Source organism: Nesoenas mayeri, assembly GCF_963082525.1.
Source record: "Nesoenas mayeri genome assembly, chromosome: 17".
NCBI classification, from domain to species: Eukaryota; Metazoa; Chordata; class Aves; order Columbiformes; family Columbidae; genus Nesoenas; species Nesoenas mayeri.
In genome coordinates this window covers 226,546-287,028 of record NC_137565.1, presented here as the reverse complement: position 1 = coordinate 287,028, position 60,483 = coordinate 226,546, and the positions used below count along the sequence as shown (strand labels likewise).

General features: G+C 43.1%; 1 protein-coding gene across 7 annotated transcripts; it reads left to right on the top strand.

The window, feature by feature from the left end:
• The first annotated feature begins 3,723 nt into the window (after positions 1-3,723).
• On the top strand, positions 3,724-29,370 carry CHFR (checkpoint with forkhead and ring finger domains). 7 transcript variants are annotated; one of them, XR_013922985.1, is made up of 19 exons: positions 3,724-3,810; positions 4,393-4,540; positions 6,418-6,517; positions 11,310-11,419; positions 14,856-14,915; positions 15,070-15,282; positions 16,260-16,475; positions 17,199-17,355; positions 17,595-17,749; positions 18,326-18,488; positions 19,192-19,334; positions 19,731-19,850; positions 20,152-20,235; positions 20,954-21,024; positions 22,007-22,094; positions 22,271-22,378; positions 24,611-24,683; positions 25,732-25,862; positions 26,203-26,590. XR_013922985.1 is itself a non-coding variant. In XM_080355452.1 (18 exons), the coding sequence occupies exons 2-18, from the start codon at positions 4,405-4,407 to the stop codon at positions 28,467-28,469; spliced, it is 2,022 nt and encodes a 673-aa protein (XP_080211578.1). In that variant the 5' UTR covers positions 3,724-3,810; positions 4,393-4,404; the 3' UTR covers positions 28,470-29,370. The 7 variants fall into 7 exon arrangements, 6 of the variants coding, with proteins under 6 accessions (XP_080211578.1, XP_080211577.1, XP_080211579.1 ...); XM_080355452.1 differs by lacking the exons at positions 25,732-25,862; positions 26,203-26,590 and adding an exon at positions 28,445-29,370; XM_080355451.1 differs by lacking the exons at positions 25,732-25,862; positions 26,203-26,590 and adding an exon at positions 26,644-29,370.
• Positions 29,371-60,483: the final 31,113 nt, after the last annotated feature.

Sequence of the window (60,483 nt, the reverse complement as noted above, 5' to 3'; positions counted from 1 at the left end):
TGAGATAATACATGCAGTATTTTTCTTTCTCAGACTAAACACGTCAATCTAAGACTGTGACTGAGGAAGTGCTGGTGAATTTCTCTAACATGATGAACTAAACAATCAAAAAGAAAACCTGGAACATCACATATAAATGACAAGAACAATTAAAGGTGTCCGTCTGAATCTGGTCCAAGACATGTCAGAATCAGTACACATCCTTACTGTCCTGGCTAGGGTGGGCTCAGGCCAGGTAAAATGCGGGAGGACCTTACTGTAGGGCTGTGCCTTGATGTACAAAACAAAGCAAACCTTCTCATTAGATTAACAGAAAACCTAAGGCTATTAGAAATACTTCAGTTTTGCTTTCTCATTTATATTATGGGAGGAACACAGATTATCTGCAAGACTGGGCTATCAGTGTTTGGAGAAATGCTTGACTAAAAGGCTGCCCTCGGTATGTTTTCTTGTGCACTGTAAAGTTGTTTTCCTCACCCACGGACAAGCAGCCAGCAGTAGGAAACCATAACCGAAGGTGGCTGTATGATACCATTACTCTTTCTGCCTTAGGATGATCTTTAAATGCTTTATTTTCCATGCAAAACACATATTTATTTTTTTAACCATGAACATGTTTTCCATGTTGCATTTGCGAGATCTGATGTTGAGAATTCAATATTCTTTTCACCAGACGTGAAAAAAAATGCAGAGAAAATTGAACAACATCAGTCTTTCTGAACGTTATCTGTCACAGGGTGATTAAGAGCTCCAGACATTCATGCAATACAAACACATTTGAAATTTTACAGTAGGACTTGAGTAGCTGTCCTCAGGTCGTTTTCAATTAGTTTGATTTCTATATTGTTCTTTACCAGGAGCTCCCAAATTTCTTTTGCTAGAACCAGTATCAGAGGTGGCAGCTTCTGGCTTGTATCCATCTACACATCGCGGAGTATTTTGGAACTGCCGGTATGTGTACTGCTATTGGTAGGGAAAAAGAGAAACAAGATTTGCAGCTTCTTTTTCTCCTGAATCTAATATATGTATACCTACAAATTCAGAGCCTGAATACTAATTCCAGCTAGAATGACCTGGATTCTAGAAAGAAAAAGAGGGGGAAGTATATTCCTAAATAAACCTTAACTGATGGGAAAGATGGACTCTAGGAAAAGATTCTGTCCATCCTGCCCAGCTCGGGAGGGTAACAAACACAAAATGGGCCTGTTGAGGGATGGCTTACTTGGAATGTCATATAAAACCACCATGAGCAGGGAGGGAAGTGTTGTCAGTGTACACTGAAAGCGGTTATAGCAGTTCTAGTGTTCAACTGTACATAGCAACAGATCAGTACATCTCTAATTATTATTTGTCTAGCTGGCTAAGCAGCACAGCATTTAAAACCTAATTTGTTGTATAATTTAGTTTTAATTGAGTCTCCTATCCACATAGGACTCGTTAAGCTAGCTGTATGTTTCACTTGCTGTCTTTTTACATGGATACTATGGGAGAGCTGCAAGAGCTGAACCAATCATTTGCTTGCACTCTGCTATCGACAAGGTGCAGTAATTCCTTGGTGTGATTGCAGAAGGGTCTCTCGGCAGGAATATTTGGAAAATATGTTTCCTCAATGCCACAATAAAACAAAACAACTTCCTCCCTTGGCTAATGCTATAGTTTACACAAAAGATTTGGTTGTTGGGCTTTTAGTTGCATGTCCCATGTGCTGGCATTTTCCTCTGCCACTCAGAGATAACAATTATTAGTCACCATGAGCACTAATAAAAACGATGCACTGTAATAACTCTTTTGAGTGGTTCTAACTTCCACTGATGTGCCTCTCTTCAAAAATATAAAAGGTACTAGTCCTCAGTGAGGCCCAAGTCGAAAATAAGCAGGGTATTTTATAGATGAATCATTTTGGAGGAATTCAGACAGTCAGGCCTCAAAGAAATATGTATTTTTTAGTATTATTACTAAGGGAAGTGTTATGGACTAAGGTAAATAATGCAAAGCTCTTAAGTACTTTCCTTCATTTTGACTTACAAACGTGGTTACATTTCCTCCTGAACTGGGGCCCATGCGACTGAGAACTGTGAAAGCAATACTGTGCATTAGGTATCAGCTAAAAGTGCAGATCCAAAACACTTTTGTATTTGAATAATTTTGCATGTATCAGTAGTCCCATGCAGCTCCCTTGCACAGGTTGGTATCACTGGCAATCACTGGCCAAGGGAATCTACAGGGTTTCCAGGAAAGCTTAAGATAAAAGCAAAATCTGAGAGCCCGAGCCTGTGAACCAAGTAGGAGTATCAAAGCAAAGAACTGCAAATGGTTTTGTTTTCAGTGTTCGGTTCCTGTTTTCATGCCTTTTGACTTAATCCAAACTTCAAAATCATTTGAATGAAAAAGAAATAAAAGTTCACTGTCTCTGTACACATTATATGACTGACTTAACAAGCTAATCAGCAACCAGCAGGGAGATCCAGGAGAGCTCAGCTTCTTCCTGATTTGTTTTGATGAAAATAAAACTGCTTGACTTCTTGAAATGAATATGATAAAGGAATTATCAACTAGATGGTTGCTACTGATATTGTGCACAAGGACAACACTTTGTTTGCCTAACAAGCCACTCTATATGGAATGGTAATTGCTAATCTTTTTAGATTATGGTACAAGTGGTAAAAATGTCCCAGCAGATCAACAAATGGGTAGGAAGTGATAATGCTTCATGCGAGGGGGAAAGGACCACCAAATTTCAGGTATTGATGTTGCGGATAGCCTTTGGGGGGCTCGGTTACGTTAGCTGATTTGGGTGTGGTTGTGGAATCCTCCAAAGGTCAGATTAAGGGAAGACAGACCGATGTCTTTCAGCAGACCAAGAGGAAGCAGCTCCAACTATGTGGACACATCTGGCAGGGGAAAGGTGGCTGCCAGGCAAACCGGGCAACAGGGGCGGCCGCCTGAGGTGACCCAGCTGTGGGGTGAAGGCAGCACGGAGCGCAGGACGGGGAGAGGTGGCGATCGGCCCAGGGCTTTGGCCATTTCAGCTCTCCGGGCGGCTCCCAGCCGGGTGGGGAGGCCGGGAAGACGAAGCGGGGATGCGCCGGCTCCGCAGTGGCCGGGGCTGCTGGGGCACAGGCCCTGCAGACCCCACCAGCACAGGCTGCGGGCGGGGCTGCTGCCGGGGAACCGATGAGACCTTTTCACTTACTGTTTGGGGATATTTGATGTCAGTTTGGGTCTTTATTTAGCTAGTTTCCAACGACTGTAGAAGAGGGCACTGTGATTAGGTGGTTGTTGGAGTAACAAAGTGACAATTCTTAAGGTACAGTAAGCTCTGTTGCCCACTCTTGTCCCCAGTAACTGAAGGTTTTGCTTTGTAAGAAACTCCTCTGATTAAACGTGGGGCTGCCCCTTCAGGGCACGAATCCACATAACAGGCAGTGTTATGTGCCTCAGTGTGAACTTTCTTTCTCAAGCATGTCCCTGGAATAACAAGTATGCTTTTATGTAACCGCTGCTGGCAAACTAATAACTCTTCAACATCGAAGAGTTAAACAACAATTATTTTTTACCCTAAGTGACAAAAGAGCTCCGCCGGCACACAACTGCTGTGAGGCGCTCCATCCGCCCGCAACAAAGATGGCGGCGAGCGCCTTGTCCAGCTTCCGAGCCAGCCCACACCCAAGATGTCCGCTGAGGAGTCTCCTGTGCCCAAACCTCGCTACCGACCTATGTACAGCGGTGCGCCTCGGCCTCCCCGGAAAATGCGACGCTCTAGCTCCCTTGCCTCGATGGTGGGCACCGGAAGGTCCGCCTCTCCCCCGGGTGCGTTATCTATAGCCGCCTCCAATGGCAGGCCTGGCCCTGCCCAGTCCGGATCAGCTGATGGTGGCAATGCCTGGTGACAGGAGCCGCCTCGGCCGCGGGACGGGGTGTAAGGGCCGGCGCCGAGGGGAGGGGGCGGGCGTAGGCGGCTGCAGGCGACCGGGGAGGGGATGTGGGGGGCGCGGCGTCCCCTGCCCTTCCCTCGCCGCTCCTCTCCGCCGGGGGAGCGGGGCCCGCTGGGGGCGGAAAGTTGGGGAGCGAAGTAAGCGGAGGGCCGGAGGGAGCCCGCCCCAGCCCGCCCCAGCCCGCTCTCCTCGGGCGTGGAGCGGCCCTGTGGGCTGGAGCCGAAGGGAAGCGGGAGGGCTGGCTGCGGGGGGGCGGGTGGCCTAGGGGGAGGGCTTTCTAACACCACACAAAAGGAAGCGGGCAGGGCAGGGGCCGGGGGAGCCTCGGAGGGTGTGGGGGCTGCGGGGCGCCGGGCCCGGCTCCGGCTCCGGGGGGGCGGCTGCCGCCCAGAGCGAGCCCTGTCCCCCGGGCGCTGTGTGATGCGGGGTTTGGGTTCGCTTTGTTTGTTTTTGTCAGATGTGAATCCAAATGGAGCGCTCGGAAGGAGGCGAGCAGAGCCAGCCGCAGCCGCAGCCCTGGGGGCGGCTCGTTCGGCTGGGTGCTGAGGAGGCAGAGCCGCACGTCTTGCTGCTGAAGAGAGAATGGACGATTGGCCGGAAGAAAGGTGGGAGAGGGACACGCTGCGCTGGCCTGGGGCGGCGTTTCGGGGACAGCAGCGGTTCTCCCTCCTGGCCTTTAGAGCGCTAGAAGGTGGATGAAGTTGGTTGGGTGTTGTGCTTCCAGCTGCTGGAGGTGTTAGTGTTAGCCAGGTTGCTAATTTACCTCTAGACTCTGTGTGAAGAGCAAGTTTTAGACTGACCTTTTCTTACCGGTTTGTTACACGTGCCTCTTTAAAAGTCAATGTGCCTTTTGGGTTCTCTGTGGCAGTTTACACAAATAAGAAAAAAAAAAGATTGTTCATTCAGAAGAGTTTCTGTTTATTAGTCCTGTTTATGTTCTCATTTAGTTTCTGTGGTTAACATAAGTTGGAACTGCCATGCAACATACTTGTGCGTCACAGAAAACACCCACATAAAAGCCCTTAATTCTTCTGGTGGTATAAAGATTGCTAACAAGTACCAAAAGTTTTTCTGGGATTTGAAAGCTTAATTCTCAGAGACTAGGGCTATCGCTACTTGCCTTTATTTTAAAGGATTTCATGCTTACTGTATTTAAAATGATTGTCTTAGTGAGTTGTTCTTTTTTTCACTCTGCCCTGACAGCACCAGTTTTCTGTTTCCTGTTGATCAGTTCAAGCTATTTGATTGAGCAGTCACATTTTGTAAACAGTCTTGAACAAACACCAGTCACTATAGTTCCATGAGAAATTCACATAATGTATTGTAAGAAAAATATTTTGCTTATTTGCATTTGGTAATATACATTTAGATTGCTTAACATTGTCTAAGCTGTGGATAGATTCTTTAAATTGAGGTCTAGTTGAGGGCTGTCTTGCAGAAAAAGATTTTTTTGCATGTTCTATTGCTTTCGTAACTGTTCGCTAATGGATTAATAAAGTAAGTGGTTACAAGTATACCAAGCTTTGGGTCATAAGTATGACTTACAAAATCTTCAGGAGCATTAGAAATGCATCTTGTCGTTCACGCTCCCATAGGAATGTCCAGCTCTGTAGAACACAATGGAAATGTTGGCATGCTCCTGAATAAAATTTAGTCGACTCACTTTCAGTGGGGTTCCTGGCATCACAAGTTTTGTGGCAGCGGTGAACGCTGTAGCTGTTGATTGTTCCTTGAATATGAGGAGCAGACTAGTGACAAACAGTCACCAGCATATGTAGTGGTGGTGACTTTCCTTCTGGGTGCATTGTTCTTGCAGGCTGTGATACAGCGCACGAACAGTGTGAATAGGTGGAAGTCAGTCATGTTTGTTAATTATAACTTTTGTGTAAGCAAGTACTTTGAGTTATTTGTTAGTGTAATAGCACTGTCAACAGAGATAAGGAAAAATTTCCTATTTAAAAACAAACAAAAGGAAGAGACTTTAACATAAAACAGTGATACTCATATTTATCAGCCGTTCATTCTTACTACTTTCCCCCAATACACTGGGATGAGGCAGAAGTTAAATCCCATGAAACAGTGTTACAATGATGTGGAAAAAGAGCTGGGTGCCGTGTGATGAATGCCTCTAGAATTTGGATTGACCACTTCAAATATGTGTGAATTTATCTCTGTACCACTCTAGAACAGAGTAATTGTAATTTGGTTTCTATCTGCAAGGGCTAGGATTGCAGGGAAAAAAGGGATGTAAAACATCTTGAAATGGTTGAAATCAGATTATATCAGCACATGGGGCTATGGCACTGCTTGTATTCCTATATCACATACTAGACTGTGTTGCTGCTTGTGTGCCAGTAGAAGTTTTGAACTATTGCAGATGTACGTGAGTCAGTTTGTTGTGCATTTATAGCCATGTAGAATGCTGATCTGTCTGTGTAATGTGTCTTTTTAAGCACACTGGAAAATATGCTTTCTTTTTAAGGTTGTGACTTATCTTTCCCTGGCAACAAGTTGGTGTCTGGAGATCACTGTAAAATCATAGTGGATGAAGAATCTGGCCAAGTGTCACTGGAAGATACAAGGTTGGTTCTTCTGTGGACTTGTACTCTTCTTTTTAGTTTGTGAAGTAAAAGCTTGTGTATTGCTCAAGGCATCAGTAGTCAATCCTTCTCTTTTTTTTTTTTTTCTTTCCTCCCCCCGTTTTTATGTCTCCATGTGTTTTGTTTTTTTTTTTTTTTTGTCTCTTTCTAAGTATTTTTTCTCTATGAAGGATTTCATAGTTTACTGGATGAAAAATACTGTTGATCTAGTAGTTCTTTAGACTTGTGAAAAAAGTGATGCCAGCATTCTTAAAAGCTCTAAGCATGAGTGTGCCTTATTTCAGGCACTTGTGTAGGGAAGAAAAATACCTGCAGTGATGATCTCAAAGCATGAAATAGATGTTGAATAAAAATTTGTACTTGTTATATATCTTTCTGGTATTTGAAATGTGAGTAGTCTATATGCCATAGGTACTACAGTGGTCTAGCAGCTGTGGTGGGCATGTCACGTGGAGATTAGAGTCTGTTCAATCTAATTTAATCATAGAAGATGTTTGCTAGATTTCCACTGTTGATATTTCAGTTTTGTTTTCTTTCGTTTAACCAGAATGATGATTTTCTTTTCTGGGTATTTCTGTTTTAAGTTAGGAGTGTGAGAACTAAGGTCCTTAATGTAGAAAAATTTAAGCACATACCTCACTGGAACTATTGTTGAAAAGCTAAACTAATTTAGTGGAATGAGTTTTAGTGTATGAAGTTAATTACATAGTTGTTCACATATTGAAAGCCAGTGAACTTCCTATGCTGGCGAGGCTACTGTGGGAGTACAAATAGCACTGCAGGGGTTGTGGGTGTTTTCCAGTGGATTTTAGTTTGTTTTCTAGTTTCCTATATGAAATTTGAGATAAGAATTTGAATGGAACAATATTTCTTAGGAGGAGATTGTAACCCTCTTAAAATTTTCATCAGCTTCATTTTTGACAGGATTTTTTGTCTTAAGATTGCAGAAAGCTTCTTGTTTATTACATTTCAATAACTCCTTGAGATTTTAAAATGCTTCTGTAAACCACATTCTTTTTATGCCAGGTTATTACAGTCAGTAAAGAAACAAAATAATACTTTTCTGCCAGCTTCTCTCATTTTTCATATTGGAGGGCATTTTACTCAAAGATGAAGAGACACCTCGAAATATATTGATTCACATACATAAAGAGGAAATTTCATGTTTGAGGTTTTGAAGGGTATCATGCTGAATCCCTGTTCCAGCATCCCAGAATGCAATTAAATATCTTGTTCTGATAGCTCAGAGTTTTTATTTCAGTAGGATTTTTGCACTGCAGCTCCTTTTCTGTTTCTGGATCAATTAGTTGCTATGTTGATATTAAAAGGAGTCTTTTTCAGGGTAAGGAACTCATGTCCAGATATTGACATGGGTTATGTATTTCCTTTAATTTTATTTCCTCAAGTGAAACAGAACATATAGTATTTTTCTGGTCGGAAGGAACCTGAGGAGGTCACTCAGTTTGAGCTCTGTCGAGGCTGGACCACCACTGGCTCTGGACTGGGTTGTTGAGGCTTTGTTCAGTCAGGTCTTGAAAAACTCCGAGAACAGAGTTTCTGTAGCCTCTCAGGGACCTTATTTCAGACTGTAATTACCCTCATAGTATTGTCTGTTTTTCCTGTTGCATCCTGTTTGAATCTTCCTTGTTTCAAATTATGACTGATGTTATCTCGGTAAAGAACATGTCTCTGTCTTGGAAACTTCCTTGTAGGTACCTCTTCTCCCAGGCGAAACAAGCCCAGTTCCCCGACCCCTTAGCTCGGAAGTCTTGTGCTCCAGCCCTCTGGCCATGCCAATGGCTATCCACTGGGCTTGCTCAGGTTTATCAAGACTTTCCTTGTACTAGATGACCCCCAAATACAATATTTTAGGTATGGACTAATGAGTTCCAAGTAAAGGGGAATAATGAACACTTCACTTGAGTTTCTGACTACACCGCTGTTAATGGAGCCAAATGCCTTGTAGGCCTTCACTGCTGCCAGCGTACGCTGCTGACCTGTGCCTAGGCCTAGGTCCCAGTTGAAGGATCTTACACTTGTTCGTAGGATCCACCAACAAGAAGCCTTGCTGCTTGGTCTCTAGCCTGTGCTGTTGCAGGTAGTCACTCAATCCCAGGTGCAGGATTTAGGGTTTGTCCTTGTTGGGTGTCGTGACTTTCCTGCCAGCCTGTTCCCCAGCCTGCCCCAGTGCTTCTGAGTGGCAGCCCAGCTCTGCCCCTGCTTCAGTGTCATCTGCAAGCTTGGTGGGAGGGTTTTTTGTCTCTTCTTCTAGGTTGTAGCTAGAGAAAATAACCAGGATAAGTCCCTGCAGAGATCCTTAGAGGACTTACATTCAGAGAAGCTGCAGGATGGAATACTAAATTTGGGGGAAAAATATCAGGCCTAGCTAGGATGTCTAGGAAATGGCTTATAATGTAATTCTCCGATGTTTTCCCAAATTTCAAGATGTTTCAAACAACAGATCAGGCCATGTTTGCCTATCATGGCAGTCTCAGAGCATAGCTATAAATCTAAACTTGAGAAGCCACCCCTAGTTTCAGTTGCCTGTAACTGGTAGAATTAGTTTAAACCAATGTTGTGATAATACAAGCTAAAGGAATTGTGAATGATGAAGAAACATTCCTGCCTTTTTTTCCCCTACATACACTCCCCTCACCCCAAGGCAGAAGTTGCAGCCAGCCGAAAACTAGCAAAGCCAAATAAAAGTTAATTTTCTATATTCATAGAAAGGTGGGGCTCGCTAGAAAGGTAGTGTAATAGGACTGCGCCCATGGAGTGCTACCAGTTAGCTGTTTAAGCACCTTACACTTCTATGTAGCTAACAAAAACAAAAAAATCCTTCACATGTTCTGCTGTCCTGTGAGTTGGAATGAAGTGTGGCTACCGTTTGCTGAATTAAGAGACGAAACAGGTTGATATTCCTACTTGTAGAAGAGTGTCTCTTCTTCTGGGTCCTCCAGTGTTTGCGCTGCATATCAGAGGAGCTCCAAAAAAATCAAGCAGTGCAAGAAGATTTTCGAATGTTTGCGTTGGCAATAGAGATTCCCTGAGTCCCAGGAGAATACTGCAACATCAGCTTTTTCTTCTCTAAAGTGGAAAATAGTTCAGAAACGTTGCTGTAGTCAAGCTCAGATTTTTCTGGTGGAGACGAATGCATTGAAGGAGGTAGCTACTGTGGGACAGTTGAAGTGAGTGGACTTTGTTTCTGTATTGTAGCTAAACCAGATAATATCATCAAATATATGTAGACAGCCAACACTGGTGTTTAGCTTCTTGGTAGCATAATGAGTCTTGGATCTGCCTTGGAAAGAATTACCATAGATTTGCAGGTGAAAGAAAATGTGTAAAGAGCTCAAAATTATCGAGTAAATAGAAGTTTGGAAGTCCCAAAAGCCAGGAGTTAGCAAACAGTACAATAAGATATTCACGGACTTGCCCTTTTTTGGAGTACGTTTCTGCTTTATTTTCCAAACTGTCCACTAGTTGCTTTATGCTGCTTGAAAGAAAACAATTATACAAGCTGACCTAACACAGTGGAGGCGGTAGTTGACTTGCCTTAAGTAAAAGCAATTGTAAGGCTCTCCATTTTGAAAAAGAAATTTTAAAGGCAACTAAAGTAATCTTTTTTTAAAAAATAAAACTCCTCTTGTTGTGTACTAGGAGTTTTTTTTAAAGGATTTTAAGTAGTGAGTGATGTTTTGGAGCAGGAAGCTTTTTGCACAAGACTGATACTTGGCGACAGGCCAGTGCATATTCTCTTTCTGTGGGTAATTGGAGTTTGATCCTCAGCTGGTGCTGGTGTCCTTTCTGCTACTAAATCCCCCTCAGCCTACCAGTCAGAACTGTTTCTGTGAACACTAACAGAGCAGAGGCCGGCGCAGCAGAGGAGACGCTGCAGGTGGTGGCTCCAGGAGGTGGCAGCAGAGGTTTGCTGGCATTTCACGCAGCAGCTTGTTCTGCTGGGTGGGAAAACACAGATTTTCTGTTTGTTTGTATGTGGCACTAATTGCTGAGATTTTGAGTGGCAGCAGTCTGAAATTCTAGAATGCTGCAGCCGTGAAAGAGGCTTATTGCAACTGAGCCGCAATTATTTCATACTTGAATAACTCGACTCATTTATAAAACACTAATAGCTTGTGTAGAAAACATCACCCATAGTGAAAGAGCAGAGGTACCTCTGTTAATTAGCGAAACTCTACATTTTCCATTTCCCCAATTTAATTTCTTGCACGAGTCTTGGAGTTTTTATTATTATCAAAAATAATTCATCCCAACTCATTTTTAAATTATGTTTAACTCTTTTCCCACCTTACTAACTTCTCACTTTTGAGTTGCAACCAGTCTAAGTAATCTTGGAATTTTAGGGTATCCCTGACAGTACAGGAGAAGTTCTTTTGCTGCAGAATGTCTTAGGGGATTCCCAGTGTTAACTGGAAAACATAACCTAGAGCTTTTTTAACAGAACTCCTGTTGCCTTTTCCTGAAAGGGTGAGCAGTCATCTAATTATTTTGAGACATGGGCCAAATGTCAGGGATCTTGTCTGTCTGTGTTTCAGATACCATTTCTTTACCAGTAACTGCAAATGAGCTTTGAAGCTGCAAATGGGCTTTGAAGTCCTAGTAGCTCTGCACTTCTGTCTGGCTTACATTCTTTTTGAGAGAGCCAATTGTTTGTTTGTTTGTTTTTAATTAAAAGTATCTTGTGTTTTCATTTCCTTCTCTTATGTAATTATGAAAACATTTATGCTAAGTTATCTTTTCTTTCTTTTTACAGTACTAATGGAACAGTAATTAATAAACTGAAAGTAGTAAAGAAGCAGACATACCCTTTACAGACTGGGGATGTGATCTATGTTGTTTACAGAAAAAATGAGCCAGAGAACAGTAAGTAAATGACGTTTTTTAAATGGCATGCTTAGTAACTTTGAGTCACGAGAGAAAAAAATATCAGTACACCCTGGGGGCAGGGTGAGGGACATTAATAGAAGACTTCCTGAGCTAATTCAGCCCTCAGACTATTATCCCCTGTTAGTAGTCCAAGCTGGCAGCGAGCACATTAATAGAAGAAGTACCAAGACAATTAAAAAAGACTTTAAAGCACTGGGTCGGTCAGTTCATGGGACAGGAGCACAGATGATATTTGCCTCAGTTCCTGTGCTATCTGGGATGGATGAGGAGCTAAATAAAGAGAGGAGTAGAAAAGCCCATCTCATTAACAGGTGGCTAAAGGAGTGGTGTCACCATCAGGATTTTGGTCTTTTTGACCATGGGGCAAACTCCATGGTACCTGGTCTCCTCAAATCAGATGGGCTTCATCCTCCGAGGAAGAGCAAACGGACTATAGCCCGTAAGTTGTCGGGGCTGATCAGGAGGACTTTAAACTAGGCTTGAAAGGGGAAGGAGTTGAAACTGGGCTCTCCAAAGATCAGCCTAAGGATGAAAAGCCTGAATTAAGAGTGAAATCAGCAGCCCACTTGAAGTGCACGTACACTAATGCACGCAGTATGGGCAACAAACAAGAGGAGCTGGAAGCCATCGTGCAGCAGGAAAGCTATGACATAGTTGCCATCAGAGAAACATCATCCTGAATGCAGTCACACAGCACCTTCAGGACGGACAAGAGATCAGCCCCAGCCAGCATGGGTTTAGGAGGGGCAGGTCCTGTCTGACCAACCTGATCTCCTTTTATGATCAGGTGACCCACCTGGTGGATGAGGGGAAAGCTGTAGATGTGGTCTATCTGGACTTCAGCAAAGCCTTTGACACTGTCTCCCATAATATACTCCTGCACTCCCCTGTGCTCTGCATTGAGGGGGCCACCCCTGGAGTACTGTGTTCAGTTCTGGGCCTCTCAGCTCAGGAAAGAGATTGAAGTGCTGGAGCGGGTCCAGAGAAGAGCAACAAGACTGGGGAAGGGACTGGAACACAAGCGCTATGGGGAGAGGCTGAGGGAGCTGGGCTTGTTTAGTCTGGAGAAGAGGAGGCTCAGAGGTGAGCTCAGCACTCTCTAGAACTACCTGAAGGGCAGTTCTAGCCAGGTGGGGACTGGTGTCTTCTCCCAGGCATCAGCAATAGGACAAGGGCCATGGACTTCAATTCTGCCAGGGGAAATTGAGGCTGGAGATTAGAAAGAAATTCTGTGCAGAGAGAGTGGTCGGGCATTGGAATGGCTGCCCAGGGAGGTGCTGGACTCACCGGCCCTGGAGGTTGTTAAACTGAGACTGGACATAACGCTTAGTGCCGTGATCTAGTCAATGGACTGGAGTTGGACCAAGGGTTGGACTTGATGATCTCTGAGGGCTTTTCCAACCCAGTCGATTCTGTGATTCTGTGAATAGAGAATTACTCAATTTAAACATTAATAAATTATTTGTCTTAAAGACAGGTCTCTATAGAAGAGATCATGGATTTGCCAGTTTTTACAAGGACAAGTCTGAGCAACTGTCTGAAATTGAAATGTGCCTAGAAGTAGTTTTGGAAGAACTAATGCATGGAATGGTAACTAATGAGGTCCTGATCACCTGGCCAGTGTTTCTTTTAGAAGTCAAATTGCTGGGGCAGTTAGTGATACTTTATATCTCACATTGAAGCAATTTTTGGCACAGGAAGGAAAAGCTGCAAAAGCATATTTTTGTGTTTTTGTTTTGTTTTGTTCTAAAGAGGGAAGAGGCAAAATGGGAGGGAAGTGGGGAAAGCCCTATAGTGAAAGTAGAATGAGTAAACCTGGAAAAAATATTTGTATAGTCTTAAAGGAGAATCATGCCTTAGATGCATATAATTCTTTTCAGGAATCATTTTCAGGATGATGCAATTTGAATAACGTAATTAGTTAAAAACAAAATTAGTGGAGAGTCTTCCCTCAAAGGGAAAGCCAAGCTGTTGTCGGGCAGGAAGTGATGTTCTTTCATAAGTTACCTGGGTAAAAGTCGGGGAACAAGGTTTAGGTGTAAATGCTCAGCTTTTGCAGTGGAGTGAAATTTTAAAAAGGTGTATTGAATGATCTGTGTTGGCATCTGTCTTAAAGATGTTCATAAATGATTTGGGAAAGGATAACTACTGAGGCAGCAGAACTCCCATACCTGTTCATTTCATACCATTTAATTTCATTCATTTATGCAGGATCATTAAAATCAATACTGATTGAAAAGATTTACAGAAAGAATTTAATTGCTCATTATTATGAAATAACAGATGGGGTTCAACTTTGATAAATGTGGGTGAGAGGGAATGGGGAAGCTGCCAACTGTTCTGTCTATTAGCATGCAATTCTTCTTTTAAGTGTAAAATATGTCATATTTAAATTTTAGTAGAGAGCACTCGCTTTCTGGAAAAGACTTATGAAATTGCTGTTAATTTATGTACAGATAAATCACACAGATTTATGCTGTCTGATAGTAAATGTTACAGGAAAAAGTGGTAAGCTATACTTGTCTGTATGGCTTATCCCACAAATCCTTTCTCAGATGACACTATTGCAGTTGGTTCTGCTTGGAAGAACTCAAGCAAATTTTCCAGGTCCTTTGTAATGAACCGAATCACTGATTTTTGTTTGGGTTAACAAATATTTGAATTACCAAGCATTCAGTTTTGCTTTTTCAGCTTCTCCATCTTCAGAGACCGAGAGCCAGTTTAGATCTGGCTTGCCTGTTAGGCTGTTCTGAGTAGTTTTGAAGGAAGCAGTACTATAACTTTTGATCAGAAAAAGGATTGCTACAAATTAAGAGAGTCTTACTTGCTTCTAGGTGGCTGGAGATGAAAAGTAGTAGCAAGTTAGGGGAATCTTTGGAGCTGTTTTATGTCGAAGTAAGATGGAGAAGAAAGGGATATTATCCAGATGGCTTTATTAATAGATAATAAATTAGTTTCTTGATGAAACTTATGACATGTCCTAATCTCTATTTTTGAGAGTTCATGTATCTCACAAAGAAATGAAATAAAATTGATTGAAGAAGTTGAGATGTGAGCTCCGAAATAATAAGCTGCTTCGAAGAACTTTCCTTCAAGTATCAGTAAAAATACAGTTTGTTCTAACACAGAGCAGATTTTAGGTTTAAATGATTAAGCCTCCGATTCCATGACTGGCACAAGTTAAACATCACACAAAACCTGCTCTACCTGGTTTCCTGAGAAGAAAAGATCTTGCTGTGCTGTTCCTAATTGCCTCCTAAGTAGGAGTATTAATGTTGTGACCCCTCATTTGCCTCTTCCGTTGACAGGCACTTTGGGGAAGCAGCCACTTGTGAACAGAAGTTGTTTATGTGAGATTAAGGTTAGTTAATTTTTGTTTAAAGATTCTGATAAATATTTTGTTCTCTTTCAGATGTTGCTTATCTTTATGAATCCTTAAACACAAAACATGATGCAACTCAACAACCAGTAGGTAAGGAAGTAATTCAGGATCCATGAGAAGGAGCTTTAGTCTCTAGGGACTAAAGTACCATTTAGAGAGAGTTTGTTTCCTTGGAATTCGGAAGCCACAGTGTGGCGACTGTCACACAGATCTTTCTCTTTCCTTTCCCCACTTCTGATTGTAGAAGTTAATGTAGAAAAGCAATGCCATGTGACCAAAGATACCTCAAGTACAGGAAGAAGTAATGATGAGACCCAAATTACCTCATCACCGTCAGCTACTCAGTCTTGCTATGAGGAACCGCAGCCATCCACTTCTACATCTAACCTCTTTAATGCTTCTTCTACCTCTCTTATCGAGTCTGCATCTGTTCAGCAGGATAATCCTTCTACATCTGGTAAGAACTGTGTCAGGTATTTAAAGGTTGATATCCCATCGATTGTTACTCCAGTTTTGAATTTTAAGAAATTAATCTCGTACCCCATGTGGGTCTCCAGCATTTGCTTTGTAAAGTTCTAGTGAAAATAATCAGGTGGATGTGTGCATTTTAACTTTCTGAGTAGGCAGGGTAAATTCTGCTGGATGAGTAAGGCAATTGTGAGAATTGCTTATGCTCAGAGGGGCAGAAAATGCATGTAAATACCAAATTGTTCTATCTTTACGTTATGGTTTTGTAGTGAAGCACTGGTGAAGACTTGGCAAATCTATGTGGCTTATATAACAACATAAGTAAATATGAGTGTTCATGCAGTCATTGCAAGAAACTGCTCTAATTGTCAGTGTTACTGCTGCCAATCACAAGTCTGCTTTCCGTTGCTTAATGCTCAAGGCCAAAATACACCACATGGATCCCTAATCTAGTATTTTGCATTACACTGGCAAGTGTAGTCCCCAGTGCTGCGTAACTCTTAAAACAGAACTGGAGCAAGAACAGTTATCTAGAAAATGGCATTTGTCCACAGTTCATTGGGACTTTTTAAACGTGCTTGTATGAAAATAAAGCTTTGTGGTGATCCTGACCTGTTATGTATTATCAATATTGCATAAATGCTCAGTCTGGCATCTTTGTCAGGAAGACTTGGTGTAGGTAATGGTCTTATGAATAAAGACTAATGAGTAAAGTTTAAAGAGGAATGGGGATTTTAAGTAGGGTTACACAACTAATAGCTTGTTTTTCCCTCATGTCTTCCAGTTAGTCAGTTTGGCTCAGAATTCATTTAGTATACTTATGTGGACATTGCTTTTTTGCTCCACTTTTTCCTGTTTGGACGTTTGGATTGACGCGTATGCATCATCGGTGTTTAAGTTCTGGTTGTTTTCACGTGTCCCGTGTCTCTGTGCAGCTGTGTTCATGTTCCTGTGTTTATCTTGCAGGATCACAATCCTCGGTTTTCACTCCTGTGCCTGCTTTCCCCATCTTAGAACCCGTGTGTCTGGGAGCGCTGCACGGCGAACTGGAGAAGCCGGACGTGAATACTGAAACCTCTGCAGTCGCTTCAGAAATCACTGACAAAGCAAAAGCAGAATCAGATTCCCAAAGTGTCGGGGAGGAGGAATGTTTGGAACCTGCTAAGAAGAAACTAAAAGGAGGCTAGTACAATACTACAGTGTTGTGCAACGTACCCTGCACTCTTTTATTTTAATGTTATTGTTGAAAGTTAGTTTCAAAAACTTAATTAGAAACTTAACACTATGTTAATTTTTCACAGAAGCCCAGTGAGAGTAACAGAAACCAGGATCATAGAATAATTTGGGTTGGAAGTGACCTTGAAAGGTCATCTAGTGCAGCTCTCCTGCAATGAGCAGGGACATCTTCAACTAGATCAGGTTACTCAGAGACTCGTCCAGTCTGGCCTTGGATGTTTCCAGGATCTGGGCTTATTTATCTTTATAAATATGAAATAAATGCAAAATGCATGCATGTCAAACCTTGAAGGTCTTGAGAAGTTATGTTAGTAGGGAATAGGTAACTTTTTTCCTCCTCGCAATGTTATTTTATGTTTTAGTATTGTATTAAATAAGAAAAGCAAACCTCTCATTCTGCCTCTTACACCCCAGACTGAGTCAGGTCAGCTGTCATCAGTCCTCCTTCAGTTTGTTTCTTGCTTATTATGGGCTTGATTTCTGGTTCAGTGAAAATAATGTCTTCAGTAGGAGAAGCTGTAATGTGTAAAGCAAGAACCTTTAGTGGGACCACTGCAAGCGAACAGTGAATCGGTGTATATCTTTCATGTCTGTTTTTAACAGTTAAAAAAATACATTTAAAAAAAACCCTTCAAAAGCTACGTACTATGGAATCTTCTGTCTTCGTAGGTGAAGGTGCTTGTCCACATCTTCCACCAGCAGCTCCGAGTGAATGTATAATTAAAATTGGCTCTGAAGATGGAAAAACATCAAATGTGAAACCAGATAAGATGGAAGAAACGCTGACTTGCATTATCTGCCAAGAGCTGCTGCATGACTGCGTAAGGTACGTATGACTGAGAAAAGCTGTAACCATGTGGTAATAACATGAGTTTAGTGACAACTGTTTGAGGAGGCCAGGATATTTAGGTTTTTGCAAGCCCTTCTGAGTGCCACCCCCCTCCACTATCTAGGTAGTTAAACCAATGCCGAACAGTTATGTGGGTGTTATGAATGTATCTGAAAACCGAAAGATTTGTGGTTTGACTCAATTTCTTTCATTGTTTTCATGTTTGTGTTTCCCAGCTTGCAGCCTTGCATGCATACTTTTTGTGCTGCCTGCTACTCAGGATGGATGGAAAGATCTTCTCTATGTCCAACTTGTCGTTGTCCGGTAGAACGTATTTGTAAAAATCACATATTGAACAACCTGGTTGAAGCTTATCTGATTCAACATCCAGGCAAGTTGTACAGTGTGTGTAACAGAATCTGATGTATTTCATACATTAGTTGCATAATTGATGTGTGCAGAGACTGTTGTCTAATTTCTATGTGTGTTTTATTACTCTGTTTTCTCTGATATGACTGTAAGAAAATGGCATTTAATATGACATAATAACTTCTTGTAATATTTCAAATACTGGGTGAAAATTGAAGGTGATTTAGTGCTATATCTGGTATGCTAAGAATTCTTTATTTTGCTGCTTAATCATGAGAAGGATGTCAGTTCTATCAAACAGAGGATACTGACTAATTAGACCACCTAAACCCAGGTACTTCTGAAAAATATACTTGAATATGGATTTCATTAACTTTCATCATGTCCTCTTGAAAAGAAAACTTAAGTACACTGCATTAACAGAGAAGGGAACTTAACTAAGATCTTCTAGAACTCTGTTATCCAAAAATATGTTTTATGGAAATGAAAACACAGTAATTGTAACACAGTAACTGTAACTGTGTTAATAAAGCAGGGTGGGGATAAGGGATGTGAGGTATTCTTTTCTCTTGAAATTTGAATTTGGTTCTCATGCCAGATAAATGTCGTAATGAAGATGATGTACGTAGCATGGATGCTAGAAACAAAATTACTCAAGACATGTTGCAGCCTAAGGTACGGAGATCTTTTTCGGACGAGGAAGGAAGTTCTGAAGATTTATTGGAACTGTCAGATGTAGATAGCGAATCTTCAGATATCAGGTATGTCTGTTTAATCACAGGATCCCAGAGTGCCAGGGGTTGAAGGGCGCTGGAAAGCTCACCCAGTGCAATCCCCCCATGGAGCAGGAACACCCAGATGAGGTTACACAGGAAGGTGTCCAGGCGGGTTGGAATGGCTGCAGAGAAGGAGACTCCACAACCCCTGGGCAGCCTGGGCCAGGCTCTGCCACCCTCACCCCAAACAAGTTTCTTCTCAGATTTAAGTGGAACCTCTTGTGTTTGAACCCTTTCTTATGTGCCTGAATTGCATACTGGAGCAGCTGTTGACCTAGGGATTCCCAGGCAACAAAATATCTCCTCTTTATTTCCAACAGCATTTTTTGGTCTATGTCTAGAGGGAAACAGAAGAACTCTCCCTGTAATTATTCCAGCTTTGTTCCTCTTTTTCTTGTTCATCTTGCTTCCAGTCACACTGCCTTTTGTTTTTTATAAAAAACCAAACAAACAAACACCAAAACTTACTCGGAGTACTAGAGTACTACAAAATAGCTTTTGTCTGTTACAGCGACAGCACTCTTCACAGCTATGAGGTGCTGAGTTATGTAAACTTCTATATGTTACAGGATGAAAAAATTCCAAATTTAAACTTGGAAAGTATGACCAACTCTATCTAGCATAGGGATACGAGTTATATTTGCATTTGTTGGGTGTGATCTCCTATGACCCTATTTTATTCTTTCAGTCAACCATATATAATATGCAGACAGTGCCCAGGGTATCGAGGACACTCTGTTCCGACTCTGCCTGGCACGGGCCAAGAGGCAGCAGCAGGAGCAGCGCAAGCTCTGGGCGACGCGCCGTCCACCTCTGCCGACTTCCCTGCAGGTCAGTCTCCTGAAATCTTCAGTGGTGCAAGACTCAGACTACAGCTCGGACGCTCAATACGAGCTGAGCCGGCTCACCCTCGTGGTATCGCAAGAGTATCGCCGCTTCGCGTGGGTGTCTTTTCAAATACGAGATTTGGCTGTGGTTTTTCTGTAGTTGTCCAAAATAGTTCTTGAACTGCTTTACATATTGAAACATTTTACACACCTACGTAGTTTAGAGGTCTGAATGCCATTTTCTGCTCTCTTATGGAATCTCTGTAAAAAGTTATGTGTCTTGCTTGTTACTTTCAGATTTTTATGTTGCTAATATTCACTAAGATTTCTAGTCCAGATTGCAGTTGTGTCCGTTGTTCAGTCTGTCCGTGGGTTTTTTCCCTGTTTTTAACTCGTCTAGCTGTCCAGGAGTACGTGTGTCCTGCCCAAGGAAGCCATGTGATATGCACCTGCTGCTTCCAGCCCATGCCTGACCGAAGAGCGGAGCGTGAGCAGAACCCTCATGTTGCTCCTCAGCAATGTGTGTACTTTTTTTTAAGTCTTGGCTACAGAACTAAGTCTCTCTTTATTTTAATTAAACATGAGTTTATTTTGAAGAGTGTTCTTTATTTAAATATTCTTTATCTGGACTCTTGTAGTGACAGCATGAAAGAATCTTCCTTTATAAAAGTTATTATTCCTCTATAGAATGTATTTTAAATGACGAAATTGTACTGTTTTAACTAAGTTTATCAGGGTTCTATTGTTATTGATTTATAAGAGCAATAACTGAGTTTTGTCGTGTGCGGGTCCTTACATGGGTTTTCTTTGTTACTTTACAGGTACAGTTTGTCTGCAACCCTTCTGTCACTTATACTGGGGCTGCACTCGGGTGGCATGTTTTGGCTGTTTGGCACCATTTTGTGGTATTGTGGAATAATTGTTTCTTCTGAGCCTGCTCACTTTGCAATAATGTCTGTCTGTCTTGAAATTTAAGTAATTTAAGAAAAATAATAGATTAGTTTGTAGCACAGTGACGCAAAAGGAAACTAGGCCTGTGTCCTCAAGTGACAAACGTAAAACATTCTTGAGGGATATGCGTCTTAACTTTGAGAGGTTTAACTTCTTGTCTTCATGTTATGTTGACTTTGAAAACTACACTTGTTAAGCACAATGCTTTCCTGTGTACAAAGAATTAGTGTATTTCAGCCTAGTAGGAGAATCATACAGATCAATGCAAGAGCACTGAACATCTGATGTTAACTGATTAGAAAAGAACTGTACCCTTTTAAACTTGCAGACTTCTGAAACTCCAGGTTTTAGACATTTTTAAAAACATACTGGAACAGTTGAAATCACTTGTCTGGGGTTTGAAGCTAATAGAATATGCTTTAATAGCGCTGTTCATTTGTGCAGATTAGTAATAGTGTTTGTGGACTAAAGGTAAAATGGTAAAATCTCAATGTCTTGTCTCTGCCACTGGACGTCATATATCACTTGCTTTAGCGTATGTTGAACGCTGTCATTTCCTTGGTGCTCACGAGTCTGAGCACATTATTGCAGGAACAGAAGAATCTTCAGAAAATGTGTGAGGCCTATGGGGTTGGGAAAATAAATAGTAACTTTTCTTCTTTTTCTGGTTAGAAATAAATCTTGGTGATAAGTGTTTAGATGGAGTCCTAAATAACAACCACTACGAGTCAGATATCCTAAAGGTATGTTTTAAAATCGTTGTGTGTGATGCATAATACTAAATGTACAAAGATTAAGAAATACTCATTAAATGATAGTGATGAGCTGCCTAACAGTTACAGTGGCAGCGTTGTGTCACTTCCAGCAGCTCATTCTAAAAGGCAAATCTAATGAGCTGGAATGTTCAGCTGGACTGAAGTTACAGTTTCTGCGTTTGGATTGGAAGCATTTTGGGGTGATAACCTGACCCTTTCAGTCTCTGCGTAAGAGGGCATTGTATTCTAGAGATGCGTTTCGTTTAGCATCAGCTCTTCCTGTACCACCTGAATTGACAACAGTAACAAAAAAAATCACTTTCATGCAATCCTGATGTTTAATTTCTCCAACATGTGTGTCTGACAGGTGCCAAGAAAGCCAACATCCTAGGCATGACATCTGAATTTGACTTTAAATGACTGGTAGACACATTGTAGAATTCAGATATATTTATTTTACTTGAATGAAGTATTTGTTAGGGAAGCCAGTTTCTACAGTCTAAAGTGTGACATCCAGAATATTAATTAAAGATAAAAATAATTCACTAAAAAATATACCAGGAAAGCCAGACTTGTCTGGAAAAAAATAAATTAACGAGTTAAATTTCACACTAAGTTGCCTGGAAAATACTTTGCCCATACCATATTGGGGTTATCTAAATTAAGTAAACTGCATGAAATCTTGATTTAAGGTAAATGAGAGTGCGACTGAAATTCATCTGCTTGCATTCTTGTGGCAAAAGTAGGAATCTTCTGAAAAAGAAGATACTGAGTGGAAGTTTTTATTGGTGATCTGAAAGTAGCATGCTAATTAAGTTAAACGAGTTTCATGTTTACTTGTAGTCAGCATCAGTCTATTTTGAAAACCTAGTTAGATCTAGATTTGCAAATAATTGAGGGTGAATGGCTTGATAACTCTTTATAGTGTTGGAGATCTCTCTAAATTAAACACTTAAATTGTTCTTTTCAGGATTACTTGGCATCCAGGGGTTTGACATGGAAAAATATGCTAAATGAAAGTCTCTTAGCTCTTCAAAGAGGTGTTTTTATGTTGTCAGGTATGTGTTATGTTCTTTTTTGTCCATGGTGTAACTCTTTGTCTCTATACAACTCAGTAATATTACCAAGAGTTTTGAAGTTCTGTGTACATAACCAGCGCCATCGTGACGTTTTTGTTCAGTCTGATTCCTCAAGCCTTTTGCTGACATTATATATAAACTGCTTTTCTCCCCAGATTACAGAATTACTGGGAACACAGTGCTGTGCTACTGTTGTGGCCTTCGCAGCTTTCGGGAACTTGCCTACCAGTACAGGCAGAATATTCCTGTTGCTGAATTGCCAGGTGGGTATAGCTTTGCACAGCAAGGGGGGAAAGTCAAAGTGTTAAAGTCAATTTCATCCTTGGATCTTCTGTTCAAAGCCTTAGATTCAAATGTGATGTGACCTGGGATTTTTATTTTAGTTTTTTTAGTCCTCAGATTAACAGACACATCCCTTTGTAGGGGGTCGGGGTTGTTTTAGCTCCTTCCCGTAGCCCAGTGCAAATCTCTTTGTAGTGCTACTGTCTTGTGCTGGTTGATTTACTTGTCACCTGCTAAGTTTGCATTCAGGTACTGTCAGACTTCCTAATGGAATCTTTTCTGTATGATTTCTCATTTGTAGAATAAATGTATTGTCATGGTGAAAAGAGAAATTCACTGAAGTCCAGAATATAGTGAACAGGAACTAATTGCTCTAATTTAATTTCCTATTTAAATTGTTAAAATTATGCAGCTCCTGAACAATTTCACATTTTACCAGCTTTCAACTAGGAACAAGAATGTTGTCATAAATTAAATCTAAATCTGTTTGCATTTACAGTTTTAGTATAAAATAGCATGCAAGCAACTGTGCCTCCTTCAGTCCCAAATCTGTTGGGAACTAAAGCTCTCCCAACAGTCTCCTTTTAAAAATCACTTCTTTCCGTCTAGTTGCTGTGGTTAGCAAGAGCTTCCCTGTCTCGAACTGTTGATAGCTCTGGTTCTGCTGCTGTGCATGATGCAAGTCAGTCTACCTTGTTTCTCCTTAGCATTGGTGTGCATTTTATTGTAACAGTCCGCTGGACAGCTGAGTTATAATGTGTGCAAAAGTGGGGGAAAACCAACAAATTCTGTGCAAATTAATAAATTCTTCATTTGTATGGAAATGTATCTAGATATATGCCCAGCGTCTTAAACTCTATAGTCCATCTCTATTAAACTAAATGGTAAAATTTCAGTTGACGGCACTGAGAATAGAATCCTTTCATTTTAAGTCTGCATTAGCCTAAGATTCAGAATAATTTTTCTGTCTTTCACTAAGTGGGTGCCCTGGTGACAGAAGATACAGAGAAGGCAGTTACTGAATGCTGCTTTGTCTCTGTCTGCTCTGCCGGAGGCTGTCCTGAGGAGCCCCGCTCCGCTGAGGCCCCAGAGGAAGGCAGGACAATGAAGGAGTTTGTATTATTCAATATGTTCATCAATGATTTGGACGAGGGAATAGAGTGACTATCAGTGAGTTTGCTGATGACACCAAGCTGGGAGCAGTGGTGACACTGGAAGCTGTGCTGCCATCAGAGACCTGGACAGGCTGGAGAGTTGGGTGGGGAATAGAACAAGGGCAAGTGTAGAGTCTTGAATCTGGGCAGGAACAGCCCCAGGTTCCAGTGTAAGTTGGGGAATGACCTATTAGGGAGCAGCGTAGGGGAAAGGGACCTGGGGATCCTGGGGACAGCAGGGTGACCATGAGCCAGCACTGGGCCCTTGTGGCCAGGAAGGCCAATGGTACCTGGGGTGGGTTAGAAGGGGGTGGTCAGTAGGTCAGAGAGGTTCTCCTGCCCCTCTGCTCTGCCCTAGGGAGACCACACCTGGAATCTTGTGTCCAGTTGTGGCCCCTCAGTTCCAGCAGGACAGGGAACTGCTGCAGAGAGTCCAGCGCAGCCACCAAGATGCTGAAGGGAGTGGAGCATCTCCCGTGTGAGGAAAGGCTGAGGGAGCTGGGGCTCTGGAGCTGGAGGAGATGGAGGGGTGACTCGTTAATGTTTACAGATACATGAAGGGGGAGTGTCAGGAGGATGGAGCCAGGCTCTTCTGGTGACAGCCAGTGACAGGACAAGGGGCAATGGGTTCAAACTGGAACACAGGAGGTTCCACTTAAATTTGAGAAGAAACTTGTTCCTGGTGAGGGTGTCAGAGCCTGGCCCAGGCTGCCCAGGGGGTTGTGGAGTCTCCTTCTGTGCAGACATTCCAACCCGCCTGGACACCTTCCTGTGTAACCTCATCTGGGTGTTCCTGCTCCATGGGGGGGATTGCACTGGATGAGCTTTCCAGGGCCCTCCAACCCCTGACACTCTGGGGTTCTGTGTGATTCTCTAAGTGTTTGCTTTGTTTCTAGAAAGGTGAACCAGCATAGTTTACAGTCATTTCTTGCCAATCATGTTTTGCTTCTCTACAAAGCCTGCTCTGAGTAACCACAATTAGCAGTGGTTTAATAATCTACATCACTTTATTTAATGACTTCTGTAACAAATGTAGCCTTTCATTTGCTCTTCTCGTAGTTACTGTCACGTCACGTCCTGACTGCTACTGGGGACGCAACTGTCGAACTCAGGTCAAAGCACATCATGCCATGTAAGTTATACAATTTAGAAAGTGGTTTGGGGTGCAATGGTTTTGTGTGCTTTTTGTTGGTTTTTGTCTGGTTTTGTTGTTGTTTTAAAAAAAAATCTCTGTGCCAGAAATGGCATGAATAGCACTCCTGCAGCATAAGCAGAACTGTGTGAGCTTTTGGGTTTTTTTTGTCATTTTTGTTTTGAACACAACTCTGAAATAAGCCCTTCCTGCATGTCAGAAGGGCACCGCTGGCACTTTTAAGCTGATGGAAACTACTGCTGACACTGCTTGAGTCACGTTTTCCATCGGTGACTTCCCCTTCTCCAGTGTCTTAACGCACCGGAGGACACGGGCTCCTGGTGTCTGGTCATTCACGAGAAATGCCCACGTAAAATACATCAAGGTCCTTGGTTAAAAATAATCGAGGCCACTGATAACCAATGCAATTTCATTCTTATGAAAAGATGCATGTGTTGTGAGACAAGTATGAAAGATTTGTAAATCCAAACAGTAATTATCTACCTAAGAGCTAACTTGTACCAGGGAGGGTAGAAAAATTCCTCTTTATGAATAATTCTCTTAAATTCTCAGTTCAAATTAAGGTAGAGGAGCTGTTACCCCTTATTGAGAAACTGCTTTAACAAATAGTAGATTCTGCAGTATCTTTCTAATGCTTCAATGAACATATACACTTAGCATAATTCCTTTAATATTTCAGGTACTATAGGTTGAAAATAACCAGCCTGTACAGCTCATGCAAGCAAATCACAAGGAAGACTTGTGAAGTATTCATGCCCAGTCTCATACAAATTCAGAGGGTTTTACCAAATAACTTTCAGAAACAATTTGGAGTTTAAGTTGCAGATATAATTCAGAGCAACCCTGCTATATGTAATTTCAGGTTACAGGACTGTGTTCCCAGAGATTATTTTGTTTTGAAATATTAGAGAGTTAATTCAGGATCAAAGCCCTCACCCATTGGCATTGTGGTAGATAATTCCATCTAGAATGGAACTGACGTGGGGTTTTCTCCTTTTTTTTTTTCCTTCTCATTTTTCCTTCGAAGCTTTAGCTGTTCTAGAACTTTGTTGGCTACTGCTCTTAGTCCCTAAACTCCACAAAAGCAAACAATCCTGTCATACCACTCCTAGATATCCAGTCATGTTGTTTTTCTTTTAATTGAGTCAAACTATTTTGGTAAGTAGTTTTGTTTTGTAAGCAAGGTTTCTTTCTAATCTTTGATTTAATTCATCAAGAGGGAGAAAATTCATGGTGTCTCTTGCACCATCTCTTCCACTTCTGTACATATATACACACTCAACACCCCAACTGTTAGTTAAGTGTCAGTTAAGTGTCAAGGGGATGCACAACCCGAGTGAGAGAGGAGCAAAGAATGAATAACGAGATGTTTTCGACAACTGGAAGACAGTGCCTCACAGAAAAATTGTCTTCCTGAATTAAACAGATAACACAGACATGCTGTTTCCACATCACCTGAATAATACCGAGTGAGAAATACTTGTCTTTTCTTTTCCAGAAGAAGCTTCTAAGCCAGTGAAAGAACATGTTTATGTTGAGATCTGTCATTACCCTGGTTACTTCTGCTTCCTAGTGACTTGCTTAATGTTGTCCACTACAAATTACTAATGTCTCATAGGGCAAAATTAATTCATTGATTCCTGTTTAATTGCTTTCCGGGTTTGAAGCGTGCAGAAGTATAGAGGAGTGTTTTATTAACAGGTTTTCTGTGTACATAATAAAGCTAACAAGGGTTAATCAGGAGAGATGTTGAAAATCCTGTTACAGATAACATGGTACTAGAGTATGATCTAAACGGATTCTGAAAAACGGGTATGTTAGCATGTAAATGTTCTGCTTTAAAGTGCTTACCATTCAAAATACTCTGTGAAGGACTTTTTTTTTATGTTGCCTGACTTCTGAGAACTTTGTTACAGTTTAATACTTTTTTTTATTTCAGGAAATTCAATCACATTTGTGAACAAACACGATTCAAGAACTGAAAACTCATAGTCAGTAGTGAGGGGACAAAATCCTGTTATACTGCTTGTACAGTGTGAGGTTTCAGGGGGTCTTCTCTGTTCCCCTGTAGCAGGGAGTCAATAACTTTTGCATCAGGTAATCTGGTGTGAACTTGATTTGTAGAATTTTACAGCTGTACGTGAATAAGGTAGGGGGTTCTTTTTTCAAGAAAGTACAGCAAGCACTGCATTCCATCCTCATGACTACAGTGTCCCTGTATCACTTCAGTGAAGAACACAGAAATCACACACACACAAACCAGCCATATTTTGGGAAGACCTAAGAATAAGGAGTGTATTTGCACTACTTGTGAAGAAACTAATAAAATCCTTAGACTTAAAATAGAAATGTTTTGTAAAAGTATCTGATGGGTATTTCAAGAGCCATTAATATTTAAGAAGGAAATTGTCAGTGTATATTTGTAACTGCATTTTGTGGTAGTCTGATATTTTCTCACTACCCCATTGCATTTGGGCTAGAAACCACATTAATTTTCACTTTAAAAAGAAATCTGTCCATTAAACAGCCTTTTCAACTTAAAGCTTCTACCATATGTGAAGTGTTATAGTGGAAGTAGCAGAGTTTCTTAGTTTAGTTGTGTTGATGTTTTTATTCGCATTAAATTGCAGAAATAATTGCACAAAAATTGGAAAATCACATTTAGAGTTGGGGTAATATTTGAAGCAGAACAGACTTCTGCTGGTATTACTTCTGTAGCGGTTTCTGTCAGAAGACCAAACAGTGCTTTTGACATAGGGCAGCCAGTAGGGCACACTGGTTCAGCCTTTGTTGGATGTTTTCGGTTCGATCCCGTGTGTTAGATGCGTACCTCTGCCCCGCAGCTGCGCCCCAGCGCGCGCACGCTGGCGAGCGCGTAGAGAAAGCTGTAATTTGAAACAGAAAATAGCAGCTTTACTGGAAGGAACAAGCTAACGGAAAATAATTTAGTTTGGACAAATTGTAGCAATATGGACCCATTTCTGGGTGGAGTGAGGATGATGAAGGGGAGCTCTGGTGTCCCTGACATAAAAAAATGTAGATTTTAGATTCATGCCTTCTGCAAAGCTCATTCACGAAATTTAAAATAAGAAATAAATACCACCCAGCCCACCCTCCCGTGCACAAACGGGCATGATCCGGACTGGCTCACGATCGTCCCGTAGCTGATGGTGACAAATCTCAACTGGGACCAATTTTTCTTTTTCTTGGTACACAGAAGAGTAGGACAGAATGAGGAGAAAGCATACAAAGTTACCTCTGTAGATACGGTAGTCTGTTGTTTTTAAGTATGCCTTATTTTATGAGCAGGATTTATACTTCAATATTAAAACGTGTATACACTATCTTGTGATATAATGGAGCACAAATGATGCAGCACATCGTGTCTACTGGTGTCAGCGAATTAAACGACTATTTATAGTAATGCACATCTTAATATGAATGCTAATTAGAATGATGCATTTCTGTTTAGATTTTTATTTTTTAAAAGAGCTGTTGCAAGGCGGGTCTGTTGGCCATGCCTGTCTGCTATTAAAATACACTTTGGTGTGGACTTCTCCTCCTAATCTCTGGGCATTTTCTCCTGTGAGTAGGACTGAAATTGTATCTGGAATAATACTTGAAACTTCTTTTAACAACAATGGTGTGTTTCTGTCTTTTAGTGTTATTATCGATGTTCTTTTGCTTCTGTATTTGTATTTTATGTTTAGATTTTTTTATTGGTAATTGTATCTTCTCAGGACAACCATTCCCAGCTGGTTTTGATCTCATTTTCATCTCTTGCTGTGCACGTAGCAAACTGAGTGCGGTTGTGGAGATGAAACCTTTGCACATGAAATGCAGAAATGTGCTTCGTGTTCTCATTCAGCACTTCCCCAGGACGAGCCCGCAGCGCGGCCTTGTCGCCGCGCTGGTGTCCAAGGCTCCTGTGCTGATCTCGGGGTGGTTTTGGTCAAGATTATGGTGTCTACAGAACTATGTACAACCTCGCTTGCACTTACTTCAGTTATATTTATATAGGGATGTATTACGTGACTTTAAGAAAAAAAAAAAAAGGGGAGAAAAAGCAACAAATTCATGTACTTAACATCTAAACTACCTGTGCAGTAGAGGTTCTTCAAATTCCTTTTATAAACCCCTCTTCCTTTTCCCTGTTACAGGTAATTAATCTGCCTTTCTATGCATATAGGGTTGTGGTAGTGCAATGGAATGAAGGGGAAATTTTTGTCACTTATATTGTAGCAGGAAGAGATGAGAAATTAACTTGCAGATGGGGAGGGTGAATAAATCCTGATCTTTTTATGCTCTTAAGTAAGTAAGAGTATCTGTCATGGGTATTACATACTCTATACGTTAGACCTTTTTAAATGTATAGTTACCAGGTGATAGTTAATGTGATAAATGTATGAACTATGCTTGGTGTAATTGTTTAAATACTGTAAAGGCGCAGCCTATTTTTAACCTAAAGCACACTCCCACCTGCTTTATAAGAGATACTTGGAAGCTGATCATGAAATGTGGTAGAACAGATGTTGTGAAAACGGAGGTGATTACGGTAGGGTTTGACACGGTGGTGAACACGGTGCGTAGTCTCTGTCGTTGGGAAAGTTCTTTTATAAAGAAGGTGGAGAGCAGCTCTTGCAGTTCCCTTTTGTGATTTATTTTTTCCCAAACTATGAAGTTATTAATTAAAAAAAAAAAAAAAATCACTGAAGTTGTCTGTTTCTGTTTCTTCTGTGGCATATTCTCTCACCACAGAAATGGATGTATGCAACAGTTTCTAATGCTTGGTCAAGCGATCAGTTATTTGAATGTTGAGATTTCACAACTAAATATCATCCTTGAACTCGTAATAGCTGGAAATGCATGAGTTTTCTTGCCGTTCCAAGAAATTTTCTGAAACTTCACAAAGGATCGTCTGTATTTCTACCGGACTTACAACTAATGATGTAAGCAAAAAACTATTAAATACAATTCATTTTTGTCAACAATCTATGACTTCAAGATACTGGTAAGTAAGAAAGTTTACTACTTTAAAAAAAAGTGGGTAGTATTTTAATTTCTTGCAACACTGTAAACACCGAGGTGACAGTCATTACACCTCTGATGTAATGGCAGGCTAGAGAAAGTTGTTATATTGTGTTCTTTACAATGACCTAATTTGTATAAATGATAAGATTTCAAATGGCTACTGTTAGTAGAACGTTTCTTCTGAAAAGACCTTTTCCCTTGCTGAGTGAACAGGAGGCCCCGTGTGCTCCCGTTCTGGTGCAGGACAGGGGTGCCAGAGTTGTTCAACTCCAGACGGCAACTTCGTGTCTGAGGATTGAGGTGATCGTGGATACCCTTTAATGGTATAGCTAATCCATATTGCTGCTCTTAAACCAGCTGTCATTTGTTCTTCAGACTAAATTTAAAAGAAATGCAAACTCATGGTTGTGTGACGTAAAAGTGAAAATGCTGTGCTGTTCTGTACAACATAAAGACTTGTAATGGTTTTGGCGTGCCCTACACTTATATTGGTGGATGTAAGTGTGTTAGACGCCGTTATGTCAACCAGTGACGTGTAACTAATTTAGTTTGAGGAAGCTGCTGATTTTGGATTTATGCCCTATCAAGTGATCAGTTCTGGCGCAGCATAAGCTTTTCTGAGCATTTCCTCCATAAAGGATAAAGAAAAGACGGTAGCATGGTTGTGAGAAGGAGAATACAATATATGGCCTTTTGCAGCTGGAACAGCTGTCAGTGTCTTCATCTCAACAGTTAGTGCTGATGTGAGAGCTCTTAGTGTCTCAAGTATTTGAATCAGCAGCTGTGTAGGAAAATTTGTGTTGAAGCTCTGATACTGTTTTCCTTTAATTTAAGAGAAAAATTGTGGTATTTGACAGTCAAAGATCCATCATTAGCTCGTTCATTCTGCAAACAAAATACATCATTTTTGTATCTATTTCGCGTCTTCAGCTCTGGCTTAGCCTGCAGCGAGAGCTGGGGGAGATCAATTGGCTCAGCGGGAAGGGGTCAGGCATTTGAGAAGAGAATGCTCGGTTCTACGTTGTGCTCTGAAAATCTGGTTTCTCATGGCCTCTTAGAAATTTCTACTGGAAGGCAGCCTTATTTTGTACATCTGCCCCTAAAAATAAACCAGTAGTCACTGCATTACTGGAAGTTAGGAAAAGGATCTCTTGGTTTTAAGAAGAATGTGTGGGGGTTTTGCAATTTTCTACCAATTTTATCTCGCGTTGTTGCTGCATGATGTTTGGGAGCTGAAGTACCACTTATACCATTCCAAGGGATAACTTCTGAAGAAAACTAATTATACCATTTCCCACAGTAATGCTTAATATGCAAAGATTGCTTCTAAATCTGCTTTTCAGGTCATTCTTCTTTTCTTCAAACTTCACCATTTTGACTTTCAATGAGGTAATTTCACCCTTAAGCTCATTAGTTTCCATAGGAAATGAATTATAAAAAATGCTAAGTGTGCCATATGAGGTTTAACATCAAAGACATTTCTAGACAGACCATGAATATATGTGGAAGCCGTATTTGGTCTCTGTTGGGTATTCTTTTCAGTGCTGCTGAGTTTCACTTACTTGCTTTTGTTAAGTTCTGAGCCAACAGCTACCTATCTTTTCCTTGCAGTGCAAATTAATGTTGAATTGTTTAGAATAAAATCTAGTAGCTGACTGGGCCGCTTGAGTCAGACGCGTCACGTTCCGGCTCTGCCCTTCTCATGGAAGAACAAAAAACCACGGTTGTAAGTAGGATGCTTTGTAACCAACCACTCTTAAAGGTTGGATTTCTGAAAGGAAGCCTCAGTTCATGTTTCTGCTAGGAAGTTATAAGCTGATTTTTCTTGCTCTCCTGCAGCCTCAAAGTTAGAGTTCATTAGCTGCATGTTAAATCTTTGATTGCTTTCCCACTGAACCTGTATTCTCAACTATTTTAACCACTTGACAGTAAGAAACCTAGCCCATAGAGTTCTTGTCAGGCTGTATAGCATCAGGCTTTATTTTGAAGCTCTGTTCCCAACAATGGAAAAATAGGGAATGCCCACATATTTTTGTCCTTTTCAGTCTACCTAACACACTGGCTAGAGGGATTGCCTACCATACTCCAGAATAATTAATTAAAAAAAGCCCAAGTGAACATTATTCAGATCCAGTTTTACTGAAAGCAATACTCCTCCTGTCAGCTCCATAATATTTTTTGACTTTTTTTTTTTCCTTCCCATGCAATTGTGATTGAAATGATTTTCCTCCTCCTCAGCAGGTGTTTAGCATGCTTATCCCATTTGCTGGTTGGTTACAGCATGCAGAGCAGCACAGTGAAGCGACTGCATTAGCACAAAAGTCAAACGGAATCCCGAGCTCACGCATGAGCTGTGAGGGTTTCTGTCATTACAAAGTGGCAGCATGGCTCTCAGAAGTAATATAACTCTTAGCAACAGAATAAATGCCATAAGTAACACTATTTAAAAACTAATCCTAGTCAATATTACAGCTCAAAATATTAGAGCACTTTATTTCTGAAATTGGTGCTGTGACTTTGTCAAGGTTGAAGGCAAGGCGGCAGTAAACCGCGGCAGACCCTGCTGCCCCGTCACCTCCCACCACCCCTTTCCTTTAGATCGGAAAGATGATAAGAAAGATGGGGGAAAGGAAGAGACTTAGACTGCAAGTTAGAGAGTTTTAAGGGGTTTTACTAACGCTACTAATAAATAGAGATTATATACAAAGCATACCAACCCGATCCGCAGTGCTGCGTGTGGCGCTGCGTCTCGGCAGCAGCGCGGGGCCGGCGGCTCCAGGCGCTCCGGCCCCGGCAGTCACGGGCGGGACCACACGGCAAAGCGGAACCTGGGGCAGAGTGCGGGGCCCGAGGGCTGCGGGTCGCAGACAGACAGACAGACAGACCGAGAGACCGCACGGCAAAGCGGAACCTGGTGCAGGGTGCGGGGCCCGAGGGCTGCGGGTCGCAGACAGACAAACAGACAGACCGCACAGCAAAGCGGAACCTGGTGCAGGGTGCAGGGCCCGAGGGCTGCGGGTCGCAGACAGACGGACAGACAGACCGCACAGCAAAGCGGAACCTGGTGCAGGGTGCGGGGCCTGAGGGCTGCGGGTCGCAGACAGACAGACAGACAGACCGCACGGCAAAGCGGAACCTGGTGCAGGGTGCAGGGCCCGAGGGCTGCGGGTCGCAGACAGACAGACAGACAGACCGAGAGACCGCACGGCAAAGCGGAACCTGGTGCAGGGTGCGGGGCCCGAGGGCTGCGGGTCGCAGACAGACAGACAGACAGACCGCACAGCAAAGCGGAACCTGGTGCAGGGTGCGGGGCCTGAGGGCTGCGGATCGCAGACAGACAGACAGACAGGGGCCTCTCCAGATGCTGGCCATGCGCGAAGAGAGAGTGACCCTCGTGATCACCCTCTTATATAGGGGGCATGATGATTGTGGGATGGAATACTTGTGTTGGTCAGTTCTAGTCACCTGTTCCATCCCCCCTCCTCAAACACGCTCCCTCACAGCGGAACCTGGGAAAACTTATCAGTCTTTCTTAGCTACCATCATAATAAATCTAAACACGAGCTTCTTCAGCATTCCACTGGTCTCTTATCAGCACCAAGTGCAGCATCCTAGGAAAAATATGCAGGCTAAACCTCAGAAAAGTACGGCCACCTAAAGAACTGAGCTGAAAGAAACATCACTGAAGGAGAACCGGTCTGGTTTTAACAGAAGCAGGACAGGCTTGTTTGAAGAGCAGGGGTGGAAGCTGTTTCTGTGCCTGTGGGGGAAAAGGAGAATTTCAAAATAGTTCATTTGGCTGCAAGGGGAGGAGATTCTTTTATAAATTCTTTGAAGCTACAAAATGAAACACGAGTACCTCTTTATCTGCCTAAGAAAAATAGGAACCTTGAACGGCAAGTCAGGACCCGAAGTCTCGGCGTGCTGCGCTCCTGGCTCCTCAGGGCTGCTGGCGGGGCACCCGCAGCAGGCGCCATGTCGGTGCTGGGCACCCGCAGCAGGCGCCATGTCGGTGCTGGGCACCCGCAGCAGGCGCCGGCTCGGTGCTGGGCACCCGCAGCAGGCGCCATGTCGGTGCTGGGCACCCGCAGCAGGCGCCGAGTTGGCACAGGGCACCCGCAGCAGGCGCCATGTCGGTGCTGGGCACCCGCAGCAGGCGCCGGCTCGGTGCTGGGCACCCGCAGCAGGCGCCAGGTCGGCACAGGGCACCCGCAGCAGGCGCCGAGTTGGCACAGGGCACCCGCAGCAGGCGCCATGTCGGTGCTGGGCACCCGCAGCAGGCGCCGAGTTGGCACAGGGCACCCGCAGCAGGCGCCATGTCGGTGCTGGGCACCCGCAGCAGGCGCCATGTCGGTGCTGGGCACCCGCAGCAGGCGCCGAGTTGGCACAGGGCACCTGCAGCAGGCGCCAGGTCGGCACTGGGCACCCGCAGCAGGCGCCGGTTCGGCGCGGGGCACCCGCAGTAGGCGCCGGCTCGGCGCTGGGCTTTGGTATGTTCCAGTGGCAGAAGGCATCAACTTTGAATGGCCTGGTTTTATCACCTATGTCCATTCTGAGAATAAGCAGCGTTGTTCAATATTGCATGTTCTTCAGGAGAAGGACCTCTCTCAACATATGTATGTATATAGTCCATGCTGAACACAGGATACCTGATCTAGTGTCTCATGTACAGTTGTGGCTCTATAGTGCCACAATAGGTAATAATGGAAGAGGTACTGAGTGGTCAGATAAGCAGTCCATGATAGGAAATGCAAACTTGCCCAGAAACCAGCCTCTGGCAGCAGTCTTCACAGGTTTAGCAAAATCTGCTCTTTGGTAGTAGAGGACGCCAGAGTAAACAACCACCTTGTTATCTTGTGGGGTAACTGAGGAGGAATCAGACAGCACGGTCCTGACCGAGCGCTGCAGCAGCTTCTGTGCTCCTCCATGGCAACAGCTGGTAAGGGGTTGCTGTACTGGTGTGTACCACGTGATGTGCTGGTGCACTGAGGCAATGCCATACAATCTAGTCTTTCAGCAAAATAAATAAAATGTCATTACATTTTAGAAATGAATAGTTAAACGTGCTTTTATTGAAAAAGCCATTTTTTTCCCAGCCCTTCAAATGTAGCTACTGTAAATAACTGAACACGAGTACTTTTCAAAAGTAGATTTTTAGTACTTCAATCTTTAGAAATGTAATAAGTAGCAGAACATTGACTCTGAATTACAATGTATATGAATTCAATGCAGTGGAAGTTATTATTAGAATACTGAAGATCTCTAAATATTTTCTTAAATCATAAATATATTAACTCTTCACTTTGAATCATGTAGCATTTATGAAACAACAAAAAACTCCACACCCAACTTTTGTGCTTCAAAACTACTCAGTGCAGTCTGGTAACAACAAATGCAGAGGCGGGTTTGCTGTCCACATTTTGCTGGTTTCGCTTTCACTGCTACCAGATGCAAGGCGTCTATGTCTACATGGACACGCAAACACATAATCAAAATATAAGGCAAAACCTACAATCCTGTGTTGCATATCTCAGACATTAATAGGTGGCAAATGGAAGCTGTAATAGCAGGTGAAATCATAAATAATTCAGTTAAGTATTTCAGGAATTGGACTTAAATGCCTTTACACAGAAGGATTAAGATAACTTGATACATGCTGTAGCTGATAATAGGGGAAGACTTGTATGGAAGATTTCTTTCTGACACCTGTTTTATGACATGCTATTGCTTTAAAACAGTGTGCTGTGTCAGCTGCAAATACAGCTTCATAGAGAATTTCTTTCATTTAAGAAAGCAAAATAATCCTAAGGTGTGGGTTGAATATGCAGGAGTCTCTTGCAAAGACAGGAAAATATCACCCAGGAGGCAATTAAAATACTAATGGGGTTATTAAAGGCAATAGGACCAGCAGGCTTCCCTTTGGTTCAGTGTTCCATTGCACTCCCTGGGTTTGTAATCACGGAGGCACAGTCACTTAGTTCATTTCTAAAGAAAGTGAGCACTCACAGTTTGCCTCACCTAACTTTGTCTTTTAAGTCTTGCCTGCTAAAGGAAGGGAAGTAGTTCTCTACTAAATGTGCATGACCAGCAATAAATAGCTGGTGGATATAGGATCAGAGGAGCTGCAACTATCCAAGTGTTCAGTGGTTTTGTACACGTGGTCCTGTTTCAATGAGGAGTCACTTAATGTAGAGGACTGAGATGTTTTAAGTCCATGTAGATCCAAAGATGAAGCTACACCAGACTTCTCTAGAACTAGCATCCGGTGTTCAGCTTGTCTGCACACTTTTCTAAGGAGTCAGAATATGAGATAATCATGGTCTTTAATATTAGAGATGCTAATGCTTGGTAAACTTTGTGCTAGAGGACAGAAATTAGGAAATGCATAAAATTACATTTACACAATTGTGCACAAACATGCATAATTGAATTCTAACCCTTGTCTTGCATTGTACAAACATACTAACAGAATTTAACTCATAGCTCCTAACAGAATGACGCGAGTGATACTGCAGTGACAGAGGACTGATTCACATTTCAGATATAACTATGATGTATCCATCTCAGATGATGTTCTATTTCTCATTCCAGAAAAAGTTTTCTGCACTCTGAATTACCTTGTCAGAGGATGGTTTCTTCTATAAACCACATGAAAATTCCGTGCAGAAGAGCAGAGGTGAGGTTAGTGAGCAGAAGGGAAGACGGCATTTGTGCTGTGCTATGGTATGTATAATTGTAATCCCAATCCCAACAGGTAGGAAGAAAACACCACTCTTAAAGTTGCATCTGTCTATGACTGCTACACTCAACTACTTAGCACAGCTTCCACTCTGATCACTGTTGCCTCTGTTTTTGTGAGCTGATGTTTCAGTCTTTCTGAGGGTGTCACTGGACGGAAGCTTGGCATGGCATAGGAGCAGGCAGGCTGTCACAGTTCTGTGAGGTCTCACAGGTGTCAGCATCTCCAACCGATGAGCTCTGCTGGTCCCTGGAAGAGCTGTGGGCCTTCACATGATCTTTGTATAAACCAGGGGATTTTGCCCAAAGGGGCAGATTTGATGTGAAGCTGGCAGAACTGTTCCCCTCGACAGTCAGAACCAGTGGCTGTTTATCTGTCACGGCTGCAGCATACACAGCATTTTGCTCTGACAGATGGTCTCCACATTGACTAAGATGCTCTGCTAGGACCAGAGGCTGTTGATCATCTCCTTCTTCAGAAATAACAAAAACTGGTTTGTTTGTTTCTGCCATAAGCTCCTTTGTTTTTGAACCGTTGACCAAGTTGATTTTCAGTGGGTTGGAGGGCTCTAGAGGATTTGGGGGGCTTTGGCTGTTGACTGCAGATGCTGCCCCTAGATGTCTTGAGGGATCCAAGGACTTCACATGTTTGCTGTCAGGGGAACTGGCAAAAAATCCGAAATAAGGGTTCCCAAACCTGGATTTTTTCAGACTGCAGGCGCTTAGCCTCCGCTGCCTTTGTGCAGACAGAGTGAGCGGGTAGGAGGCATTACTGGCAGATGAGTCGGAGTAAACAGTCTCTGATGCTCCCTCGATCTCAGTGGCTGAGATTACCTTCCTGGTTGGGACATCCTGGGATCTTGCAGCTGTAGCAAAACTCTACACAAAACAATAATAAATTAGTAGACGTGCTGTGAAAAGCAGCTCTCTGTTACTACCTTAAAAGAAGCAGCAGCATTCTCTATTAGCTTTGTAACAAGGTGTTGGTTTGATGATTACAGTCAGTGAACCATAGATATCCCTCCCACACCTATGGATTCCTCACAATGCAATAGTAATATGTCAATTAAAATAAATTTAAGGTGTAACCAGGGAAAAAAGTTACATATCAGAACATTAAATGAGATAATCTAGTCTGAAGGCATTTTAAAGTGTTTTTCTGGACTGGGGATCATTTCCTAACCAGGTATTAACTGCAGGGAAATAAAGCTGCTTAGTACTTCAGGAAAGCCTTTTATTTCTTAAAAGGGGCCTGTAAGAAAGATGGGGGACGGACTTTTTAGCAGGGACTCCTTGCACAACTTACACTGTTGTCAACCAGCTTTGTGAAGGGACTGTTGGTTGTCCAGCTACACCATTTTTTCTGTAGCTGTGGTATTGGAGCCAGGAGGTCGTGGAAGGTGCGGGCACTCCACGTCCGTTGTCTGGGATAGTGGTTTTCTAGCTGGACGTTCCCCTTCTCAGCAGCGTCTGCGCCTGCAGCTGTGTGACTACAAGTCAGCCAGTCGGACACCGAGGCTGGGCTTGTGACACTTCTTTTTAGGTTTTTGTCCTGAAAAGAGTAAAGATCACTTCAAGAAGAGACTGGACAACGTCCTCAGACACGTGGTGTGAACTGTGGGGGGGTCACATGCAGGGGCAGGAGCTGGACTTGATGATCCTTCTGGGCCCCTTCCAACTCAGGACAGTCTATGATTCTGTGAAGTTTACAGCATCTTTCATCAAAAGGTTTTTAAAACACTTAAAAAAATATGCTGCTAGCACAAGAGACTGATTTTGTCAGCGGTTCTCTTCTCAGGACAAGAGACATGAATACAGCTTCTCATTGCTCTTCCAGTGCGGGGCCTGCAGTCCACTGCCTTCCCAGAGTGAAAGCTTTACTTTGCTTCCCCAGTTTCAGGTTTAACGCTGAACTGGGCAATTTCAGTTGCATAAAGTCCTACCACTCTCACTAACCAAATACAGGGTGTTTCAAAAAGATGGACCCAATTTGAGATCACTACATCTCTGCAACCACGAACTGCCCATGAATGGGCCTTTGACCACTCGAAAGGGCGGGACACAGAGGTTGGAACTGTTGCCGCTCGGTGCCTCCCCGGATGTGTTTCAGCAGGAGAACAGGACATCCAGAGAGGTGTAAAATTGGCATAATCAGAAGGTGAGACCACATTAAACCACTGTCAGCAGCTCTTGCGTATAGGCAGAGTTCATCTGATATGGGAATGAACTGCAAATAACTTTTAAAGATCTCTTCTATGCTTCTTCTGTACATTCTGATGTTGCATTTTAAATCACGTTTTTTCTCTTTAATTTGATGTGGTTTAAAAATAGAAAAGTTAAAGGATCTCTGACTGTCCTGTGAATCTCCTGTCGTTCTTCCTAATACTTCACCTGTTATTTATATAAGCCTCCTGTTCCCCAGCTCTGTATGTATTTTTAATTTTCAGCTGCGTGAATGTGGTTGTCATGAGAAGAATGCAAAATCCACATTCCCGAAGTTTACACAGTCTTTAAAGATGGTCTGAAATAAATCCCACACCGTCCTGAATTTAAAAGTCCTGAGAAGCCAGACACTTGTCATTTGTTACTTATGTTAATCTCTCAAGTTTGTGCAAATTAAATAAACTATTTAGTGAAAGCGTCATATTGGAAATGGATGGGCAGAGAGGCAAGAATCAGCTACTACAGCCAAAGAAAAATCTCCGTAGGAAGCTGGGTGAAGTTCCAGGCTCTGCACAAGTTTGTTTCAATATTAAGCTCTTAGTCTTAGATTTGATTAAAGTAACAATCTTTATTTATAAATTTATCAGCCAGCTGTCTTCTCCTCAGAAGCCTCTTCAGGCTGTCTTAGGATTTATTATTCTAGTATTATTATAATTACTTCCAAACTGGTGTAAAAGCTAGCCACTGGTTTTGAGCTAGATATACTGAAAGTAACTAAGAGGATGAATAATGCATTTTCTAGATTTTTGAAAATGTTATAGCAAAAAATGTTTCTTTAGCCTCCATGATAATACTCTCTAGTTAAACCATTGCATCTGAAACTCAGAAACTTGTAATGTCTGAAGTCAGAGGTCATAGTTATAAGTCAGCCAAAGGCTGAACGATGAATTAAACTATATGAGACTTAGAAAGCCACGACCCTCCCGGAGGACACCTCAGCAGCCACCCGGAAGCCATCCTGCGCTCCCTTTGCTCCTGTGGGCCACGTGCACTGTGAGCCGTGTCAGTGCCCGAACTGAGCACCCCGAACACCTGCGCTCCCTAGTCCTGCCCAGGGAACAGAGCTTCACCTTCACCACATTAGTGTGGCTAACTGAAGGAAAAGCTTAGTATGCGTCTTATGCTAGTGGAGGAAAATCCTGAGCAGCCTGGTCTCCTGGCTAACTTACTAATCAAGTACAGAGGTACAGAATGCTTTTGTTTTGTATCCTGTGACGGGAGTGTTATGGGGACTGTCCTGCGGCATGGGAGTTATTTGGCTGGTTGTTTGTCCTCTTGTGAGAGAAAAAGAAAGGGCACTGAAGAGGAGAGTATTGACCTGGAAAAGGCTTTAATATAAACTTGTAATGGGCGTGCTCTGTCAGGCACTATTGAAGAGGTGGCAGCCAGACCTCAGACTTCTGAGCTATCGTCTGTTTCTAAACGCATAATTGATCAGGAATGCAGGGAAAGTGCTAAAATAAGAGAGAACTTACCGAGCGGATCCAGGTTTCTGTGTGTGTATTTGAAATGGGCCCAGTGTTTTCACTTGAAGAGCTTGATTTTTGGAGCATACACTGTTAATCGTTAGTTAAATAGCAGTGAGATAGCTTTATAACAAGCTGATTAACTTCCCTGGGCAGGAACAGGTCTGACTCCCAGGTCCTTTAGTTGCTGTAAGTGATATCTTTGCCAGTTAATGTATTTCTGAGGGATGGTCCTGCTGCCTGTGGGCAGACCTTTCCCATCTAAGGTCGACTTTTGCATGTGCCCTTCTCAAAGCTGGGAAGATACTGGCTTGAGGGATCACAGCCGACGTCATTTGATGGCAGTTCAGCTTGAGGTTTAGGAGAACTGACTGGCTTAGTCACAGGCTTTCTTGCCAAGTGGCAGCAAGCATGAACGGGCAGATACAAGTGCTATCCGAGAGGGATATCCTGTGGTTTGCTAGAGATGCTGAAGAGCATTCCTACCTGTACTCTATAGGTGGTAAAGCTCAGCCCAGTGGCCCCAGGTCCAGCAGAAATAATAAACACTTCATCACTCCCAGTTTCGGTGGTCACTGCAGATGTGGAGGAGGGCGCATCTGGGTCAGTGTCCTGAGGAGACAGTTCTGTGCTGCCTCTGCAGGAAGTGCCTGAGAAAAGAAGAGAATCGGTAAAGACTGCTTGCAAGAGTCCAAAACATCTGTTCCCGTCTCTCCCATGACAAACCCTCCTCCTTCTCTTCCCAGAAAATCTAGAGCAGGCTTTGGCTGCCACACCAGCCAGAACAAACCCCAAGCCAACAGTTTGCTCTCCTGAAACGGCAAGCTTTTAAAAGAAAACAAAAGGAGACCCTTGGGTCTGTTTTCTAATAAAGACAGACCCAAACTGAAATCCCTTGTACTAAACACGCAGGGTTGTGCTGCAGATCAGAAACCTGCAGAATTGCTCAGCTCGTGCTTTATTTGTATTTACTCATTCCTGTAAATACTGGGAGCTATGCTTTTTGTTGCCAAGTGCTTTTTGCTTGAGCCCTAGTGACGCTGCTCCCGCAGGCAGCCTTACAGCCTAGGGACTGCCACAGGGCTGTGTGTGTGCACGTGTCCTCAGGGCCTGGACATCTGGTCCCAGGCCAGGAGAACTCTGGCCACAACCTCCTCAATGACTTCTCCAGAGAAGGAGACAGGAAATTGTCACGGCTGGGAGCACAGAATTAGCTTTTTATGAAAATATCCTTGTAAGAGCTGTGTGTTAATGGCTGATGGTTTAGTGGGAAACTGACAGTGTGTGGCAACATAATGTGAAGTAGCTCTCTGTTGGCCTTCAGAAACCAGAAGGGGCACTGATGCAACTCATGTGTTGTGACTCAGAATTGCAGCATGTGACATTATCTGCAGCTTGTTTGGGGCGTTCTTGTCCTGGAAACACGCTGTGAGGTAGATGTCATGTAAAGCAGTCCTGTCCATAAAGACCTTCAGGAAAAGGTTAGCTCCAGTAGTCAAAGCTGACCAAAGTCAACATAACCCTTGTAAAGCTCATCCTTTCCAGGTAAGGTTGGGCACAGGGCGGGTGAAACTCTTCCACAATTAACGGATCTTCGTAAGTTGTTTGTAGCAGCCTGAATCCACCCAACACATTTGCTCTGCTAACTCAGTGTCTCTGCAGTGCCATGTGCTACGACAGCTCTCGTTGGCAGCCTCCTGGAGCCCTGCTCATGTGTGCTCCTTGCCAGGGGAATTACCCTCCCAGCGAGGGGGGAGAGCAGCAAGGGATAGCTCCCACAACAAAGGCTTTTTGCTGTGAAGCAGCTCTCCAGCTGTGCATGGGCAAGACAGCGAGGAGAACTGCAGGGAAGAAATTATCTGATTAACTGGCCTGGGGCTATGGGGTGCCCTGACCTGCTCCCGACGATGCCCCGCGCTTACCCGCCTGCTCCTGGCTCACAGAGTGGTTGTTGTTTTCATTCTCCTGACTTGGCACCACCAGCTGGAGCTCATTGATATCGACGGCAGAGTTCTGGATCCCGTTCTACAACTCAGAACATGCCCCAGTAAACATCGTCAGATAAACAGTGCAACAGCCAGTATGAAAGAGAGAAACAGAAATTGCTGAAGCCATTAGCACTAACCTCCTGGTCACTGAGTGCGTTGGATGAGCTCCTTTTGGGGCACGTTCTCTGCCTGAAAAGGAGAGACAGCAACAACAACAACAAGCCCGCAAGTGAGTTCAAGATCCACAGAAGGGAAGGTCTCAGCTGTGCTCATCCTGTGAGGAGGACTCAGCGGGTTATGAGCTCTTCTGCCTACGGGAGGATCCAAAATACTTGCAAAGACTCAGGGCCACAAGGACTGGAGGCCAGGGAGAAGGTGATATGCTCATGTAGCGGGAAGTGATCTGGGGAAAGACCTGTCATCTTCTTCCCATAATCACTGCAAAAGCAGGAACAGAGTTCAGATCTCTGCCGAGTCCCACCAGGCTCACCCCTGCCGGCTGCTTTCACGTCAGTAACTAAACAGGGGAACTGATATCCTGCCTTTGGTCTGGGCAGTGACATCGTTCTTATCCTGTTAGACAGAATATTTCATCTGTGTAGCCAGTGTTGCATGCCTGATTATATTTAGCAAGCAGAGAGCATCAGATGTTGTTCATTTGTAGGAACATTAAAAGACAGTGCTATGGTTGATGATGACCGGGTGAAACATACCTCTTGGCTGAAGTGAGATACAATTTAACTAAAACTGAGATTAGAAACAACTGGTGTTATTCACTTTTGGATGAATAAGGCTTAAATGTTTCACAAAGGAAGGCTGGCACTAGTGGACTCAGTAATGACTGAGGCAAGTGCATTTTTGTCTTTGTGTACAGCAGTTCTCCATGGGACAGTGCAGAGACACCAGGGAGCATTACAGCAATGACCAGATGGGATGTGACCCATGTTACTGTTCCCCTGCTATCCGTGCTGTTGGCCTGCATTTTTCCTCTTCTTGTTGGAGGGCTTGGTTTGTTTTAAGGCATGTAATCTCTTCCATGCAAGGTTTTTTTTTTGTACTGATGTGTTGAAGCCAAGATTTCAAGTTTTCAGTCAATGTTTCGTTACTGTTTGTTTTCTTAAGAATGGGGGCTCAGAGGCCCCCTGATGAGGCTGGCCAAGAGCCAGCATCTGCTACATCTCAGGCATGGTGGGTTTTCTTCCTTCACTGTATCATTTGATCTCTCAAAAAATGCTTATTGACTGACAGGTGAATTGAGGGAGGACAAAAACCCATGACGTGCCTCCAGTACTGTTCCTAGTGAATACAGACAAGACTACAGAAAAACAGGAGAGCAAGTTGGCACTTGAGAATTTAATCCAGAGAGGTCCAGACAGCTGTTACTCCAGATGCACAATAGCATCGGCCACTGTCTGGACTTCTTGGGGGAGCGCAGGGCTAAAGCAGGAAAGGCCCTTCCTTAATGCACTGAAGAATCCTGTTCTTTCCAAAGTTTAAATTAGGGTTAAAAAATGGTAACTGGCTGAAATGTCCCTATTTGAACTTCTTCCTTTCATCAGACTTTGGTTATTGAGTGTCTGATTTCCACTGAACAATTTGATTTACTGTTGAAAACCAACACACACCAAGGGAGTTTCTAGATTTGGCCAACAATTTTGGTGGAAACTTGAGATTTTTTTATTTCCCTTCTGTTCAGAGCTGCTCCCACAGTGCTTGGGAGGCCGTGCTCGCTGCCGGGACCGGGGACCTTGGTCTGTCTTTAGCTCATTTTCCAGCTGGACTGTATCTCCCGTGGCGTGCTGCAGTGCCTTGCCGCAAAGGAGAGGAGCGATTTAGATCAGTGTGCAGCTCGTGGATGTAAGACAGCCCATTGGCTGCAAATACACCAGTTGCCATAATTTTTAAAAAAGTTGTAGTTCTTTTGTTTTTTTAAAAAGTTTCTTCAAACTTGTCAAATGAAAGAAAAAAAATCAAGTGTGTTGGAAGCTTTACGGAAATTGTCCTGCGCTCCCCGTGAGGCAGCTCTAGCTACGTCCCTGACATGGAGAGAGACAGGAATGGGAGGACACAGCTACAACAGGCAGAGGAAGGTTTCTAGGTTGTGCCTAGCATGAAGATGGCAGAGAAAAGGTGTGGGTTTAGCCCCGAAGTGGCCAGGATTCTCTAGGAGGGCATGATATGATGAAGGAAAAGTTTCACTCCCAAGTGACAAGGAGGCTGCAGGCAGTGACTGGGCGGCTTGCACGGAGAGAGATGCCAGCACGTGATGACTTGATGAAATAGCTGTACACTTAGGGGGCTGTAATTGGAAACAGGTAATTGGCAGGCTATGCAGAAGAAAAATGTAGTTGCAATCCATGGGTTGCAACCATCGAGCAAAAGTCTGACTTCATTGGGCAGGATTAAAATTAAATAAAGTGGACATGTCTGTTGTTCTTGGGGCTTGGGAAAGAAAATGAAAAATACCCCATTACTCAAGCCAGGCTTCGTGGCCAAAAGTAATTAGAATTATTGGCCAACTAACAACTGAAGCTTTCATTCCCTCGCCAAAGAGCAAACAAAAGCTGCAGTGTGGCAGAGACTTGGAGTTTCCCCAGAGAGCTTTGCCCTGGCTGAATGCAATGAGCCCGAGCAGACACTGCAGATGACTTGGTGCACTGGAGTGGCAGTAGGTGCCAAGCCCATCCCAGGCCATTGCTACCCCTGGCAAGGCAGAGCCTGCTACTTTTAGCTGAGCAAGAGCAGCAGATAGAAATGGAAGGGGGTGGGGAAACAGCTAAACCTGGTACCAGAGGAACAAGTAAAGTAAAAAGAGAAAAGAAAGGCAAGTTTACAAGGCCAAGACCTTGAGGTTACCATTAGCATCCTTTGCGATGCACGCTCCAGTCAGGGTATTATCATGCCTTAGATAGCCGGTCCCGTTTCTGAGCAAGCTGTGTTCCTAAAGCATCTTCATCTCTCCCTGCTGTCCACCCCTTGCCATCCTGACATTTTCTGGAGTGAGGATGGGCTGTAGCTAATAGACATTTGACACTTCATTTCAAGCACTTATGTAGGGCAAAGAGCATAAAATAGGGTTTTGTGGGCTCAAACTGAAAGGAGTTTAGATATGGTTAATGGCCTCTGCAGTCTCATTGTGAGCTGCATTAAACACCCCGCAGCTGGGAAGTGCAGGCAGGCTCCAGCCAGCACCAGCAGTTCTGGGGCCAGCGACCAATATCCTCAAAGCAGTCAGCGCAGTGGAGAGGGGAAAAGAGGCTCTTCCAGTGCAATACAAGTGAGCTTACTCAGCACAGATCATGGCATGGCTTCCACATGTCTTGGATCCCACTTAAATGTTTTAAATCTGACCAAAAAATGAAGTATTGTAATCAAGGCCTCCCTGGAATAGCATGCAGGGAATAGAAGCAGTTGGGATAGCAAATGGCCCTTAAAGAGGCTAAAGGTCTAGGGATGGTCTCTATCTGTATACAGTCAATAGCTGACTGATACATATCTTCCTTTTTTTTAAAAAAAAAAAAAGAGTTGTAGGGCAATGAAGAGATGCTGGTGTTGCAAGAAGCAAGTCTAATCCTGGTCCTGTGGCAAAGGACCCCTGGTAGGATGTATTCGCAGTGACCAGAACATAAAAACATTTGGGGGGGATGTGGGGGGTGTGGAAATTGTTCTGTATTTGTTGTTTAGCAAAAGCATCATATTACCTTACTTTGTAAGCATCTGACAAGCAAAAATCCAAACTGTGCATGTGAGCACCATGGCCTGGCTTCAGCCAGTGAGGTCTTAGATTGCCAGTGTGCTTTTGGTTTGAATAGTACTCTGCTTCATGGCTACTTACAGTGAAATTAAATAGGAGTAATGGAGCAAGAACAGCCAACTGAACATGTGTATGAGCCCAGAGTGCTGCCATAGTGAAGGAAGCGTGTTTCTGTCTCTTCTGAAGATTGGCAAGGGTATAAAAATAAAGTATTTACTATCTGGAAGACATTTTCCACCAGACATTTTCCTTTAGAGCTAGCAAAAAAATTGTGGTCTAAATTAGTGTTCTGCATACTCTTTAAAAAGCAAAAAGGTTAGTTAGATGTAACACATGCTAGTTTAACTCTTACGACTATGAAAAGCTCAAACCTTGAAAGCAGGAATTTCTATATACAGCAAGAGAGAGTGTATTTAAGCTTTACCACCTTGCCCACGTTCTCTTATACTCAGTATGACGGCCTATATTTTGTGTTTATTCAGCAAGAGCTAGAAATGCAGCATCCAAAAGGACGAGGAAAACAAAGTTCCTGTGTCCAGCCAGTCCCAGTGGCAGGAGTGGCTGGGCAGTCCTGGGGCCTCTCGGGCTGGAGGATGCGCAGCAGATGGGGCAGTGGCTGCAGGAAGAGAGAAGACAGGTCGCATGCTGTCACTGGGAAATGAACGCTGTTGCTAATACCCTGTCACCACAGTGGAGCCCTGCAAGAGACAGTGTTTGTTTCAGTTTACCTGATGTTTTCATTGAAGTAAAAACATTTGAAAAATACTGCTTGTTTTGACAAAAACCTGGGGAGCTTGAGCTCTGTTTTGAATTTGTTGGAAGGAAAAAAAATTGCTGTTTCTACAAAAATGTTTTCACTAGGCAGTTAGTAAGAAAAATGCAAACGTATGCTGGGAGGTGGAGTAATTTTCTCTTGCTAGATAAAAGAAATATGTAAAATAAAAGCAGCTGACTGGAGAGGTAGTCTTTTGTCACTGGCTGGTTTCAGCCATGTAACTGGTTAGCATCAGGACCTGGAAATCAGCAACCCAGCCTGACCATCATCTCACTTGACCTTTTCATTTTGAATGATGTTTGGAGACAATCACAGGTCCTGCCACATGGCTCTCAGCTCTTCCCTGGCAGCCAAAGGGATGTGCAGATGACCGCTTAATGCGTGAGGTGCGTTGGAATTCAAATCTCTGCACAGTCTCTTGGGTAAAACATGCTACAGAGTGGAAAATATTATTTAATCTTAATTCTAAATGGCAATACTTTTGCTATTATTAACTCTTCTGCAGAGCATTAGTGATGGTTAGAGTCAAACTGTGGAATCACTTTCCAGACACCGTGGCTGTCAGCTCAGCCTGCTCGGGAGGATGATCTTTCTATTCTGCATTTGCCTGTTGGCCAGCTAGTGTCCCAAAACTGAGACTCAAAGGTATCACTGCCATTGAAACAAAATAATGCCCAAGAAAGTCCTCACCCCTCAGGTATCTATCTCTGCAGGAAAAAGACAATGAAATGGAAGCACTGGCGCTGTGGGACTGGGAAAGAAAACTGAGGAGCCTACGGCAGGAGTAGTGACTGGCATTGAGCTCCTCTGTATCCACACACTTAACTACATTTAAAGGACAGCAAGCATTAGCAGAGGAAAGGAAATGTAACTTCATTTTCTGGCCTTTTTCCTGTATGGATAATAGCACATGCTTCAAAGGCTCGGATACGCATCATCTTACCTGCATGCTATGCAGAGGGTAGAGAGGAAAGCAAGTGCAAAGATGACGATTCCTGTTACAATTGCCAGCATCATCATGTTTTCCTTTGTCTCCTGCCTTACAGCATCTACAGCACTGGGGTCAGTGATGTTCTTGTATTCAAAAAGCATTGCAAAGCCTCGGCCCCGGTCTGTGGTGGTGATCAGTTCCATGATAACCTCAACCATTTCCAGAGACGAACCGAAGACCATGGTCTTGTTTAAAGGTGAATTTGGTCCACAGAAGCGAGAGGAAAATGTGATGAGATCAGAAACATATAATACATCATGGGGACAGGTGTCCACTGCCGACTGTGGGCTGGAGGAGATTTCCAGGGGCACCGCTGTTGCGGGAGGGCTCCAGCTCTCGGCGGTAACCTCCTCTCTCTCACCAGCAGCCAGGTGAGCAAGCAAGATTTTCTCTTTCAAATCCTCTTCTGTTTCCAGGCCACTGGTATTTTGCCTTCGCATTGTGGCACTACCAGCCACAGGGAATGGCAGTTCTGGCTGAGCCTTGGTAATTGCTTTGGATTCCTTCATCTGCTTCGACTGGTTTTCTTCTTGTTTGGCTCGATCTTTTTTTGAGGCAGCTCTTGGAAGTTCCTCTAGGTGACCAGCGATGTCCTTTGACTGATCTCCTGTGCTGCTCACATTCTGAGCCACCTTCGACATCCTGGTCTGGAGAGGGGGTTTTGTGGCACGGACAGCAAAATCCAGGTTTTCCTCAAGAGAAGGCGTGTCCTCATTTCCTGCTTTAGCAGGGGCTGAAAAGACATCCCAGGTGGCTGGAGTTTCACTAGAGCTCTCAAAAATGTCGAAATCAAAAATTTCCAAGATAAGATGGGTTCTCATGGGAATAAAAAATTGCCAAACACAGTGTGTCCCTGGGTAGTAGTTGTTTGGAAAACCTGGTGATAAAATCAGGCCTCTTTCCATCGATTCCACCACTGCACCACAGGAATAATATACCTGGAAATAAAACAGATAAGCTTATATCTTGCCAGAGATGATATGCAGGATGCACTCTGCTAGACCTGCTGAGGGTCCTCCTCTTGTCTTTCCCTTCAGAGATGGGTATAAGATAACCTCAAGACAGGGAAATTCATTAAGCTTGTTCAAGTCTACATCTTCTGCTTTTCCATTTGGAGCATTAATCTAATATGTCTGATACAGACAGCCAGTCTTAGAGACTATGGAAATGTATATTGAAAGATCAGCCTCCACAGAAATATAACCCGGATTAGTATTTCATATAATTCTCACTTTCTACTACTGATCACAGTAGCATCTATTTGTGCTGTTGGCGAACATACAACTTTTTGACCACACAAAAGTGTTGTCCTAAAAAGCTGGTTTTGTGATAAAAACCTTAAGAAGGTAAAGAAAAACTGTCACTGCAGTATCTTGAACTCCGTCATTTTCGTTATAAAACCATTTCTTTAATGTAAAAAACCCCTGCACTGATGATTACCCATGATTCATTGATCCAACTAATCTTCTGGTTCAAAGACATTCAGCCTTATTTACTTCAATAAGCAGTAAAATCTAGGTGATTTTGATTAAGTTGTTTCTTCTTCAAATGTAAAGCCTCTCAAAATAGTGACAGCAGACACCAGCTCTCACTAGTAAACTAGCAATCAACGTGCATTTGACATAACACAGCCGTAGTTCTGTGTGAAACGTGCGGTTTCTTCTTTCTCCATAAATAACCTACAGACTCCAAAGAGGAAGGAAGTCGTAAATGGTGGCACTAACTACCATCTCGCTTTTTCTTCTAAAGGTACAGTGCACCTTCAGACATCGTATTTAAAGCTACCTTCTCCCAAAGATACTCCTGGAGCCTTTTTTCAAGGTTCTTTCATAAATCGGGAGAGCACAGAGCCCTGTCTGGGCCTTGGGCTATTTTGAAAAGGGGAAAAAATAAGTCAGAAGTACTTAGGTCACGAGGCCTGTCTAGAAGCATGGGTTTACAAGAATTAATGGGAAACGAAAGGGAATGCTTTGGGTTTGGTGGGTTTTTTTATTGGAAATGATTAGCCGTCTTGGTCTGTTATCTATTTAAACACAAAGGAAGCTTGGCAGTAGAACAAACAAAGCTTATGAAGAACATATAAAGCCACAAAGATCAAAATACTGCAGACTTTTTTCCTCGTAGCCCCTCCCCTTGGCTCATGTTGAAATGGAAAGAAAAAAATGCAATGCCAAATGTTAAAAGCCCTTAAATAAAACCAAAAAGCCAGACTTGTTCTGCAAGGCATGACCTTTGTTTTCCAGCAGGTGCTGTTCATATTCTGTGTGATTTCAGCGTGGATGGCAATGGAAAAGGACCAAAACAGCAACGTGGGTGGAAATTGTGTTCTGTATTTAACTTGAAATCCAATCTTTGACTTTTAAAAGTGTCATTTAAATCAAAGCTCATGTTAAAAGTACTGGCTTTTCCTTTAAGGCGCCTGGGCTGGTCTATGGCTTGAAGGCTCAAGTGGAAAAAAGAAAAAGCAGCACATTCCTGTGCCAAATATGTGTTGTTCTCTGTCTAATGCCTTAGGAGTCCCACAGCACGTAATACCAAATTAAAGTGACATTTACTGACCTAAAGTAAAGAAAGTAATATTTTGGGGTTTAGTCTGAATTAGCTAATTCATGGGAAAAATCCAGGTGAAAATAGCAAAATTTTGTCAGTTGATGAGACTACAGATCCTAACATTTAGATCCATTTGCTAATTCACATCAGAATTACAGATACATTTGTCATCACTTGAATTTTACTGAAAACTAGCTGGTTTCTAGTGAATATGCTCCACCTCCCTCGGGGAGAAGATTGCTCCCACACTTGGAGAAGGGAAGGGGGTTTTTCTGTGACTTCTCTCGTTTCTTCCCTCCATCCCAGTTTGTCCCATGCTAGTCTCCTGAGCTCACATTTAAATAAGGTATTTGTATAGCAAGCAACAGTAAATAATGCCTAGCTTTTCAACTAAAATGTGCACCCAGTTTTGGAGCCAGCATGTGCACCAGAACTGCTGCTACTACAGGGTACTCCTCCTGGGTGTGGGAGGATTACAGACTGGCCCAAACCTTCTTAAAATCTCAACCCTCCATCTTCACTAATTTATTTTGAGGAATATGTGAACTGATATAGTTGCCTTTTTTCAGGCACTGAGAAGGTGCTTGGAGGCATCACAGCCCCACCTCTACTACCAGAAGACTCTGTTAACACCCAAAAGCATCAGCCATCAGTTCAAGTGGATCTTATGGGATTAATCATCAAAGTGCTGAATGGGTAAGTGCATCCCCTCAAATCCCTCGCCCCTGCTCCCCAGGATACGCTCTCTTTCCTTTCCTGCCTGCATTTTCACTTGACTCGGGCATCATTTGGAGAGAAATATCTTGCAGACTCTCTGCACATTTGAGGAGTTTTGGTTTCAAACCCAAATGCCACTTGTTCCCCTATGAGCCACGCGGCCACCAGGTGGCTGCAATATCTAGCTGAATCCCAACAGGTACCTTGCATTCCCCAACCTGGGCGAGTAGGGCACAGCGAAACACGCGTTCAGTGATGAAGGGCCTCCGCCTGAGTCATAGAAGAAGCCAGTGCTCAGTTTTTCAAGCTGCTTTGTCCTGCCTTCAAGAGAGAAAAGCTTCTGGAATAAGGCAATGGTGGGGCCCAGAGGGAATGTGAGAAGGATGCCGTGACATGTAGCTGGTAAGAGAAGCTGCCGTGGCCATGGGGTTCGGCTTGTGAAGATGTAGGCCCTGCTGAAGAGAAGTGGGGAAAAAAGTGGTGCGAGGTGCTGGCTAGGGAGACCCTAGCCCATTTGTGCTCATCGTTTTTGAGGAAGAACAAAAAGGTGGAATACTGATAAATTTCCTTTGTTCATGTTAATGTGGGTTACAAGGAGCTGCTGTTTGCAGCGTCCTGGAGGATGCTGTCCTGCTTGCATCCCATGCAAAATCACAAAGATTGTTTGTTTTTAAAGTGTATTTATTTCAAAGAAGAGAAAGCAGGTCATCCTGTCTTGATGTTTGCCATTCCTCTGCAAGCACAATCTCAGGTTCTCTGCCCTGGGACCTATCCAATGTAGTTTGTTTTCTTTTATAACGTACTTACTCAAGAAATATCAAGTTCTCTTGGTGTGTACACAGAGTCGGAGTGAAAGCCTCAGCAAAGGAGACTGGGGACACGTACTGGAGCCTCTCAATTTCCAAGCCATGCTCAGGGGCCAAGCCATGCACTTTATACAATAGATACTCAGTTGCAGGACTGCAAGGAAATGACATGCAAATGTCATAACCCACTTTGCCCTCATTAATGCCTTATGCACATCCTGGTTTCTGTGCATTCTTCACATTTCCAGTTTCAGACAGACTTAAAAATGTCACTTCCACTTATTTTTAGAAATGACAGAGAAGGAATAATCCACTACATTTCAAACTGGCTGAACATTTAAGAGCTGCTGCATTTATTAGTCTTTTCAGGAACAGACATGTATTATCTCCTTATACAAGCTAAAGGGCTTTTTGGTCTTTGCTTGAAGACTGTACTAGAAAGATTTAATGCTACAGCGAGCGAAGGTGAGGACAGAAGCTACTTATGCAGACCTTAGGCCCTTAGAAAAAAACATTCTGAAATCAAAATACTTGGTTATGATCCTGTGCTTTTGATAGAAAAATTTTGCTTGGTCCCTTCCTGTACTATAGCTCCATTACATAAACGATCCTTTATTGTTTTGGGTGGTGGTTGTTGTTGTTTTTAATTGTTTTGTTTTGGTTTTGAGTGGGAAAGAGAGACTCCCTCCCCAGGTAACTTTTTTTCATTTAAAAACCAAAATCCACTTCAGCTGCAGCCACAACAGGGCTGTGGGCAGTATACAGCAGTCCTGTAGGAGCCTTACCTTGTCAGCTTACAGCTGATTCAATGGTAACCATAGAGGAATGCCATTAGCTTCTGGACAGAGATGGATGCAGTCTTAGAATCCAAGATTGTTCAGTGTGCATTACTAAATTTAGCCATCTGGGCTCACCATAGTATCAGTGGGGTGAAGATCCAGCACAGTTTACTTGGGGTCCCTCGCCCCTCTGAAATAAAAAACATACGACGTGCACACATGCACGCACGCGTGTGTTCCTTTCAAGGAGCTGGCAACGCTGCGAGACCACCTCACCGGCTCCGTCACGTTTCATGCTGCCCCAGGGACCTCTTGAAGACTCTGGCTCCACCAACATCTTTGCAATTGCTCAGAACACGCGGGTGAAGTACGGTACCTCAGTTACATCCCTCTCCTGCCCTCCAAACACAGGCGGTTTCACTCTGAGTTAAAGATCACTCAGACTCACAAGGACATTTAAATGGAGCCAGCCACCTGGGATGAAATATGAAGTGGCCCAACCTTGCAGACAGAGCAGAAAGAAAATGCTAAACTCAGGGTTTTAAGAAGAAAAGGAGAAGGAAAAAGAGAAAGTGGTCATTCCACACTCTCAGCTTAAGGGGTAAAAATAAAAGATAGACAAGTCCTTACTTGCTGACATGGCTGGAACTAGCTGCTAAGCTACCAGAAATACAATTCTTGTGGTTCCTAGGGAAGGCCCCAACTTCTTCTCTCACAGTATTTCCAAGTTAGGGAAGTCTGAGCTTTTTGAATGGTTGTTAAATACAGGATCTAAGGAAAGACTATCCCAAGAGCGAGATACAAAACTCCGGTCTGTTAGTTTAAGAAGTGACCATGTTTACTTCTCTAGCTGACTGATCCAGAGATCAAAGATGGTAGGACATTTTGCAAGTGGAGTACAAAGTTAATTGGAGGCTTTTTAAAATTAGTGTTCTACTTAATTTTGCATTTTCTTTGCACGCAAGGTTTACTTTCTTTCATTAGTGTGAACCAGATACAGCAGCAGCACATTTAACACATTTTTCTACCTGGCAGTGCAAGAATTTCTGCAAGTGCCTTGGAATCACTATTTCCCCTCTGCCCAATTGCCTTTGCTGTTTAAAGCATGAGACAACAGCAGGAGGAGACATTCTCATCCCGCATTAGGGTAACTCTTCATCTGCCTCTGGATGCTCGAAAGTAGCAGACCTAGCAGAAGTAGATTAGGACATGGAACTGACAGAGTGTAACAAAAAACTGCTGACCCTTTGCTTAGTTATTAGGAGAGCTGGCCCTGTCTCCTTTTTCCAGTCCTTAACTGTAACTTCTGTTTTTGTAGAGTGCCAAAAGAGTTCAATTATGAAAGTATCCTGTTTGCTAAGGGGTCTCCCTCTCCCAACAGTCCCGTCCCAACACAAACCCACACACCTGCACACACGCTTCCTATTCTCTTCTTGTTCCCTGACCAAACTGACATAAATGAGCACTGAACAAGGTCCAACTGTAGGACCCTGAATCTGGGCTGAGCATACATTTGCTTTTAATACATTCATGTTATCAGAGCAGTTGCACTCATGTTTTCAAACAAGGGTCTAATATTTCTTGAAGTAAATGCAACCTGCTGGATTTAAGCAAAACCAAAACTGCATTTTTTTTTAATAGATTTCAGTAGTGGTTAGCAGCAGTTCCACCACATGAAAGTGATCACGGATGTGACATTTCCACTCTGCAAATCCCTTTTTCAGGAAAGAACCTGACTCATATTCCTTCTTGGCACACATCAGGCAGCTGTACAGGTCCCTTTTTCAGGCCTATCACCAAGCTTTCTGTTGTTTTTAATGGTTTACAGGGCATCTGAAGGGAACAAATACGCAGGTAGGAAGAGGACTCTGAAAGCCTGTTGCTACAGGAGAAAAGGAAAAGAAAAATAGCAAGAGAGTAGAGGAGGGAAGCAGGAATGCATTGCAGCAATTAGAGCAAAGAACGCAAAGTCTGAATGAGACTTCAGGACTTTCAAGTCCAAATATGCCTCAGACTGTAGGCATGCTATTTTCTCTTATTCTTACCATATGTGAGTTTGCTACAGCTGAGTCCTGAGCTCAAGTGTCGCAACAAGACTGCTTGGAAGGCGCTGCTTTATTTCACCGGAGAGCAGACAACCTTCTAACTTGTAAAAGTCAGGGAGGATGGTGGTGTTTGCGTACCCTTGGATGAAGGCACGTAAGCTCTGCCAGGACTGGAAGAGGTTGGCAGGGCTCAGGATATCCTCACCTGCGCTGGGTCTCTGAGGCCAGCACCTCGTGCCTGCCTGGAGATACCGCGTTTCCTATGGCAGCTTGCCAAACTGTTCCGCAGCCCATTGCCACAACAAATCTCTGTGAATCAAAGCAGCTGCAGAAGTGGCAGGAGAAGGTCAGTGATCTCATTAGAGTCAGGAGGCCCAGGCCCCCAGCCACAGCGAGCTCCCGGCCCCACAGCTGCAGTGTATTTTGATACCTGGCCTCAAGCAGATCACAATAATTGCACCATGAGGTCACCATCCCTCCTCCTTAATCCTCCCTGAACATGGGACGTGGGGAAAGGGAAAATCACAAAAAAACCCAACACATGGGTGCTCTAACCATCACCAGACATAGCAACACACTCCAGTTTCTGTGGAGAACAACAGGCCTCCTCATTTAACTCCAGAGATGCAGTGCCTTTTCCTTCTTACAAAAAAATGCTGTTTCCCAAAGACACAAACAGGGGCTGTTTTCCAAACAGTCACCCGTGCAACAGCACAGCTTTCCACAGCAGGATCAGCAGCACATGCAATCCGGGCATATGCTGTAACTTGACATTTTGTACTTGCCTTCGGAGCACTGAGAGGAAAGGTGGCCTAATGCTTGGATGCTTTTGGGAGGTTCAGGTGGGAAGCAAAACCAGTTTATCCTTATTAGGCCAGAAATGCTGACCTACCCTGTAGTTATGAGCAATGGGCAGAATTTTCTGCGGTAGCCACAGATATTTTGAGTACCTGGTGCAAGATTCCTGTGTGAGGCCATGGATGACAATTACCCAGCTCTGGATGTGGGGCTCTGCCGGATAATTTGGCTTGTCTCCCTCTGCAGACAAAAGCCAGAGTTGTTTCCTGCAGAGGGAAATTCGCAGCAGGAGCTAGAGATGCTCTTAACAGCCCTCTGAAAGAATATCTCACCATCTCAGCAAAGGTAGGACCTTAGGAGGCTTCCTGGCTAACTCAGCTACCTAAAGCTTTATAGGTAAAATCTCAGGATATTGAAGATGATAAAACCATTCTTGCTCTTTTTCCTCACATGGGTAGAAGCTTTAGTTTTTCCCTTTTGGTTCTTTAATTAAGGTCGAGTTGGATTCACCTACAAGAAATCTTGTAAGTTACAGCTATGTAAGTCTGGCTAAGCAGAGTTCTCTCTCCTTATCTAGGTCTTGCTTTGACTTGCATTTTTGAGGCTAGAAATTCTTAGGATGAATAGTTTTTCTCGGGGCTCAGCAGCAGCCTGGCAGTTCGTGGGTACATTGCTACTGGATGTGACAGTTTCCTAGGCTGAAGTCACCACCGCAGGAGTAACCCTGGCATTCACTGGCTACTCTGCAATTGTTGTATGCCAAGGTGTAGACACCCTCATGAAGTGGATAAAATACTGGTAGGCATGTGAAACGCAGATAGAAATGCTCTGGAAGAGATCTAGGCCAAGGCACAGGACATTTCTAATTTTTTAGTTAATTTCATCGATACCTTTATGTCCAGGTGGTTTTACTAGAAAATAAGTGCCGGGTCTTCTTCTGAACTTTACTCCATCTCTCACTGCAGCCCCACTGTGCAGTATTTATTTCCTAATTCTCATCTTGGTCTGAAAGGGACAAAAGCCAGATTGTTTTTCTATGAAATTAGTGGAAAAAGAAAATCTATGTAAAATATGCAAATCCAGTGCTTGGAAAGACCCACTTGACTGGGCAGTGTTCCCTTGGGGAATACGACTATTACACTTATAAAGTAGAACTATTTTAAGTAGAAACCTGTCATTAGTATTGCATAAATTTATCGTGCTCTTTTCATGAACAAACGCAAGTGAGACATGTCATTATGAGAGCAGTCTGGACATTGGTTCTCCCCTTTCATCCCAACATCAGCTTTCACGGCTAAGGAAGCGTACAACGTATCTAAGATAACATTCACTAAGTAGTGCTAGAATTCACATCAACAACCAGCTTTTTCTTGTGGACTTTCCAGAGTACTCCTTGGCGGCCGCGGAGGGAAGAGCTCAATCTTGTGACTGGAACTCAACAGGCAAATAGAGCTTCTCTGATACAGACGCAAGACACCATATATCAAATGGGATCCTACATCTATACAAAGCTGCCATCCCTGTTCTGGTTTAGGGTGGGTCTTTCTTGTTCGTTTTCGTTTTCACAAAATACCCTCATTCAAACATACAAAAAATTTAAAGCTTTAGAAAGAGAAACAAAGGCATCATTTAGAGTGTCTCCTCAGGCAAACAATCATGAATACGATGGGACCATCATAAATAAAAGTAAGGCAGTGTAATGTAGAGTTGACGATGCCGTGGCCAGGTTTTAATAGGTCATCATAGGCCTTTTTTCTACTAGAGCAAGTTCTCATTAACAAAGTGTATGTAATGTGCCATAGAAGAAAATAACAGTAAATTATATGGTTGGTGGGAACTGACAGAGGTGATGAGGGAGTTTCCAGAAGATCAATCTGGTTTTCATTTTCTATAAATTGAAAAGGCCAAAGCAGCTCAAATTAAAGAGCAGAATATATGGTTAGATTTTTTGCACTGCTTGGTAACCAGACAAAATATATAATAAAACAAAAGCTATAGTGATGCAGTAAAAGTTTGCTTGTAGAGTTCAGTATAAAAGTCCATTGAGCAAGTTATGTACGTTCATAGGAATCTGCCAAACTAGTATTCCCAAATTAACTTTATATATATATATATATGAAACCTCCCAAATATGTGGGGGAGATTTAAATAATGAAATCCAGATGCAGCTTAGGTGTCCAAAAATACTTTGTCTTGTTTTGAATGTACCAGAAACAGGAGAAAGGGAAACTGAAAGGCAATCCCATGCAAATTTTGCTAGCCACTTCCCAGGAAATAAATTTGAATCTTTAAATGCAAACAAAACACACATATATACATATAAACTGGCTTTGTGCTTGAATTTCCAGCTGCATGACCCTGTTTTTCCAACCAGACACGTCAGACGTTTCACATGTTGGAAGTCTATTGTACAAACATATGGAAAAGGAAACATTCCACATATGAAAGCCAAAATCTGCAACTGTTCTGGATCACCACTAGCATGCTGCAGAGTTGTTACAAAAACTCTTTGGGAGCTGGGTCATTGTTTCACTAAATGGTACTCACAGGTGGGAGGACTTATGCAGAAGACGTGGATAGTGAGCCTTAAAAAGCAAACAAAGCAAACCCCTCTTCCTTTCATGCAATATTTCTAACTGGGTTTGCAAAGAAGCCGTCGCGGCCGCCGGGGCCCTGCTGCGGCCTGAGCGCGCACCCGCAGCCCCGGGACAGGCACCACCGGCTTCCCCCTCGTTGTTCCGGGACTGGTCTCCTCGCGTGCACTGCGCAAAGGGAAATTTCCAAGACTCCACCTTTGCCAGGATTTCAGAGAGCAGGATGCTTGTAAATTTTACTGCCTACACATATGGAGAGACCATGAGGGCACAGCGGGGAGAAAGCAGACAAAAGTATCACAGACACTACAGCCAGAGGAGAAACCAAGCCCTGGGTATGTTGTTACACGGTCCCAACCAGGGAGTTTATTTTTCCAAATAAATCTGCTTTGCAGACATCCTTTCTTCTTCCCCCTTCAAGTTTCAACTAGGAAACCTGGAACAAGTTATTGTTGATTTCAGAGGCAAATCAAAGTGTTCAGCCTGCTAAGCTTGCATTTAAAGTTAGTCTTGATGAGCAACTCCTTGGGGCCCTTGTATTCAAATAGTGAGGTCTCAGATTCACCTGAACTGCCCACCCATGCAGATCTACAGGATGTTTCAAAAAGATGGACCCAGTTTTAGATATATAGTGGTTTCCAATTGTGTCCATCTCTGTGAAACACCCTCTATAATACAGGCAGGAAGACAAGGGAGTGGACAGCCTAGGATTCAAGCCCCAGTTCTGACAGGAAAGGCTCCACCTTTTAAGTCAATTCCAGAAAACAAACAAATAAAACAACACAACCAAACACGCACAAAAAAACCCAACCGAAAAACCAAACATGACACTTCGTAAAACATAAGGAGTCTTTCAAAACAGTGGAAAATTTACTAACCCAGACCAGGTAAGGGCTGGATTTAGGTAGAACAAGTGGATTAGATCTCCCATTGCTAATCCCAAATTGAGTACTGAGCAGGCACAAACCTCCTTGGAAAGGCTGAGCACCCAACTTTCTGGGATTTGGATCAGGTTGGACATTTTGTCAGACATCAGAGGCATCCCGTCCCAGATCTGCTGTATTCAGGAAGCTGTCCTTATGGGCACCCTTGGCTCCTGACATTTGCTACAGTCCTGCTACTCCTAACAGAATAATGGAACATAAACATCGTGAAAATGCATCAGGAAGAGGTCAGTGAACTTCCAAAAGTGCCTTCTTCAAATCTAATGGTAGTTCTGAATGGAGACTTGTACCAGCCTTTTTTGTTTAGGTGGTTTGATGTTGCAACCTCGCTGCTAATATAAAGACATGAGAAGAATAAAATACTGGATGAAAATGAGATAGTGCAGCAGGTTATGGCTTGCATGTGGCAGATTTGCTTTTGTTTTGCCACTTTGAACACCACCCACCCCTGCTTTATATTGAAGCATAATGGTGCTGCCTGCGCTCCCTCAGGACCAAGGATTTCACCTAATTTAACAGTTTCTGTAATTAGACATTTGTGAAACTCTGAAGTCCTCTGATGAAAGATGCTGTAGAAGTATACTGACTCTTCCACCACGAAAGGACTCCACCCAAAGCCAAATACAGAAGTTGTCCTGAATGTACATCATCACTAACCCAAGCCAGCAGTACTTATGGCCTCATTTAAATCCCCCTGAAGTCCCAGATGACTTCTGTGAGCTCCAGGAGGGCCCCGAGAATTCTAGAAAGGAAATATAGGCAAATTAGCCTTTTCTCCTCTCAAAATTGGAACCTCTTTTTCACCAGCAATGACATGAGTAAGGATATTTGAAATGAACCATAAGGCCATTTGCTGCTGAGAGCTTGTAAGAGGAATTATGATGTTCTCACCTTGAGTTTGAAAACTAAGGCTGCCAGTAAGGCTCCTCCCTGCTGGTGTATAATTGTTTCACATATTAATATAAGATCCTATAGTGCCCTGTCCCTACTCCACCCTCCTCCTGCATGTACAAGCAGAAGAGGATTATTTTTCTGTTTAGTACTTCCCATACTCAAGTATCTAACCACCAAGTTGGATATTTTTTATTTATAGACCTGAGATATCAGTGCACAGACTGACCTTGCAATAATAATAGTGCGTAATGGGAAGAGCTGCTGTTGCAGAGCAGGTCTGGCTGCACTGGCATGGCTGGGTACTCTTCGGTACCAAACATGCCATCAGCTCTTTTTCTTTTTTTTTTTTGAAAGAAGAAAGGGAGGCAGGAAGAAAGAGACTTGAGGTTTTATCACCATTCCTGGTCTGTCATGCAAAGAAGCAGATGGGGAGAATAGTAATTGTTTGTTAGTCACCACAGGAAATTTTGTTTGCTGGATCTTTTTAAACCAGTGCAGCAGGATTGTTTGCTTCAACCTACTTAGATAGTAAAGAAACAAAAATGACTTCAGCGTTTTCATCCCACGGACGGCTGGCATCTCTAGCGGTACTGCACTCTTCAGCTCCTTGTGCCTAAAGACTACCCACATTATTCCAGAAATCTGCCGCTGGCTTACTGCTCTCACCTTGGCTGCTGCTTCCATTG

Bases quoted from the DNA above. Each gene is read 5' to 3' on its own strand.
- CHFR (XM_080355448.1), top strand. From the start codon at position 4,405: ATGGAGCGCTCGGAAGGAGGCGAGCAGAGCCAGCCGCAGCCGCAGCCC. The intron at 11,420-14,855 runs GTAAGTAAATGA...GTTCTCTTTCAG, and splicing joins AAAAAATGAGCCAGAGAACA to ATGTTGCTTATCTTTATGAA. The intron at 24,684-25,731 runs GTAAGTTATACA...TTTCCTTCGAAG, and splicing joins GTCAAAGCACATCATGCCAT to CTTTAGCTGTTCTAGAACTT.